The sequence below is a fragment of the Carcharhinus amblyrhynchos genome, chromosome 2, assembly GCF_965287045.1.
Source record: "Carcharhinus amblyrhynchos chromosome 2, sCarAmb.v2.hapA, whole genome shotgun sequence".
Lineage (NCBI taxonomy): Eukaryota > Metazoa > Chordata > Chondrichthyes > Carcharhiniformes > Carcharhinidae > Carcharhinus > Carcharhinus amblyrhynchos.
Window position 1 is genome coordinate 102,422,019 of NC_137325.1, and position 58,342 is coordinate 102,480,360.

At 40.8% G+C, this 58,342-nt stretch overlaps 1 protein-coding gene across 1 annotated transcript; it reads right to left on the reverse strand.

The window, feature by feature from the left end:
* Positions 1 to 646: 646 nt before the first annotated feature.
* On the reverse strand, positions 647 to 43,270 carry gpd1c (glycerol-3-phosphate dehydrogenase 1c). The gene is made up of 8 exons (XM_080210051.1): positions 43,145 to 43,270; positions 32,713 to 32,890; positions 31,938 to 32,078; positions 30,205 to 30,343; positions 23,688 to 23,800; positions 17,534 to 17,767; positions 16,007 to 16,113; positions 647 to 9,484 (listed from the first exon to the last, which is right to left on the reverse strand). Exons 1-8 carry the CDS (start codon positions 43,186 to 43,188, stop codon positions 9,388 to 9,390), a joined length of 1,053 nt encoding a protein of 350 aa, XP_080066177.1. The 5' UTR covers positions 43,189 to 43,270; the 3' UTR covers positions 647 to 9,387.
* Positions 43,271 to 58,342: the final 15,072 nt, after the last annotated feature.

Sequence of the window (58,342 nt, forward strand, 5' to 3'; positions counted from 1 at the left end):
ACAGTGGTTAGCACTGCTGCCTCATAGCGCAAGGGCACCCCGTTTGATTCCCAGCTCGGGTTACTGTCTGTGTGGAATCTGCACATTCTTGCCACACCTGTGTGGGTTTCCTTCAGTTTTCTCCCACAGTCCAAAACATATGCTGATAAGGTGCATTAGCAATGCTAAGTTCTCCCTCAGTGTACACCAACAGGGCCAAGTGTGGTGACTAGGGGATTTTCACAGTAACTTCACTGCAATGTTAATATAAGCCTACTTGTGACACTAATAAATAAACTTTAAATTTTATTGACAAGCTATTGGACTGCAGATAGCATTACTGCTGATAATGCAATAATGCCCACAGTTGATGCATACAAATTCCAACAGGAAACACAATAGCAATTGGCAAATTGACATTAGAAGCATAGAAGACCCTACCTTATTTTTTTCATTCCTTCATTATTTTCATCCTTTTGAAGTTTGTGGAAACATGACAAAAATATTGAAAATCACATCTTATTAAACAGGGAATATGAATGGTGATCAACTGTGCTCTTCCACACTTTGATAAGTGTCTGATTATTGCAAAGGGCTATTGGATATATTTTGAGAGAATTTGAAAACTTTTCCTGTTACCATATATTGGAATAAACTTTAGAACAAGTTCACATATTTTTAATCTTTATTTTTGAATGTCAGTATACAAGTTTGATATTCCACTGGTCACACGTGGTCAAATAGTACACAATTAAATTGTCATCCACTTGCAATGTTAAAAAATTCATAAATTACATTTGCAAAACGTTTACATTCAATTTTTTAATATAATTCCACTTTTATATATTTATAGTTTCAAGAATTCATTGCACACCTTACTTACTTGACAGTGTTTCATTTTCTCCAATGGGAGCATTTGGTCTCACTTTATCCATATACACTTATCACTTTTTCAGAGTATTGTTTTTACATAAACAAGTGCATCAACATTCTGATAATTCTCTTGTACTGTTGAAACATTGTGTCAATTAACAAATCAAAAGTTGTTTAAAACATAATCAAACTGTTTTAAAATTATGGCACAAGCTTTATGCAAAAGGAAGTTTCAGTTCTGACCGTAAGTTACCAAAATAAAATGCTAAGCATTTCTCTCTGTGAAGACACTGCCTGTTAAAAATAGTCTTTCATTCTTTTCTTCTCTGCCATCCATCTCACCCAGCCTTGAATGTTAACAGAGTTTCCGCGTCAACCAGTAACCCTGCTGAGTGTTGCTGGTGGTTTTGTTTCTATTTCAAATTTCCAGTATTTTGTTCTTGCTCTTTGTCAAAGAGCTGTGATTAGAATTACTCGTTCCCTATTAAAATCATCGTCCTTTCTCCTCCCCAAAATTTCTGTTCTTCAGGGACCTGAAGGGCAGTTCTCCATTAACTCAACCAAGAGTTCCCTTGTCATGGACAAGGCAACACAGGTCAAGCCCAAGCCTGTCCTTACTTATCATCCCCAAACATAGACTTTCTCCCAGGGACTAAATGGTTCCTGACTGGAAAATGGATCCCAAGGGACCAAATGGATATTGACTCGAAATAGGAGCTCTGGCTAATTTTATTTTCCTCCCTACTATCACTTTTATTTTTTAAAGGGATCCAAGCATCACTGGCAGAGCCAGCATTCATTATGCATTCCTAATTACCCTCAAGATGAGCCACCTTCTTGACCTGCTGTAGTTCTTGTACTGTAGCCACGCTGCTGTCAGGGAGGGACCTGGTGACCCAGTGACAGTGAAGCAATGGCAATATAGTTGCAAGTAAGAAGTCTCACACCAGGTTAAAGTCCAACAGGTTTGTTTGGTAGCACAAGCCACTAGCTTTCAGAGCGCTGCTCCTTCATCAGGTGAGTGGGATTTCAGTTCACAAACAGGGCATATAAAGACACAAACTCAATTTACAAAATGATGGCTGGAATGCGCGTCTTTACAGGTAATCAAGTCTTAAAGGTACAGACAATGTGGCTGGAGAGAGGGTTAAGCACAGGTTAAAGAGATGTATATTGTCTCCAGCCAGGACAGTTAGTGAGATTTTGCAAGCCCAGGCAATAGTTCCGAGTCAGGATGGTATATGACTTAGTGGAGAACTTGCAAGTGATGGTGTTCCCATTCATTTGCTGCCTTGGTAAAGGTTGAAAAAGTTTAGAAGGTGCTGTCCAGGGATCCTTGGGAAATTGCAGTGCATTTCTGTACTGTCACAATATGCCAGTGAAGCAGGGAATGAATGTTTAAAGGTGGTGGATAGAGTACTGATCAAGCAGTCTACTTTGCGCTGAATTAATGTCATGCCCTGGATTACTGTCAAGCTACTTGAGGGTTATTGAAGCTGCACTCATTCAGGCAAGTGGAAGAGTTACATCACATTCCTAACTTATGCCTTGTCGATGGTGGACAGGCTTTGGGGGATCAGGAGACGAGTTATTTTGACCTTAGCCTCTGATCTGCTCCTGCATCGTCGGTATTTATGTTGATGGTTCAGTTAAGTTTCTAGTCAACGGACGTTGATGGCTGAAAATTCAGTGATGGTAATGCCATTGAATATCATGGGGAAATGGTTAGAATATCTCTTCTTGTAGACGGTCAATGCCTAGCATTTGGATGGGGCAACCATTCTGTGCAATTTACCAGCCTAAGCCTAAGCATTCAGGTCTTGCTGCATTTGGACACACACTACTTCAGTATCTGAGGACCGAACACTTTGAAATCAAAAGCATGCATCCCCATTTCATGAGATGGTCGTTGATGAAGCAGCTGAAGGTATTTGAGTAGAGGACACTACCCTACAGAAACACTGAACCTTGATGAGCAGGTTTTTGTTGAATAAATGCCTTAAGAATGCCAAGTCAATTTGTGTCTCTTCCCTGTAGCCCTCAAATAGGTGGGGGAGTTTGTTGTTGTTATTAATTTAACTTGAGTTAACAACATCCTAGAGTCTTTCTGATCCAAATGATTTAGTAGTACATCATCACTACATTCACCCACTAAAGTTATTACGCAAATCCACAGACAATTCTAGGCAATACGGTGTTTTTAAGGAACTAAAATTAACAGTAGATTTGTTTCTCCTCCCTTTTATCAAATCTTTTATTTCAGGTTAAATCTTAGCAGTATGAAAGTGTCTGTGTTTATAGACCCGAGGGAGTGGACTCAGTAAATTAATTTCAGTTGTACTGGAGACTTTCAATGACAATAATCCCATTAGTCTGGGCAAGATTTGATCTCTGGCTCTACAAACAAATACTGTCGAGTTACTCAGTCCTCTTGAAGTATATACAAATCCAGCTGAAGTTTGATGTGCCAGCTTTGCAGACTCCACCTTCATTCGCTTTTTATCATCTGCCAAGTTTATCTAGTGAGCAACTGATCATACAAAACATACAGAAAGCCCGGAAGAAGTTCCAAATATTGGATTCAAAACATTAACTGTTTTTCTTTCTCTATTGATGCCAAAAGACCTGCTGAGCTTTACCCCCCAGCATTTTCTGTTTATATGCAAGTCCCAAATTTACTCCCTAGTTTGTGTTGTCATGTGCCAGGCTAGCAATGTAGGCACTACAAATTAGTCTCAATACTCTTGGGTCAGGAAACTGGCACCATCAGTGCTGGATCTGGAGGTATACACATATTGTGTAGAGAAAATACTGTGTTCAATAACAGTGGCTCCCCTCCCCAGTTACATCTTTTGACACAACTTGAATAATGGCCACAAGGCTGGCATGGTAGCACAGTGGTTAGCAGTGCTGCTTCACAGCTCCAGGGACCTGGGTTCGATTCCCGACTTGGGTCATTGTCTGTATGGAGTTTGCATATTCTCCTCGTGTCTGCGTGGGTTTTCTCTGGGTGCTCTGGTTTCCTTCCACAGTCGAAGATGTGTGGGTTAGGTTGATTGACCATACTAAAAATTGCCCCTTCGTGTCCTGAGATGCGTAGGCTAGAGGGATTAGTGGGTAAATATGTAGGCTTATGGGGATAGGACCTGGGTGGGATTGTGGTCAGTGCAGACTCAATGGGCCAAATGGCCTTCTTCTGCACTGTAGGGTTTCTATGATTCTATCAGTAGGTCTCTGGGTTCATCAAAGCCATAATCCAGAAAACCTTGCAAGAGAGGTAGTTGAAAGTAAGTTTAAAAGGTTAAGTAAAGCAATATTTTCTTCTCTACCATTTATACAATTATGTTTCTCTCTCAAATCATACAGTTCCTTTCTTGAGGAGATTTGGATGCCCTTTCAGCCTGGTTAAATTGCTCTTTTTCCAGCGTCCTTACTTACATAAAGTTTGCAGAAAGAGGCCATCCAGCCCATCAAGTCTATATTGACTCTCCAAAAGAGCATCTGATGCAGACACAGAGAGAATGTGCAAATACCACATTAAACAGTCACGCAAGGCCAGAATCAAACACGGGTCCCTGGTACTGTGAGGCAGCAACGCTAACCACTGTGCCACCTTTCTGCTTTTCAAGATAGTCATTTCTGAAACAAGTGTAGAAAGATGCTGAAATGTGTATCTTTCCATACCCTGGTACAGCAAGTCACTAACAATGCAGTATATTTGATTTCAAGAAAATGAGGCTTTTTCACCTCGGATAATTTGATTTGTACACATGCAGTAATACGTTAGTCTCAATGCCAAGGTTTTTCACATCAAATCAAAATGAAAGGCCCAATTGTAAAGATGTGATCCAGTGATAGTTAATGCAGCACCTCAGGAGGTGGCTGTAACACAATCATTTCACTGGCCTGTATGAGAAAGATTATGCAGCCAGAAATGACAAGTAATTTTCAAATAATATATAAATCACTTTTCACCTCTGTCCTGTTCAAAATTTACCTCCAGGCTACTAAGCTTCCTCACAGTTGTAGTATTTAGCATATCTTTACCCTTTTAATTCTCATCCTTTCTTCCCCTAATGCCTGCCTACAATCAGTTCAACAAAACATTCCCTCCATTTGTTTTTGTTTCCTTTAAATGCTGTTGTCTTTGCTGTACATTTTCAGCATTTTTATTTTCCATCAACTCTGGGCCTGTTATGTACTGTGGAACCCAAGCCACACTGTAAATCTTGCAAATTCCACAGCACCAGCAGACTGTTGCAGACATCCTTTGCCTCAGAGTGGTTAGTGTTTTGTGATCTGACCTCCCTATGCAAACAAGACGCCTGCTGTTGTAATCTGAAGTGCCAATGCAAACATCTCAAATAGGTGTATCAAACAGAGGGACGGATTTTAACTGATGATACATTTTGGGTAGATGGATGATGATGTGAACTTGGTGGGTGGGGGTTTAGGCAGGACTGTGAGAACAAACCTACCTCACGATATTTTGTGGTGTCTGGAGGTGTACTCCTGTGAGGCAAGTTTTTTTAAAAGAAAAAAATCACTCAGTCTCTTCTGACCCTAAGTAGCTTACTCCTTGTCTTCACCTGTGGCATCCTGCTCAAGGCACCAGTTAAATTTGCAGTCAGGACCTGAAGGAACTCAGAACCAAACAATCATATTAAAAGAGGAACCTGACAGTTTGGGTCAGGGTCAATCCAACCACCTGATTTCTGTTGGGTAAACTGGTTTAAAATAGCCTTCAGATCCAATTCAAACACAGTGGTCTGATATTAACTAGAAAGTGGGAGGGAGCTGCTTTTGGCATGAAACCCAGAAGAATGAATTTTCCTCAGGTCCTCAGCCAATCAGATTAAGAGGCAGGAAAGCTGGCTGGCTGTCTGTCACACACAACGTTCTGTGGCCCTGGGCTGCAGCCTGGGAGCAAAGAGGATCGGGGGAGAGATCAGTCAGTGACATATTGGGTGTGACTGAGGGAGGGATTGGAAAAAAAATTCAGGAGGCTCAGACTGGTGGGAATCTTGACTTATTACGGTGGCATTGCTTGATCACAGGTTTGGTCATTAGTTTCTGTGCAGGTAAGCGGGACCACATGTTAAGTGAAAAAAGATATTTGAGAAGGCACTTACTGGATCCACCAGTCCTCACTTCCCTTTAGCTGTTGGGCTTCCCAGAAAACATGACTGGCCTGTGCAAAATTTAAAATGAAAAGCAAATATGAGGCACACCAGCTCATTATAACATTTATATAGCCAATCTTCCGTGAGCAGATTGCTCACACTCAAATCCCCCCTCTGTTAAAGCCAGAATTTGCTATGTTGTCCATTGATAGCCCCTCCGCCAAGCCAAACTCATCCTTTTCTTGAGAGCTAAAATTCCTACCAGAAAGACCTGCAATGATACTGAGACCTAATTCATTTCCAAACCATTTTAATATAGAGTGAAGTATAAAAAGAGAATAAAAGGAGAGAGAATGTCATTTTTTTCCTTTAGTCAGTTGGGTGTCTGACATACAGGAACTCACAGATTTTTGAAAAAAAAATCACCATTTATCAGTCTTGAATTCAAGTTGAGAAATGTACAGGCAGTGTTTCTGCTAGTCCGGGACTGACAGCACACCTGGTTTAGCCAAGTCAAGAGCAAGGCAGATGTTTAAAATTTGAGAATTAAGATAGAAAAGGGTTGGAATCCTTAAATGGTCAACACACACAGCATCTCAAGCCATTCAGTTGATTTTTCAGGGTCTAAAGTCTCTTCTTCAGGGCTGGCAGATAGTCCAAAGCAATGGGATTTAAAAAAAAACAACAGTGCCAGAGATGTGCTTGTAAAGGCAAGATACAAAAGCAACCGACTCAAGAATAGCTTTTTCCTTGCTGCCATCAGGTTTTTAATATAGAACATAGAACACAGAACACTACAGCGCAAACAGGCCCTTCGGCTCACAAGTTGCACCGATGATATCCATACCTACCAGGCCATAGAACCATCTGTAACTCCCAATCCCATAGTACTCATCCAGAAGTCTTTTAAAAGACCCCAGCGAGTTTGCCTCTACCACCACCAACGGCAGCTGGTGGTAGAGGTTTTTGAACGGACCCAAGTTGATCTTTCTTTACACCCTAGCTATGACTGTAACACTATATTCTGCACCCGCTCCTTTCCTTCTCCTCTACGAACGGTATGTTTCGTCTGTATACTGCGCAAGAAACAATACTTGTCACTGTATATCAATACATGTGACAATAATAAATCAAATCAAAAATCAAATCAAGTCTCAACTATAATATGATGAAATATGAGGAGGAAAAGAGAAATAAAAATGAAGGGGAACAAATGATATCATGTCAAACACAACTTAACTGGAGATTGGGTAACTCTAAGCCTCGAGTCTGCCAAAGGTTTGCAGGGTCTGCTGGAGTTTAACCAGCTAGAATTTGCACTCATCATCACATACCTTTTGCAAGCTTCCAATTACTTGTCCAGCCAATGTCATAATTAGAGAGCTGGCTTTCAGGGCTATCTTGAATGGAAAGTATCTCAGCATTCAGCCACAGGTCATGGTTCTATTAATGAATCAGGCTGATCCAATCAACAATGTCTTGGAATCCTGCCTGCCTGTCTGCTTTGATTCAAATATCAATTTATCAATAAAGCTGACCCAATTTCGAACTTCCAGTAACAGGAAGTCATCTTGCAGCTACCTATGTGCCTATCTAGAAGCCAGTTATAGTAGATACCAGATGTATAAGTTTTCACCTTTGTCCCCAGCCATCAGATAATACCATACCAGCAGTTTTCATTCCAGGTTGCAGTTTCCTTATCATGTATACAATGGACATCTGAAATAGAACCTTTTTTTAAATTAGTTCTTACAGGGTGTGGATGTCGCTGGCTGGACCAGCATTAATTGCCTATCCCTAACTGCCCTCCATTTCAGAGGGCATTTGAGAGTCAACCACATTACTGTGGGTCTGGAGTCACATATAGGCCAGGCCAGATAAAGGCGGCAGATTTCCTCCCCTAAAGGACATCAGTTAATCAGATGCTACACAGCACATTCATCCCCATTGCCAAAGCCAGGTGGTAACATGAAGTTAGCACAAGAGACATGCACCTTGTGAAATCAAAACTCCTTTCAGAATGCTCAACATTAGGACAGAACCCATCCTCACTACAAAGTGACAGCCAGAAATCCATCACGCTACTTGGTTCTGGATTTTCCAAATAGGCAGGAGTCAGAATCTGAAACATTCCTAGGAGCTCTGACTTGTAATGGGGATCCGTTGTTAAAACATTCCTTAAATGCCACAAACCTAACCCCAAATTTGGACTTTGCTGTTGTTGATTAATGCTGAGAAAGTGCAAAGTGCCCCTGTGCCATCTGAAAACAGCCCATCTAGTCTTAAGTTAGCAAAAGCTGTGAGCCACAGCATTGACCTAAAATCAGATGACCAGACAGATGCCCTTTGCATCTTCCAAACAAAAGCCCTCTAGTCATGCAGGCCCCTGATACTGACGCGTGGGCACCCACAATCATAGCCCACTGGTTACCCACTGATTCAAAGTAATAGAGCGTGCTAGAGTAGCAGGCAAGTCTGGGAAGGGCACAAACTGCAAAATGCAATACTTTCAGAAATGCCAAGAGGAAAACAAAGAAATAACTTGCATTTGAATAACACTTTTCATGACTTTGGAAGTATGATTTATAGCCAATTAATTTGTTTTTGAAATGTAAACACATCCGTAAACATTTTCCTAGTGCTGCAATGATGTATCAGCCTAGTTAACGAACTCCAATCTCTAGGCTGGGGCTTGAACCCATGACCTTCTGGTTCAGAAGCGTGAGTCCTACCATTAAGAATAAACACATCATTACTACTTAACAAATCAAGATATAAAGTAACAAAACTACTCTCATCCGAGAAAGTCTATTTGATTCTCACCTGAAGAATTTTTTTCATCATTCTGCTAAAACGTAGAATAAGCAAGGTGTGCAATTAATGACAGTAAACATCAACATGCTTGTTAATAATAAACTATGTCTTAAAATTATGGCTTTTCACAAACCGTATTAAAAATAATACAATTGACATTCTTGGAAAGAAATTGAAAAGATTTGGGCTGTACTCAAGCAACACAATTAGTGGTATCAGACTTTCCATGAATGTCTAAATTAACAACACTTACTAAATTAGTGTATGCATAAAACCTTGCCCAAACTTCATGCCAATATGCATGCAAACCATCTTCTATAGTATTTCCATCATGAATAGGCACTCAATAAGTACATTAAGCCCCTTGTCTACTAAGGCATTTTGAACTGTAAATTCATTCCAAACCATTTCAATGTTGCAAACGTTAACTGACAATACAATGGGACCTCCATTGAAAGCCAGGCTCTTACTGATATGACCAATTGATGTCACACAATCTACTTCATAGCTAGACAAGCATGATCTCTCCTAGTTGGTGATCCACACGTGGTTAAGTATTAGCCCCATACAAGAGGAACGCTGCATGTAATCCATCATTTTACATGTGTTCTGGGTGACTCTGCAGGCAAACTATCAATTCTTTCACTGGCTTGCCTTCATAGCAGATCTGATACACTGCAGTGAACAAAGGGAACCTAAAAAAAGTAAAAAACATACAAGTTCAGGTCAAGAGAGTTGGAGGACAGGGAACTATCTGTTGCTTTAGCAAAAACACATAATAAAATACATTAATTTACAAATGAACATAATCTGCATGTACTTTTCCAAATTGAATCCAGTCCAGCATAAATAACTCGAGGGGGAAATAAAACCTTAGGAAATAAAAATGATCTGACAGTCATTAAGAAGATGTGGCTGCACGATAACAACAATTAAGTCCTGAATATTGAAGGTTGTATGACATTCAAGAAGGATAGGATTAAGGATGGCCTTGGTGCAGTAATTTGAGCTGAGCTTGGTTCAGGATTGGTTTGGGTGGAGATGAGGAATAACAGAGGAAAGAAGTTATTAGTAGAAGTGGTCTACAGGCCCCCTAACAGTAACCACAATGTAGGACAAAGTATACAAGAAGATATATTAGGTGCTTGTGATGAACAGATGACAACAATCATGGGTAATTTTAATCTACACATAAACTGGAAAAGTCAGATTAGCAGTAGTAGTCTGGATGAGGAGCTCATATAATGCTCTCAACAGTTTCTTACAGCAGCACATCCTGGAACCAACTGGTTATTTTAGACTTGGTATTTTGTAATATGATAGGATGAATTAATGACCTCAGAGTAAAGGCATCTGAGGTAGTAGCAACCACGATGCAATTTAATTTTACATCCAGTTTGAAAGAAAGGAGTGAACCTAAGACAAGTATTTTAAAGAAGAGCAAACTATATGGGTACAAAAATTGAGCTAGCTGTATTGAACTGGGACACTAGGCAAGGGGATACATCAATGGAGAAGCTATGATAGACATTTAAGGGCATATTTCAGAATAAGTATACTCCAAGTATAAAAGTAATTCTAAAGGGAAGACCCACCATCCGTTGTTGACTAGAGAAATTAAAGAAACCATCAAACTTTGGGAACACTGAACAAAAATGAGTGGCAGGCCAGATGACTGGCCAGAATATAAAGAGCAGCAGAGAATGAATATAAGGTTAATCAGAAGAAAGAAATTACAGTATGGGAGAAGCTAGCTAAAATGCAAAAATGGACGACAAGAGTTTCTACAGGTATTTAAGGGAAAAAAGTAAAGTCAGTGTTGGTCTTCTAGAGGGCAGTAATGGGGAATTAATAGTAGACTTTAAGGAATTAGTGGATAAAATGAACAAATACTTTGCTTCTGTCTTTACTATAGAGGATACAAACACATTCCAGTAATAGCTGTAAACCAAGAGGTAAAAGGGAAGGGAGAACTTAGTTTATTTATTAGTCACAAGTAAGACTTACATTAACACTGCAATGAAGTTACTGTGAAATTCCCCTAATCACCACACTGTGGAGCCTGTTCGGGTCAATGCACCTAACCAACACGTCTTTCAGACTGGGAGAAAACCAAAGCACTGGGAGGAAACCTATGCAGACATGGGGAGAACATGCAAATGCCACACAGACAGTGACCCAAGCCAGGAATCGAACCAAGGTCCCTAGTGCTGTGAGGCAGCAGTCCTAACCACTTTGCTAGCCTGTGCTATGCCGAATTTGGTGAAATTACAATCAATAGGGAAGCAGTACGAAGCAAACTGATGGAGCTGCGGGCTGACAAGTCTCTGCATCCTGATGGACTTCACCCTAGGGTCTTAAGACAGGTGGCTAACGAGCTAGCAGCTGCATTGATCATAGAGTCTTACAGCACAGAAAGAGGCCCTTCTGCCTATCGTGCTGCACCACCCAAACATCATCTAGTCCCATTTTCCAGCATTTGGTCCATAGCCATGTATGCTCAAGTGCTCATCCAAATGCTTCTTAAATGTTATGAGAGTTCCAGCCTCCACCATTCTTTCAGGCAGTGAGTTCGACATTTCCATCACCTTGCGGGTGAAAACGTTTTTACTCAAGTTCCCTCATCTGCTGCTTATCTTACATCTATGCCCCATGGATTTTGACTCCATTAAGGAAAAAAAAATTCTTCCCATCTATGTCCCTCATAATTTTGTACACCTCAATCAGGTATCACCACCACTCCCCCCTACCCCTAACCCACATCTCCTCAGTCTTCTCTGCTCTAAGGAAAAGAACACCAGCCTAACCAGCCTCTCTTCATAACTGAACGCTCCAGCAATACCCAAATAAGTCTTCTCTGCAGCCTTTCTAATGCAATCACATCCTTCCCATAATGTGTTGAGCAGAACTGTACACACTACTCAAGCTCCTAACAAGTTTTTTATACAACTCCATCACAAATTCTCTGTTCTTATATTCAAGTATCCCATAAGTCTTCTTAACCACTTTACCTACCTGTTCTTCTGCCGTCAGGGATCTTTGGACATGCACCCCAAATCCCTCTGGTTCTCTGTACTTCCTAGCATCCTACCATCCATTGTGCATTCCCTTGTCTTGTTAGTCCTCCCAAAGTACATCACCTTACACTTTTCAGGGTTAAAATACCTTAGCCACTGTTCTGCCCATCTGACCTGCCCGTTTATAATACCTTGTAATCTAAGGCTTTCCTCCTCACTATTTACCACTCCATCAATTTTCATGTCGTCTGCAAACTTCCTGATTTCACCCCCCTCTAGATCATCAATCCAAAGTTCTCATTTTTGGAAAGGTTCCATTAGATTGCAAAGTAGCAATTATATTCAAGAAGGGAAAGAGGCAGGACACAGGAAACTATAGGCCAGGAAGTTTGAAGCATGTCATGGGAAAGGTGTTAGAATCAATCATTAAGGAGTTTATAGCTGGACACTTAAAGGAACCCTAAGGCAATTGGGAAGAGTCAGGATGATTTTGTGAAAGGGAAAATCACATTAAGCCAACTTATTGGAGTTTTTTGAAGGAGTAACATGCACTGTCCATAGGAGGGGAACCTGTAGGCAAGCCATACTTGGATTTACAGGAAGCATTCAATAAGGTGCCACATCAAAGGTTACTGCAGAAAATTGAAGTTCACAGTGTAGGGATAACATATTAGCATGGATGGAAGACTGGCTGGCTGACAGAAAACAATTTATAGAGGATGTGTGATGAATGGAGTCCCACAGGAGGCTGTGCTTGGGTCTCAACTTTTACAATTTACATCAATATCTTAAAGGAAGGAGTGAAGGCATTGTAGCTAAATTTAGAGATGTCACAAAGATAGATAGGGAAGTATGTTGTGAAGTGGACATAAGGAGGTTGCAGATGGATATAGATAGTAGGATGAGTGTGCAAAAAGAAGGCAGATGGCATATAATTTCAGAAGTTGTTCATTTTGGCAGGAAAAATAAAAAAGCAGAGTATCACTTAAACAAATTATGACTGCATAATTCTTAAGTGCAGTGGGATCTAGGTGTTCTCATTGCCTAACCAGCTGAGACTTTACATCGCTGAACTTTGAACTTAAAAATCCTTCCTATTTAACTATTTCTTGATACATCAGGTAAAACAGTGATGTCTAAGATTAGACAAAAAGATATAAAACCTGATTCTGAATTTATGAAGTAAGAGCATTGTCAAAAGTAATCAGAGATTTAAATTCTGATTCAATGGCTCAACATTGCTGGAAAAAGTGACAGCATGTTAGTAGTGCAGGTCAGTGATGATATGCAAATCAACCTGAAATTTCAGAAGATTAAGAGATACACTGGAATGTGATGATTGATTTCTGCTGCTCACTTTGGGCAAAGAGCATCTGGCTACTAGTGCCCCACTCATTTTTTAGGGTTTACTCAATGGAATAATTGTTATTAGAACGCTGATCAACATTTCTGTCCCTAAAATTGAACAATTTAAACTCTGAAGTTTAATCCAGCCAATGAACTGTTCTGTATGTTTTAAAATGTTAACTCTTTTACATTTTTTTCTTACTTTTCCTTTCTATCTCTTTATTTCTAAAAGGATAAGAAGAGAAGGGTGAAAGGTAAAAGGATAAGAAGAGAAGGGATAGGACCTATAAAAGGTGAGGGGGGAAAGGTTTGTGTGGAACCAGAAGAAATGGCAGAGGTGCTTAACGAGTACTTCGCCTCAGTATTCACAGTGGAAGCCGATCTGGGAGATGTTGTTATGGATTTCCAGCAGATGGAAAGGATTGAGTACGTGCATATTAAGGAGGAGGATGTGTTGGAACTTCTGAATTCCATCAAGGTAGATAAGTCGCCGGGACCAGATGGGATGTACCCCAGGATACTGTGGGAGGTGAGGGAAGAGATTGCAGAGCCCCTGGCGATGATCTTTGCGTCGTCAATGGAGACAGGAGAGGTTCCGGAGGATTGGAGGATTGCGGATGTAGTTCCTATTTTCAAGAAAGGGAACAGAGATAGCCCGGGAAATTACCGACTGGTGAGTCTAACCTCAGTGGTTGGTAAGCTGATGGAGAGGCTTCTGAGGGACAAGATTTACGAACATTTGGAGAGGTTTGACATGATCAGGAATAGTCAGCATGGATTTGTCAAGGGCAGGTCGTGCCTTACAAGCCTAGTTGAGTTCTTCGATAATGTGACTGAACACATTGACGAAGGAAGTGCCGTGGACGTAGTGTACATGGACTTCGGCAAGGCGTTTGATAAGGTCCCCCATGCAAGACTTCTTGAGAAGGTGAGAGGCCATGGGATCCAAGGGCCTTTGGCCTTGTGGATCCAGAACTGGCTTGCCTGCAGAAGGCAGAGAGTGGTTGTGGATGGGGCTTTTTCTGAATGGAGGTCAGTCACCAGCGGAGTGCCTCAAGGATCTGTTCTGGGACCCTTGTTGTTTGTCATTTTCATAAATGACCTGGATGAGGAAGTGGAGGGATGGGTAAGTAAGTTCGCTGATGACACGAAGGTTGGTCGTGTTGTGGATGGTCTGGAAGGATGGCAAAAGTTGCAGCAGGACATAGATAGGATGCAGGACTGGGCGGAGAAGTGGCAGATGGACTTCAACGCGGATAAATGTGTAGTCGTCCATTTTGGCAGAACCAACGGGATGAACGAGTACACTATCAAGGGCAGAAGTCTGAGTAGTGTTGAAGAGCAGAAGGATCTTGGGGTCCGGGTCCACAGGACTCTTAAATCGGCCTCGCAGGTGGAGGAGGTGGTCAAGAAGGCGTATGGTGTACTGGCCTTCATTCATCGAGGGATTGAGTTTAGGAGTCGGGAGGTAATGCTGCAACTTTATAAGACCCTTGTCAGGCCTCATTTAGAGTATTGTGCGCAGTTCTGGTCGCCTCACTATAGGAAAGATGTAGAAGCTATTGAGAGGGTACAGAGGAGATTTACAAGGATGTTGCCTGGACTGGGAGGCATGCCTTATGAAGTTAGGTTGAGGGAGCTGGGACTCTTTTCCCTGGAGAGACGAAGGTTGAGAGGCGACCTGATAGAAGTTTACAAAATGTTGAGAGGAATAGATAGGGTGGACTCTCAGAGGCTATTTCCCCAGGTTGAAATGGTTGCTACGAGAGGACACAGATTTAAGGTGTGGGGAGGGAGGTTCAGAAGTGATGTTAGGGGTAAGTTTTTCACTCAGAGGGTGGTGAGTGAATGGAATCGGCTGCCGTCAGTGGTGGTGGAGGCGAACTCGCTGGGGTCTTTTAAAAGACTTCTGGATGAGTATATGGGGTTTAATGAGATTGAGGGTTATAGATAGGTCTGTAGGTTGGTAGGTGTTGACGTGATCGGCACAACTCGTGGGCCGAAGGGCCTGTCTGTGCTGTAGTGTTCTATGTTCTATCCAATCTTTCTTTCCCTTTTTATTTTTCTTTTTTTATACCCAATTGCCCTCCTCCTCACACCTTCCTCAGGTTGTTTTCTCAATTCTTAACTCTTATTAATTATGGAATATGTTCCTGCTTTTCATTAAGGTCCCTAGTGCTTTCTTTGTCCGGGCCACATCAATACAATATATCAGTCCATTTCAAGGGTAGCAGCATCAGAACTGAATGAAGACTTAGAAATGGTGACATTAAGGACAAGCAGCAGCTCACTGCCTCTGGACAGAGCTGCTATTCCTGAGGAAGAGACAATTAAACAAGATTTAATGAAGATTTTCTAAATCATGAGGGGTCTGGACAGACCTGATAGACAGAATCTGTTCTCAATGGTGGAAAGATTGAGAACCAGAAGAAAGGTGGATGAGTGGGAGTAGGCGAATTGTTCTTGCAAAATGCCATGAACATAGTGGGCTTTAACAATTCATTTAGAGTATTCCATGCTCTAACAATTTAATGATTCTTTTCAGTGGTCTGTGCACAGTAATATTTTACTAGCAACCAAGAACAGGAACATCAGTTGAACTGACCTGCCTGTCCTTGGCCACATCAGAAGTTGGAATACTGAGCAGCAATGCAGTATTCCTTTGAGACAGAAAATAACTGGCAGTCAATGTGTTTCAAAGAATATCAAATGAGTGGATCACAGCATTTTTGTTATAGTGACCAGTGATGGCAAATGTGGCTAGAGGTAGCACTGGCACATCCAATGGGGGAAAGGGGGAGAAAAATAAGAGACACAAGTCTAATACACAAAGAACAAATAAACTCAACTTACTTATCCACAATTTTCTTCTGTTTGAGAATGTGATGCACTTCTACTGAAGTCTGAGGTCCTTGGAGTTTCTGACCATTTAGCATCTCCTGTTCAAGCTGTTCAATAGTCTGCAGAATAAATAAACCCACACATTGTTGTAACGTCATTCTTCATGCCATAAGTGAATATTATTGTGTGTTGATGCATGTTTATCTATACATTTTCATTAAAAATATATACTTCATATGATACCTACTGAATACAAATTATTCCACTGTTCCACAGCCTTATGTACTGTGTAGAACCAAGTTCCATTCCTGGACACGAGTACAAAAATCAAGGCTGTCAATCCAGTGCAGTACTGACGGAGTGCTGCACTATCAGAGGTGCCGTATTTCAAATGAGACATGAAAACCAGCCGATACCTTCTCAGATCTGATGGCACTATTTCAAGTTATCCCCAGTGACCTACTGCATACTTTTTCCTCAATCAACATTATAAAAACAGATTATCTGATCATTATCACATTGCTATTTATGAGACTTTCTGTATGTAAATTCGATGCCACTTTCTGTGTTAAAAAAGTGGCTATACTTCAAGAGTACTTTATTGGCTGTAGCTCAAATGGTTGTGAAATATACTACATAAAAACATAGTTTAAAAACATAAAAACAGAGTTTATTCATTTATTAGTCACAATGTAGGCCTACATTAACACTGCAAAGAAGTTACTGTGAAAATCCTCTAGTCGCCACACTCCGGCACCTGTTCGGGTACAGTGAGGGAGAAGTTAGCATGGCCAATGCATCTAAACAGCATGTCTTTTGGACTTAGGAAGAAAGCGGAGCACCCAGAGCAAACCTACGCATACACGGGGAGAACGAGCAGACTTCGCACAGACAGTGGCCCAAGCCGGGAACTGAACCCTGATCCCTGGTGCTGAGGCAGCAGTGCCAATCATTGTGCCACTGTGCTGCTCTAAGGGTCATATGTACTCAAAATTCTTTCTCTCTCCACAGATGCAGCCAGACCCGCTGAGCTTATCCAGCATTTTCTGTTTTTTATTTTATATAAAAGTGAATATAAACAGTAATTCAGGATGAATAAGCTACAAATGTTTAAAGATATTTTACAAATCTTCTTCCACAGACCTCTCATTGTGAAGATGTCAATTTTAAATGACATACCATTTTACCATCACTGGTATCTTGTTTAATTAGCCGTTCTTTAATTTGCCTAGAGTCTGTTGAACACTGACAGTGTACTTGACTCTGGGAATGAAAACTGTTGGTAAACCTATCCATATGCAAACACCTCACACAGGGTCAGTGTATAACAATCGGCAAAAGGAATCCTGTTCAAATGTAGTTCCCCGCCCTAGCCTAAAGTCGAATACTACAACCTTTTTGCCACTCCAACAGAGAGAAACAAGCTCAAAGACTGGGAATCTTCTGTATGATTAATTTACAAGCAGTTATCTGGATCTGTGTGTATTTCATCCAAAACATGTATTAATAGAATACACCATTAATAAATGTCTTCCATACCTTTCCAGTTCTCACAAAAGCTTCTGCAATCTTGCGATTTCGTCCACCGTAGCAAGTTGTAATCACGTCTGCGATGCCACAGCTTTCCAGGAAGGTCGTCTCAGACACCGCTCCTTTGCAAAAGAGTTTGGCAAACGCAATCATCTCCATCAAACCCAGGCGAATCACTGCAGCTTTAGTGTTATCTCCACAGCACAGACCATCACAGAAACCGGCACCAACAGCAACAATGTTCTGTCAAAGAGTGTCAGTGCCATTCTGTGAAGATGATTCAGCTTCCACATTCAAGATGACAATCATGTTACACAAATTTTATTAACACAAAACAAAACTGCTCTCACCAGGACTCAGTTGGAGAAGGTTACATTGATAGGGAGGAGCGAAGGCCATTAAGAAGTTCAAACATAAAGGTGAGAATTTTGTGTGGGATTTTGGATTGTGGAGAGCCAATGTCAATCAATAAGGGTATGGAAGGGAGGTGGATTAACACAATTTGGTGTAGACCAGCAGTACAGATGACACCCTGTGGAATTTTGGGACTGGAACCAAAGTTAAGAGCTGGAATTGATAAAAATGGGCTAAGATTAAATAAGTGAAGCATAGTAAAAAGTTCTATGTAGTAAAACGGTGGGAAACCAGCATCGAACAGTTATGGGAGACAATGGTAGCTGTGCAGATTAGGGATTAAAATACACATTCCATCTATGCTTATTGTTGCCTTGGAAAAGCAGCCAGCATAATCCAGCAGGCCACACATCCCAGATATGCCCTCTTCTACCTTCATCCATCAGGAAAAAGATACAAAAGTCTGAGATCACATACCAACCTCAAGAACAGCTTCTTCCCTGCTGCCAACAAAACTTTGAATGGACCTACTTTATGTTAAATTGATCTTTCTTGGCATCCTAGCTATGACTGTAACACTATATTCTGCACCTTCTCCTTTGTTTCTCTCCCACATAACCTGTGGACGGTATGCTTGGTCTGTATAGGGCACAAGAAACAATGGGGGTGATTCTATAGAATCTCTACAGTACAGAAGGATGCCATTTGGCCCACTGAGTCTGCCCTGACAATCTCATTCAGGTCCTATCCCCATAAAAGGGTTAAAAATCACACAAGTTTTAAAATGACGCAAGCTGCGGCTGAACCTGAGTCACATAGGGAAAATTATGTGCAAATGACAGGTTTTGATTAAAGTAAGCTCAAATAACACTCAAGGACTTTCTAATCAAATGATGTGCAACTGCAGTTCATATCTACCCACTCGAACAAGGAGCCATGCAAAGGGAGGTTGCGATACCATTGTTTAGATATAACTATCATTTCTTAATGAGATAACATGCACAAGTTTTAACTGTATATTGTACCCTTATGTATGCATGATGTAACCATAACTGTGATTAGATAGAGATAACTCCTATTTTGTTATTGTACACGCTCATCACTTGTAATCAATGCTGAGTCTTTAATTGCAAATGTATTTTTGAATTTTTTCACTCAATGCCCTGAATGGACATTCAGGATCCAGTAGTTAGTTATAATAAAGTTCATCTTGGAACCACTCTGTTAACTTGTCTGGCTACTTGAGGGGACCGATAGTTTTAAAATTCAACAAGAAGGACATCGTAACAGCCCCTAACACCCAGTAACCCCACTTCTCTGCCCTGCTAATCTGCCTGACACCAACAGTCAATTTAGCAATGGCCAATCTACCTAACCTGCACATCTATGGACCTTTGGAGGAAACCAGAGCACCTGATGGAAACCCACGTAGACATGGGGAGAATGTGCAAACTCCACACACACAATGATCCAAGCCAGGAATCCAACCTCGGTCCCTGGCGCTGTGAGGCAGCAGTTTAAACCACCGTGCCACCATGCTGCCCTTCTCAGTGTTACTCCTGACCTATTCTGCTTGAAGTTTAGGGCCCCTTAGGCAGTCCCTCAGGAACAAGGCTAGTTCTGATTCAGTGGGTTCTGAAATGGCTGATAAGAACAACATGTGATCTGCTAGTTCCTATTAAATTTTCTACGATTTTATCTGCCGTCACCCTTTTGAACGTAGGAGAGATCTAAAAGAATATCAATCAATTATTGCTTTTACATTAGTGAGTAATACTTGTAATATGCTAGTACATGCAAGTCTTTGGTATCTTATGAACAGTTTACACAATTAATGTGAACTTGTTTTTTTTTTAAATAATCTATTTAGTATTTGTGCTATCTTACCTAATTAAAGAAGCAATCCCTAAACTGTAACCCTATATTCTGCACTCTCTCCTTTCCTTCCCTATTTACAATATGCTTTGTATGTATAGTGTGCAAGAAACAATACTTCTCACTGCATACTAATAGTGGCAATAATAAATCAAATAAAAAATACAATATGTAGTAATATGAATTCATCACCTAATAAAAGAGTTAGTAAAAACAGATCCTGAAAATAAAAAGTAACCCTTGAAAAAATTAAGCCAGCAGTTTTCTTCCCCTCAAAAAAAGCTATCTTGAGCCCTGGTGCAGACGTTTAGCTAAGTTGCTACCTAATTTCCTAACTTCTGAAAAGGTTCAAATTGAGGACAGAATGTGAAATTGTTTTGAACATACTAGTTTGCATAAGCCACCAAATACATTTACCTAATACATCCTATTCTCCCCCGCAATTTCAGCATTCTGAAGTGAACACTCCCCTCCACATCACCATAGGGCTATTGCAGTCAGCCAGAACATCCTCACCCCACAAAATTTTTCCAAGAAGCATAGGACATGCAACACTTATCCTTTTACTTCCTCCCTTCCCATCATCCAAGCTTCCAAACACTCCTTTCCAGTGAAACATAAATTTACATGAGATTCTTCCAATGCGCCACGCATTTACTGCTCACGATGCTGTCTCCTCTACAGAAGGGAAATCAAACACAATGGGTGATCATTTTGTGGAACATCTCTATTCAGTCCACAAGTGTGACCCAGTGCTTCCAATTGCTTGTTACTTTAATTATTGCTCTCATTCTGACCTCATGTGACCTCAACCTCCTGCAGTAATCCATTGAAAATCAAGGTATGCTCAAAAAACAGCACCATGTCTCTCAGCCTTCCAACCTGATAGAGTTCAAAAATTTTAGATTGTACCCAGCCCACACTTTGTTCCCTTTTTCTTAACAATTTGGTTTTTAATGCTCATTTCTCTCTCTCTTTTGGTTTCTATTTTAGAGAGCTGTTCATGAATTTGCCCTTCACCTCCTCAAGACACATCTTTTGTTTTTTTTAAACTTGTCCGATTACCAATCTCTCTCTTTTGTCTTACATCATTGTCCCTTTTGTTTTTTAACCTCTCTTGCCTTTCATTCTATACCAGACCTTTGCTTTTGTTTCCCACCCATTCACTGACTGTCTGATTGTTCAAAACCAGTTACTTTTCGAGCTTCTCCCTGTTCTGATGGCAGGTTATCACCCTGAAATGTTCATTCTTCTTTCTCTCCCCATAGATGCTGTGGGACCTGCTGAGTATTTACAGCATTTTTTGTTTTTACATCAAAAGGGCACCAACCCACAGAAAACACTCAAAATATGCAGTAGCTCAGTCTCTTTCTGAAAAGAGAAAAGGCAGGTTATTGTCGGCATTCTCTGATGCAGTACGTCCTACCATCACTACCAACGAGAACAGAGAATTTGGCACTCAGCCAAATCTCCATTTATAGCCGCAGGACTGGAGAATCCCAGTTGCTACTGAAATGGGAGAACCCCAGCCTGTATTTCACAAGTATACCCAATTCTAGAAAGGATTAATCACAACTTCCATTCATCTTGTAAGATGCTATTTGGGTAAGAGGTTAGGGCCTACATGCAAAATATAGCTAATGGCTTTTCAGATGCTAATGGAGCATTTCCTGCAATCAAAACTTGTTTAAAGACATCTGTATTGACATAAGAATTCAGATTTTGGATCAAATCTCTGCAAGAACAAAAAGATAGTTAAGACGATTGCTGAAATATATGCAGTTTACATTGCAGTCTAATTTATTTTTCAATAAAGCCATTTAATTAGGAAAGTAAATTACCTATCCCCACGTTCAAGAATCTCAAAGCCAAGCCACAGGAGATGACTAAAAGGACATAATTTCTATGGACTTCCAGAAGGCATTTGGTAAAGTATCTTACACCAGACCATTAGCCTGACTAGGAAATTAGCTGAGCAGTAGGGAACAGAACGTAGGGATAAGAGGCTGGTATTCCAATTCATAGGATGTGATTAATGATGTCCTACACCATTCTGTATTCAGCATTTTTATTCACAGCTTAGATGATGGGATAGAATATTCATATTTGCTGATGGCACAAAAATTGGCAGTGTTGTGAGCAGTGTAGAGGGAAGTGTAACATTACAAAGGGCTGTCGATAGATTAAGTGAATAGACAAAACTGTAGCAAGTTGATTTAAATGCAAGTAATCTGAGATCATACTCTTTGAATTAAAAAAAAGGATAGAACAGGGTTCTTTCTAAATGGTGAAAAGCCACCAAGACTGGGAGTCCAAAGAGACTTGGAGGCCATAAGAACATAAGAAATAGGAGCAGGAGAAGGCCATCTAGTCCTTCGAGCCTGCCCCGCCATTCAATAAGATCATGGCTGATCTGAAGTGGATCAGTTCCACTTACCCACCTGCTCCGTGTAACCCTTAATTCCCTTATCCAACAGAACCTTAGCCCAGGTACCTGAATCACTAAAATGTCATGAACAAAAAGGGAATGCTGCTCTTTATAGCTAGAGGAATAGAGTAAGAGAGGTTACAAGTCAAATATCAGCTATACAAAGCCCTGGTTAGACCACACATGGAATACTGTGCGAAACTGTAAGGTGCCCAGATTTTCAGAATGATGTATTGGCCTTAGATGGAGTACAGCGTAGATTTACTAGCATAATACCTGGACTCCAGGGTATAAGTTACTTGGAGAGATTATCAAACTAGGGTTGTATTTCCTGGAATTTAGAAGGTTATAGGACAATTTGATCCAAGGTTAAGATAGTAAGGGGAACAGATAGTTTCTCTTTATCTACTCAGTTTTGATTGGTTAAGGAGTCAAGGACTGGAGGGCATAGTCTAAAGATTAGAACCAGGTCTTTCAGGAGTGCAACACTTCTGCATGCAAAGGGAGATATTTGGGACACTCTCCGCAAATACCAATTGATGCTAAATCAATTGTTAAATTTAAATTCAAGATAGATATCTTTGTTATCCAAAGATATTAACAGATGTGGAGCAAAAACAGGGTAAATGGAGGTAGGGCACAGATCAGCATGATCTCGCTGAATGGATAAAAGCAAATTACTGCAGATGCTGGAATCTGAAACCAAAAGGGAAAACACTGGAAAATCTCAGGTCTGGCAGCATCTATAAGGAGAGAAAAGGGCTGACGTTTCGAGTCCAGACAACCCTTCGACAAAGCTTTGACAAAGGGTCCTCTGGACTCAAAATGTCAACTCTTTTCTCTCCTTACAGATGTTGCCAGACCTGCTGAGATTTTCCAGCATTTTCTCTTCTGATCTCACTGAATGGAACAGGCTCAAAGGGCTAACTAGTCCACTCATATTCATATCAACATCTTTATAGTTTCTGTTTTCCTGTAAGAGCGCACTTAAACTTCCTACACTTGCATAAGCTAATGCAAAATACAAAGCACAGTAAACTTTTCATTGTACATCCAGCTAACACCACCCAACTCATTAGGGTATTATTTTACAGGGGTAACAGGGGTCAGGTGGGGAAAACCTCTTCCTCCAGGTTCCATTAATGCCACAAATTAACTGTTTAATCATCAACAGTCCCCTGGGGTATTGAGGACTTGCCTGGTTTGAATATTAGATTACTGAGTGCACCATTGAGGTTGAACTCTTAGTTCTAAACATCCATCACCAGATACATATACTGAAAGTCAGTTCAATTGCAAGACCCAGTTAATCTTCCCCTCAAGGATGGCTAATCACCTGGGTGCATGGTGTACAGAAATGAAAAATAGCCATGTCATGCTTTGCTTTCAAGTAGTACTGGTGAGATCCAACAGCAGAACATTTGGTCACTTACAGATAAATGGGCCAATGTTAGGAGCAGGAAGCTTTAAATTATTTTAAAAAATGCCAAACTTCAATTTTCTTACCTTTAGCGCTCCACATAGTTCCACAGTATCTGCATCTTCAACCACACTTATACGAAAATTGGGTGTCTGCAGGAGCTCTTTGAAAATGTTTCCATTTTGCAGATTTTTGCTGCCTGATTAAAAAAATAACTTATTTGAATTGAATTTAAAATGTACTGCCACTGCAAAAGTCACACAACTGGTCACGAACAGCAAAACCACCACCTGAAAGTACTGAACATTTAATCAGATCACAGAACTCTCCTGCAAATAATAAATTCAGTGTTCCTGTGCAGTTTTTCACAACAATGCATGACTTAGTGCTGCAGGAAATACTGCTGAGAGACTGGATACTGTCTGTTGGACAACTGGTAACAGGAAGTTAACAATCAACGTTTCTACTAAGATCACCAAATTTAGCAAGCATGACCTGTGTGTTATGCTCCCATCACCACAGAACCTATAGAGGGCAGGATTCTCCGACTTTACCCATGGCTGAGATTCTCTGGTCCCGCTGCTGTGTCAATAGTAGTCATGATGTGGATATGCCGGCGTTGGACTGGGGTAAACACGGTAAAAAGTCTGACAACACCAGGTTTTAGTCCAACCGATTTATTTGATAGTAGACTCACTAGCTTTCGAGGGGATTTCCTCTTCGTCAGGTGAATGGAGAGTCCTGGCCTCAGACAGAGCATATAAAGCACAGACAGTTTACAGATTACTGATTAGAATGCGAATCTTTAAGATTCGCATCTACCCATCTGCCCAGCCTAGCAACTTACCAACCTACCACCCCATCAACCTATCCACTTACTCACCTGCCCATTCACGAACATACAAATGTATGACTTAGGAGCTGCAGTAGGCCACCCAGCCCTTCAAACCTGCTCTGTCATTCAATAAATCATAGCTGACCCAATTATAACCTCAACTCCATATCCTCACCTACCCACAATAACCTTCCACCCCTTTGCTTATCAATAATCTACCTATCTCTGTCTTAAAGATATTCAGACTCTGCTTCCACTGCCTTTTGAGGAAGAGTTTCAAAAGACTCAACTGCGAAAAAAAGTTCTCTTCATCTGTCTGAAATGGACAACCCCTTATTTTTAAAGTGACCCTTAATTCTGGATTTTCACACAAGAGGAATCATTTCCACATCCAACCTGTCAAAACCCCTCAGCATTTTGTATCTCAACCAAGTCTCTCTTTTTTTTTTAAACTCCAACAGACATAAACATCACCATAACCTTTTCTCATAAGGCCACCTGCCCGTTCCTAGTAAACCTTGAATTGCTTCCAACACATTTACAAACTTCCTTAAGTAAGGAATCCAACACTGTACACATTACTCCAGATGCCCTGTACCATTGAAGCATACCATCCTCACTTTTCTAGTCAATTCCACTTGCAATAAACAATACCCTATTACTTATACTACATACTAACTTTTTGAGGTGTTTTCAATAAGACACCCAGATCCACTGCAGCTCACAATTCTGCAAACTCTCACCATTTAGATAATATGCTTCTTTTTTATTCTTCCTGCCAAAAACGGGCAACTTCACATTTTTCCACATTATACTCCATTTGCCAGATCTTTGTCTACTCACTTAATATATCTGCATCCCTTTGTAACCTCCTAACTACACCTCACCTATTCGTCCACTCATTGTTCACTAACACTCAGAAAACTTCAAATTTGTCATTTGACAAATAGTCCAAAAGCTGTCTTCCCTGAAAGGAGGTGGTCAACTAGTGGAACTGTCGTGGGCAACACAGTGGTTAGCACTGCTGTCTCACAGTGCCAGGGACCCGGGTTCAATTCCTGCCTTGAGTAACTATGTGGAGTTAGCATGTTCTCCCTGTGTCTGCGTGGGTTTCCTCTGCGTGCTACGGTTTCCTCCCACAGTCCCATTTAAAGACCTATCTGGTTCACTAATAAAGGAAATCTGCCATCCTTGCCTGGTGTGGCCCACATGTGACTCCAGATCCACAAGAATATGGTTGACTCTTCAAGGGACAATTAGGGATGGGCAATAAATGCTGATGTGGAGATGCTGGCGTTGGACTGGGTTAAAATCAGAACAAAGTTTCACAACATCAGCTTAAAGTCCAACAGGTTTACTTGGAGCAAATGCCACAAGCTGTCAGAACAGTCATTCTCCAAGGCGGCGTTCACGACACATGACAGCGCAGAGTCACTAAGCAGAGACTGATAGCCGAGTTCCGCACACATGAGGACGGCCTCAACTAGGATCTTGGGTTCATGTCACACTATCTGTAACCCCCACAACTTGCCTGGGCTTGCAAAAATCTCACTAACTTTCCTGTCTGGAAACAACACACATCCTTTTAACTTGTGCTTAATGCTCTCTCCGCTCACATTGTCTGTACCTTTAAGACTTGATCAGCTGTAAAGACTCACATTCCAATCATTAATGTAAATTGAGTTTGTGTCTTTGTGCCCTGTTTGTGACCAGAACTCTCACCCACCTGACAAAGGGACAGTGTGTTCCGAAAGCTTGCAGTGTTTGCTACAAATAAACCTGTTGGACTTTAAGCTGGTGTTTTGAAACTTCGTTCAATAAATGCTGACCCAGCCAGCAGTGCCCATGTCCCATGAATGAATTTTTAAAAATTCCAACACTGTTCCCCAAAGGATGTTGCATTGAACATTAATGAAAGCCAGGATTGGAAGACCCTGGGAGAAATGCAGAGCAGCATTGAGTTACAGGAATTTACCAGTGCAGCAATCTGCTTGGGAAGATTCGGGCCATGTTGTTGCTGCAAAAATATAACTGGGCACAAGTACCGGAACACAATTCACCTGCATTATGTAGGTTAGGTCCTATGTTTAGATAGCAAACAAAGTACTAGGTAACAGAACATTTTCTCTCACACCACAAGATTTGTAGCACAAAAGTCAAAGCTGAGACTCTGGTGCCATGGATCAAATGCTACATTGTCTGCTTGTCCTATAGATAATGGTGGCACAGTGGCTAGCACTGCTATCGCACAGAGCTAGGGACCCAGATTCAACTCCAGCTTTGGGTGACTATGCAGACCACATTCTCAGTGTTTGTGTGACTTTCCTTTGGGTGCTCCCGTTTCCTCCCACTGTCCAAAGATGTGCAAGTTAGGTGGACTGACCATGCTAAATTGCCCCTTGGTAATCATATGGCATTCAGGGGATACAGTAGGGGGTGGGGCCTGGGTCAGATCTGTTTCAGAGAGCCAGTGCATTTCATGTGGGAAGAATGGCCTCCTTCTGCACTGTAATGTTTCTATGGTGATGAGCCATTAAACCAAAGCCCTCTCTGCCCTCTCAGGTGGATGTAAAATAGTCTATGGCACTATTTTGAAGAGTAGGGAGTTAGCTCTGGTATCCTAGCCTCAATGGCAACAAAACGAAGTAGACTGTCATTGACTTCGGGAAGCATAAAGGAGAACATGCCTGTCTACACCAACAGGGACATAGTAGAAAGGGTTGAGAGCTTCATGTTTTTAAGGGGTCCAGATCATCAACAACCTGTCCTGATGCCCTCACGCCGACACTATAGTTGAGAAAGCCCACCAATGCCTCTATTTTCTCAAAAGCCTATGGAAATTTGGCTACAACTCTCACCAACTTTTACAGATGCATTATAGAAAACATTCTTTCTGGTTGTATCACAGCTTGGTATGGCTCCTGCTCTGCCCAAGACCGCAAGGAATTACAAAGGGTCGTGAATGTAGCCCAATCCATCACACAAGCCAGCCTCCCATCCACTGACTCTGTCTACACTTCCCGCTGCCTCGGTAAAGCGGCCAGCACAATTGAGGACCCCATGCACCCCGGACATTCTCTCTTCCACCTTCTTCTGTCAGGAAAAAGATACAAAAGTCTGAGGTCATCTACCAATCAACTCAAGAACAGCTTCTTCACTGCTGGTGTCAGACTTTTGAATGGACTTATCTTGCATTAAGTTGATCTTTCTCTACACCCTAGCTACGATTGTAAAACTCTCATTTTCTGCTCTATGAATGGCATGCTTTGTCTGTATAGTGCACAAAAAACAATACTTTTCACTGTATATTAATATATGTGACAATAATAACTCAAATCAATATTATTCCCTCAGCCCACATCACAGGAGATTATCTGGTTATCACACTGTTGAACTTTCCTGTGTGTCTGTTGGCAGCCGCTTTTCCTACAGTATAAGGATGACTGCACTTCAAAAGCATTTTGTTGGCTATAAAGTGCTGTGGGATTTATGGTGTTTGTAAAAGGTATTGTATAAATGCAAATCTTTCTTTCTTTATAAATGGGAACTGCCTACAATCTGCTGGAGATATTTGCACCAATAATGTTAGATTGGCTTCTATACATGGAGCACAGCAGGAGTCCAAGCAAGACAGGCAACCTAAGTAACCTGGATATCAAGAGGTACAGGAACAAAAGGATAGTTTTTAAAAACAACATTCTAACAAGCCACTCTTCAGGGAGAAGACTGGGGAAAGGACAAGTTAAACTTTTGGTTTTCCACTGCTTTGCAGCTAATTTGAGCTTGGAAACAGAGAGGCAGGGCAATCTCACTTTCTCTCCTACCAGAGGAAGGCCATGAAATATTTTAGGCTAGGGCTTGAATGCACATAAACAGTATTAGAAAAATGCAGTACTAACCAGTGATACAGACTTGCAAAGTAAGGGTCACAGTTGTCAAAGGAAAAATTCTGCAATTTGTTGCATGACTGGTTGCAGTAAGAATATGACAAAAAGAACTCACTGTGCCTGTGTTATTCTGTTCATTCAAGTTTACAGTTGACCTAAGCTCACTGCAATGCTGACCTGTATGTTTTCCAAATGATATGACAAACACAAGTGAAATCTCAGTAGCCAGCGCACATAAAGAGGGGTCTTAGTGTTTCAGTTCCCAGAACACCAATTGTGTAACTGAATACTGGGCTTTAAAGGCCTTTAGGAAGTTATTGCCTGCTGACAAGCATGTCTGGCAGTGCTGATTCTGACAGACTAGGCAGTCTAACCTGTAGAACCATAAACAGCAAGGAAATAACACCTTCATTGTAGCAAGGTAGGGAAAAACCAGCAACTGATTTGGGTTTTCTGAAAACCAGTGGTGCGATGCAATGGGAAGGACATGCTTCTAAGCTAATAACTTAAGTGATTAAGATGACTTTTCCATCACAAAAAAAATTCAGGTAAAGAAGTGGCAAAAGCCTAACATCAAATCGGATCAAAGCAAATCATATTGAACTGCACCAGGTGAAGTAATGTTATGAACTATTTGCTCACAGTGGGAGGGCGGAGGGAAAGGGGGTATAAACACAAAAAGGGATTAGTAAAGCTAAATAGCTTGCTTCCACATTGGAAGTTTTATGTCCATCCTTAAGTCAGCCAGGTGCATACCTGAAATCATAATTCAGATATTTATGAATTTCATGCATTAATTCAATCCCTGTTTGTTCACAATTTAGGCTAGAAGGCATTTTCAGTCAAATTTTCTTTGTTACAGTGCTGTTCGCAATAATGTACGGAATAACATTTGCTTATTTATTTTCTTGGACTTTTAGAAAATTGACCCTTATAGTACTAGTCACTCATTCACAGTTCTGTTTCACTTATTTGAAAGAAGAAGCAAATAACACCCACCAGAACTCTATCACCTTGCCCGCCATGGAATCAGAATGGGCAAGGGGCCAACAACGGGAATGTCCATTGACCTTGGGCAGAAATTTCTGGTCTCACTCTAGCAATGCCATAAAATCCATAAGACATTAGGCCACTCGGCCCACCAAGTCTGCTCCGCCATTCAATCATGGCTGATATTTTTCTCATCCTCATTCTCCTGCCTTTTCCCCATAATCCCTGATCCCACCTAGACCCGTCCCATACAAAGGCACCAACTCCTGATGGGGTATGGTTCAACAGACCCTAGCCAACTCTTGTGTCTGAGCTTTGACTGAAAGTATTAACTGGCTATTTTGATTCAACTGCTTTGTGTGTACAGCTTTCCAGCAGGGGGTCAACTGGTTAACACTCCTGAGTGGAAACCCTGATTAACTTTTCCTCTCTCTAGCTCTGAGGGATAAAGATAATTAAATCACTATTGCAATCATAAGAATTCAGATCAGCTAACTCAGCACAAACCATTAACCTCATATCTGCATAACTGTGCAATGCATATGATTCACTTTTTTTTAAAAAACAGAAATGTTCTGCAAGTCCTTTCCTCAAATAGCCTTTTTAACCAGGCTAAGAAGCAATTGCAACCTTTCTATATCATTTACACTGTTAACGTCAGGAGGGAAATAAATGTCAAAAGGAGAATAGAACACTGTTACAGTTAAAATATGAACTTTCAAACAACATTCTTAAGTGGAGATTTAATACATTAATACACAGCTCAAAGCATTGCTTCAATTGGAGGGTTACCCCCCTGCACCACGTTTCATGGCAGAGAGAGTTGGGGTTTAAGCTTTTTTTAAATTTTGCAATGCAGAAGTAGGGCTATTGAAAAACAAACAGATTTACCTATTGTTGTTTCACAGAACTTCTCCGCTGCAACCTCATTGGCTATATTGGCTCCCATTAATACACTAATATCAATTTTCATTTTTTCCCTTATTATGTCAGAAATCAATTTTAGTCCCTCCGGCCCTTCGTCAATTCCCTGGAATCAAGCAAAAGGAAGAAAATCAAGAAAGTAAGGGAAAAAATACAGTGATTGAAACTAATTCATTTGAACATTTTACAACAGAATTGCAGTAGTTGCACATCTATGAATTATCTGTTAATGGTAATTTCATGTTTTCAACATGATCCCTTAGTTAGACATTATTAATTGTAAAGTCAAGCAGATAATAAAAAGAGGGGCTGGATTCTAATATTTATTACATGATTGTGCCCATATGGCATACAATGCACAGTATAATACATTTTGAAATAATGCTTAGCATGATAAATGTTGAATATCATTCATATAAAAGATTTGGAATGTTATTTCCTATATACACTAACTTGTTGACTTCTTAATGATGATCCGGAGATAACAAGATGATCTGCTTTCAGGATATGTATTTTACAACAGATACATTAATTAATAAATGTGTAATTAATGTGCATAATGCACTCCAAATTATCAGCCACACAGGAAACATACCCCTACAGATCTTTAATAATTCATAGTGCCATACCACTCCCCAACCCAATCACCCTGTTTTTGTAGTTTATACAACAGTACTTCTCCAATGCATCAACGTATTATGAAATCAACATAAAAGTTTTGCCCATGAGGATCAAGTTCAAAAAGCAAGATAATTGTGGTTTTTGAAGGTTAGGATTTGAATGGTATAATAAGCAGTACCCAATCATGAAACTGCCCAAACAAGAAACGCTGGATGCATGCATTGTTTTCGTCACAGACGCTGACTTTCTGCACATCAGCATTTTCTGTTTTCTTTAACTATTACTACTTAAATATGTATCAGCAACGTGGAGGGACAAAATCAAAACAGAAAGGAAAGATGCAGTTGGAAGACGGAAGGCTGTTCAATTGAGATATCATTTGCTAGGAACAGTATGGTCATGCTTGCTTTGGCTTTAGTGCCATGGAAGATTACTGCAGAGAAAGAAGCCAGTCAGCATCCTTGACTAGGTCAACTTTGCTGGAGCAATCCAAAAGTAATTCCACTGAGGTCTGCTTTCCCTTTATAGTCTTATATCTTCCTCTGCTTCAAATAATTACCCATTTTTCCCTGAAAAGATTAAACAAATCTATATTGGCTGTCCTTGATTGATCCACGCTACTCTAAACACTACTAATTTTATGTCAAATTATAGATTTTAAGAGATAGCTGTAACATTGGAAACTTGGAGGAAAATTCGTAAGAACTGAGCACTTAACCGACAATGGAAATCATCAGCCGAGGTTTAACAATATTGCAAACTAATAGAACCTCATCCAAGATTCTAACATAGTAAAAACCTTACTTGTTCTCTAATGCTAAAATTGCTCCTCATTGGGGCAATTGCTAAATTGTCCCTTAGTGTCCAAAGATGTAAAGGTTAGGTGGATTAGCCATGGTAAACGTGTGGGGGTACAGGGATAGGACAGAGGGAAGGGCCTGGGTGGGATGCTCTTTCAGAGAGCAAATGGAGACTTGATGGGCTGAATGGTCTCCTTCTGCACTGCAGGGATTCTACGGGATCCTCCTGATTATTGTGACAATCAGAACTGAGGGAATCATTTATAGATATCCAAGTACCTTTATAAGACTTATGCCAATAGCTTTGTGTGAGACTTGATCAACTATGTCATCACACAATCGACGGATAAATTGATGTGGCACAACAAAAATTAACAGATCTGCACCGCGTACAGCATCCTTCACGTCTGGAATTGCAACCTATAATAAATCAGAGAGAGACTTAAAAATCAATTGTACAGGAAGCAGATGGTTTTAGTTTGCAAGTAGGACTTCCACATTCAACCTTTTAAAGATGAGTTCATCACATCCTAGCTGTACTTGCTCATCAGTAGTACATATTTGCATTCTGCAGCTCATCGCAAAGACCTGTCATCCCAAACTCTAAAATAACTGTTACATGTCAAGTAATTGGGTAAAAATAATCGTGCCTCTAAGATGTCAATAAACAGAAAGGCTTGCATTTACATATCATCTTTTATGACCTCAGCTTGTCCCAAAATGTTTTACAGTCATATTTATTTATAAATATACCTATTCTATGCAAAACTATGTCTCATATTTGCAATAAGTATGCATTTTAACAAAAAAAATCATAAGACAATGTCATTCTTTCTTCTTCTCTTCTAAGTTTTGACTCGAGATACAGTAGATCATATGAAGGCAATGGCAAAAAAATTATACCTTAAATGAAATTAAGGAAAATTAAGGTCTCAAATAGTATATCATAATGATTAAAAGAAATATTGCAAGGTTAGTCAGTAAAACAATAGCAATTTCTACTTCAAAAGATAATTAGTTCATCAACAATACTTTTTTTTGACTAGTACCTTACCACATTTTCAGGCAGTTTGTATCCCGGCAGATATTTAACATTCTCGTGATCTTGGTTTAGAATTTCAGTTAGCTTCCTGCCATTAACCATTTCTTCAAAGACCCACATATTGACCGTGGTGGCAAATCTCTGAATCGTCTGTACATTTTTCCCAATTATTTTCGCAATTGCAGAGCCCCTGAGGAAACATTTAAAGTGTGTAAAGTGTGCTCATGATCCATTTTTCAGCGTGATGGGGTAATAATTTTTAATACTTTCAATACAATTTGTTGGAGACATTTGAATGTTACAGATAATGCAAACATGTATGAAAATAGTGCAAAAAAAATGAGGTCATGTGAGTACAGTAAATACACAGAGCAATCTATATTCTGGATTTTAATTAATTATTTTTTGTAATATACAAAAGTTCTCCAACCATTCCCTTCCCCCCACCGGAATGCCCACCTAGCTCAATATTGTAACATTTCATGACGCAGAACAGAGTGACACAGACTAGAAAAATCCAGCTTACTGTGGCACTGATAAGTTGGGTTGACAGTGAGGAGTGACAATTGGCTTTTGTGTCCACAAATGCTGGGAGTGCAGGGATGGGGGAAAACAGAAAAAAAAGAGAAAACAGAACTAGCTCAGGTTCTTACTCCTGACCGCTACTTTGTGGACGTTGGGCGAGAAGGAGCTTGACTGCAATGATCCTCACAGTCAAATGGTCCGGCAATACTCACTGTCCAGTCTCGCACGATGAATGGCCACTTGGGCAAGATACTGAAGAGCTGCTGCCACATGTAGAACTGTATTGCAGAATGATTCAGTGCCTTCAAGAGAAATGGGGTAAAGGGAGAAAAACCAACAGGAAAAGTGGAGAAGGGGAGAAAGAAAGTCATGGAACAGTTAAGTTCACAAATCTTTTTAATTATGTCTTGTAGGAACATAGTAACCAACGTTTATTCCCTATATTTCCAAAGTACACACATTGCAAACAGCTCTCTTTTTTCATTATGCTTCAATCATCTTCATTTGTAAATGCACTTTTGAGACTGAGGGATGGAAGATGTGTATAAGAAAGGATATTAAACATAGCATTATGTAACAACTATTAGAATGAAATACTTCTTGTAAAGATTATTGCGCCTAAATATGTCCATGCTATCTTCTACTGTATACTAGCTATTGTATGTCACTATATTTACTGTCAACTATAAAACTGTCAAAATTCAAAATCAGAAGTTGCCTCAGATATATTTTTGGAATGGAGTGAGGTGCTCAATCCTGTTTACTGGGAGTGAAAGAGCCAGTAGATAGTGAATAACACTGCACACCATTTGTGATCTAGAGGTGGAAATCAGAGGATCATGGAAGATATTGGAATGGTTGGGGTTATCCAAACATAGCAAGGTGGCCAGGCAGGCACACTGAATTCAGCATGAGAGGTCACATGACACCAGGTTATAGTCCAACAGGTTTATTTGAAATCACAGGAGCAGCGCTCTCAAAACTTGTGATTTCAGATAAACCTGTTGGACTATACCCCGGTGTTGTGTGACCGCTCACCTTGTCCATCCCAGTCCAACACCAACACCTCCACATCATGAATTCAGCATGTGGGTAGAATGGCATTTAGCTCTGGGTCCAGCAGGCCCTGCCTTGGCTTCATTGGTCAGTTTGCCAAGACTTGGGTCAGGATTAGATTTTAAATGGCAAATAAAGTTGAGCTATAAAACCTCATTAGAATATTTAAAGTACCAAACCACCTCCCTGGAGCAGATTGGTCTCCTTTCACCAATCCAGTCTTCCTTAAAACCGAAAGGAAATATGAAAGCAGGTTAGGATCAGGATTTCAACTTTAAACCTTGTAACTCCCACCTCCTCACCCAAACCAAATCCAAAACCTCTCCGTCCAACCTTACATTAGCTGCGCTGCTTTGAGACGAGGACCTTTACGACTTGGAAGGGATCAAATACATACAAGCAAACCAGCTGCCGGCTTTCCAGCATTTCATTTTTAAAAAGTCTGCTTTTTCACTGCAATTGAAGATTATCATGTTGAACTGATCAAACCAATTAGAACCAGAAACAAACGGGATCAATCACATTAATTGGAGAGCACAACTGAAGACTGTAAGAACTATGTTTTTCCATAATTCATTGTGCAGGAAAGATTGACAATGGCATCAAGGATTTAGTTACAGCAGGTTTGATTTAGTGTTAGTACCCAAGGAAGTTGTATGGTACGTGGAGCATAAGCACCAACATACAGCTGTCTGGCCAAACAGCCTGTTTCTGTGCTATAAAATTCAATGTAACAAATAACTGTTGCTCCAAAGGAACTTTTTGGAATATGCAATGCTGATTTTGGCAAGTTAAGTTTCTGCAAGATTAGTTAGTGCTTCTTTTCAAATAAGGAAGCTGCTCCCTGGCATGGAGTCATTAACCGTTTGTGCAATTTGGAGCATTTGTAGAACTATAAACCAAATGGTTGTAATTTTTATAAATTAATTAAAACTTATAGGGAGACATTCATTTACAGTGTACTGCAAACTATCAGTTCATTTGTGAATGAGTCAGTGCCCAATTATGTTTTGCAAATTAATCAGTTTTCAGTTGCTTATGCACGAGTGACCATTTGTTAATGTGCACTGACTGGGACAAGGTCCACCCTGTCTGTACTGTAGCAGCCAACAGCTATTAGGAAACATGACGAGCAACATCAATAAGTTAATAAGTCACAAATGCCAGGTTAGATCTGGATCAGGGCCAGCTGACAGCACAAAGTTCAGCTCGTTACGAGCTTCTGCAAACTACATGTTTGTTATGTAATTAACTTTTTTTTGTAAGAAAACAGCAACTGCTGATTTTGCACCATATTTACATTCCTTTATCAATAGATACCATTTTTCATCAGGATCAAGAGCAACAGGAACTGGAAATTACTGTCAATGATAATATACAAATATTTAACATATTAAATTAACATTCAACTGTGATTTTAACTAAAGGTGCCAACCTATTCATTTGACCCTATAAAATAAGATTTCAGTCCCTACAACTACTGTTTTTGTATCTTAAATATCTGGACTTCTTCTAGAAGTAGTTATGTTTGGTTGAAAGGTGGAATTATAGTGAGTTCCAAATTACTTGAAAATACACCAAATAAAGGTGTATTAAACTAGAGTTCAATTTATGCTATTTTTTAAGAAAGGCATATAGGCAATAAAGAGCAAGCTACCCCTGATTCCACTCATATATGTGGCTATCTGTACTGAATGGCAAATGTAGATTGATCAAGTTTGCACATGATGTTTGTAATCACTGAATTCACTCATCTCTAACATCCAGAGAAAACAATTCCTATATTCAAAATATTTAATCACAAAGGAAAACACTTCAATGCCTTTTAAAGAAGACTGCTCTTGGGCAAATTACCATAACCACTTTGTTCTTGTTACTAATTTAAATTATTAATTCAGAATTTGAACACATGTAAACTTTTAGAAAAGTATGCTGCATCTCAAAGTATCTTGAGGTTTTGCTTACTGATTTTACTCACCTTCTTCTAATTTCAAAATGCTTAGTCTCTGTTTCCCTACAATTATATATTTCAAATTAATTTATTACAAGTTGCACCCAAGATGCCAGAAATATTTGAAAGTGGGAGATACAGCGTTGTAGAATAAGTTAGCAAAGAAGTTAAATGCTGTTTTATAATTATAAAAACTACAATTAGGTAAAAAGAGAATATTTAGACTAGTTACACCATGATTTTCCACATTGACTGGCCAACATTTACAATGGCACGTTGGTTAGCACAGCTGCCTCACAGTGCCAGGCACCTAGAATTGATTCCCGGCTTGGGTCAGTGTGTGTGGAGTTTGCACATTCTCCCCATCTGCCTGGGTTTCCTCTGGGTGCTCCTGTTTCCTCCCACAGTCCGAAAGACGTGCTAGTTAGGTACATTCCAAAATTCTCCCTCCCCGTACCCGAACAGGTGCTGGAGTGTGGGGACTGAGGATTTTAACAGTAATTCAATGCAGTGTTAATGTAAGCCTACTAATAACACTAATAAATAAACTTTAAAATTTAATTTACAACCAAAGAGGAAAAGCATGTAGCTCAACAAATCTCATCGCTTTAACAGTAACTCTCATCACAGAACTCCCAGTTTGCAATATCAATGGAAGAGCCAAGATAAAAAGAACTAATGTTAAAAAACCCAGCCAAAAGATCAAGAACTGGAAATGTTACAAATATGAAATATCACCTGCACTATATCATTTTGCATAAATATTAGAATCACGCATTTGCATTGCATTGCTGCTGTTTCATGTTAATAATGCCTGTGCGTTCCCACATAGCTCCCACATTTTTTTTCCCAAAAATATACTTTATTCATAAAAATCTTAAATAAACTATTGCAAATGTACAGGGCTTTGAACTGCAAACAATGCAGAATCAAGTCATTTTGACAGATTTGTACAAATTACAATCATTACATTTCAATTCTTAAAACTACATCCATGCCTCAATAAAATACTGTGTGCTGTTATTGCTCAGATTGGCACACAGTTACGCAGGTCGAGGGTATTCTGCAGTTCCCGGGCCCTTTGTCTGCCTCCGTTAAAAGGCCTTACAGTGTGGCCTTTCCCCATTGTGTGTCTGCGGCGGCTGCCCCAAGCTTCAGCGCATCCCTCAGCACGTAGTCCTGGACCTTGGAATGTGCCAGTCTGCAACACTCGGTCAAGGACAGTTCTTTCAGCTGGAAGATCAGCAAGTTTCGGGCGGACCAAAGAGCGTCCTTCACCGAGTTGATGACCTTTCAGCAGCAGTTGATATTTGTCTTGGTGTGCGTCCCTGGAAACAGCTCGTAGAGCACACAGTCCTGCATCACTGAGCTGCTCGGGACGAACCTCGACAAATACCACTGCATCTCACTCCAGACCTTCTTTGCAAAGGCACGTTCCACAAGGAGGTGTGCGACCGTCTCATCAGCCCCACAGCCGCTTCAAGGGCAGCGTGCGGTGCTGTTGAGACCTCGAGCGTGCATAAAGGATCTGATGGGGAGTGCCCTTCTCACCACCAGCCAAGCCAGATCTTGGTGCTTGTTTGTCAGTTCTGGTGATGAGGCGTTCTGCCAGATGACGCTGACAGTCTGCTCAGGGAACCATCCGACAGGATCCGCCGTCTCCTTTTCTCTCAGGGCCCCAAGGACATTACACGCTGAACACTGCTTAATCGCCATGTGGTCAAAGGTGTGTTGCGGAAAAATTTCTCCACGAAGGACAGGTGCTGCGGTACGGTCCAACTGCTCGGAGCGTTCCGCGGCAGTGTGGCCAGACCCATCCTCCGCAACACTGGGGACAGGTAGAACCTCAAAAAATAGTGGCACTTGCTGTTAGTGTACCGAGGATCTACGCACAGCTTGATGCGGCCGCACACAAAGGTGGCCATCAGGATGAGGGCGGCGTTGGGAACGTTTTTCCCTCCGTTCTCTGGAGATTTGCGCATCGCTTCCCTCCGGACGCGATCCATCTTTGATCTCCAGATAAACTTGAAGATGGCCCGCATCACTGCTGCAGCGCAGGATTTGGGGATAGGCCACACCTGCGCCACGTACAACAAAACGGACAGCACCTCGCACCAGATCTCCAGGTTTTTTCCTGTCATGGAGAGGGAGCGTTGCTCCCATAAACCCAGGTTCTGCCTGGCTTTTGCAATGTGCTCGTCCCAGTTTTTGGCGCATGCCCCTGCTGCTCCAAACCATATCCCCAGCACCTTTAGGTAATCTGCCCTGACGGTGAAGGGGACAAAGGGTTTGTCGGCCCAGTTCCCGAAGAACATGGCCTCGCTCTTACCCTGGTTGACTTTGGCTCCCGAGGCCAGCTCGAACTGCTCGCAGACCTGGAGGAGCCTGCGAACAGACGAGGGGTCCGAGCAGAAGACAGCCATGTCATCCATGTACAGGGAGGCTTTGACCTGCGTGCCTCCGCTGCCTGGGATTGTCACCCCTTTGATGCCTGGGTCACTTCTGAGGGCCTCGGCAAAGGGTTCAATGCAACACACAAATAGGACAGAGGAGAGGGGGCAGCCCTGTCTGACTCCAGACCTGATTTGGAAGCTATCTGTTTCCCACCCATTGACTGAAACTGCGCCACTGATGTCTGTGTAGAGCAGCCAGATCCAATTGCGAATTCCCTCCCCAAAGCCCATTTTGGAGAGCACATCCATCATGTAACTGTGCGATATTCTGTCAAATGCTTTCTCCTGGTCTAGGCTGATGAGGCACGTATCCACCTGCCTGTCCTGCATGTAGGCGATCGTATCCCTGAGTAGCGCGAGGCTGTCAGAGATCTTCCTGCTGGGTACAGCACAGGTTTGATCAGGATGGATCACTGACCCCAAAGCAGACTTGACCCGGTTGGCGATGACTTTGGCCAGAATTTTATAAGAACATAAGAACATAAGAAATAGGAGCAGGAGTAGGCCATCCAGCCCTTCGAGCCTGCCCCGCCATTCAATAAGATCATGGCTGATCTGTCACTGCTCAGTTCCACATTCCCGCCCTCTCCCCATAACCCTTAATCCCCTCTCTTATCAAAAACCCATCAACCCACGTCTTAAAAATATTTAGCGAGGCAGCCTCCACCACTTCAACGGGCAGAGAATTCCAGAGATTCACCACCGTTTGAGTGAAGAAGTTCCTCCTCAATTCCGTTCTATAATCCACGTTCAATAGTGAAATGGGTCACCAATTTCGAATTTGCTCCCTTTCCCCCTTCTGCCTGTAGATGAGGGCTCCCACATTAAGCCTAAGGTGGGCATCAGGTAAGGTAGGAAAAAAAGGCAAGCTTGCTTGAATCTTAGAAGCAGTATGAGTCCCAGACAGACTGTTTTACATAACATGTTTCCTGGAATGAATTAACATTAACTGAAGACTTCCTTCATGCTGGAAATAAAATAGCAGATCCATCTGAAAAAAGTAGTCAGGTTTAGCTTTCAGTTATAAAATCTCTACATATTCTGATAATAGTTCCATGCTTGAGATTTTGACCTCTTTTCAGATACTAGTAGAGATCTTGTGCTGTGAAGTTCACAAAAAATGCATTTAAAATAAAAGCTTCCTTGGAATTTAATTTTAATCCTAAAATATATCATTCAATTCACTATCTGAAAAATTAAAGTAAAAGTGAGAAGAAATAAAGTGCTTTTAACTTTCTGTATGGGAATACTTCAGTGTGGCTGGTTGCCTATTTACACGCTGACTGCTGCTCAGACTTTGTGCCAGAGTTAAATTGCTATTGGAAAAGGGAAAAACCACACCACAGAGATTGCTAGATTTTTGTGGGCAGCTTTCTCACCATTGACCACAATCTCCAGGCCAACATAATCAAAAGCACCTCTCCTTAACCAAGGCTTTGATATTTGAATTGTTATTAATTTACCTACGTATCACATAAAACAAAACAAACAGGCTTGCAGCTTGGTAATTCCAACCACTTGCCAAGTGACTCCTTTTTCTAAGGCAGCACAACAAAGTAAACAGTGGGATGTATGCTTTTTACTTACAACTGTCTCTTTTGTGCTACCTGAATCAGTGTAACACTAGCTTTCTACTGAGGTAATGGAATATAACTAAGGGTTTCTGGAATCAGACAGGGTAGCATCCAAATCCTTACCTGGATAACCTAATGATGTTTTGCTTTTAAGGAAAACCTATATAAAATCAAGACAGTCAAATGCAAAACTTCATTCACGCAATCAAAGTGTGTGCATTGTCTACTGTTCATTTGATAACAGGCTTGAGATATTTGGTAGAATGCTTCAAGCTTCATAATTGTCTCAGGGCTCTGAAAAAGACTCAAAACTTTGGTTCCATTCTCTCTCCAAAGGTTCTGTCAGACCTGCTGAGATGTTCCAGCATTTTCTGTTTCGTTTCAGATTCCAGCAACCGCAGCATTTTGCCGTTATTTACAATTGTCAAGAACTGTTTTGTCCAAATTGACAACATATGCCAAAGTGCAAATTCATTGCAACGTGACAGAAATAAATTGAAATGTTACTGAATTCTCAAATACATCACCACTTGTTTAGAGAAACTATTAAAAGGCAATAAAACCGTTTGTTATTTCCAGCGTGGTGCCTAATGTGTAGGGTGAACCAAGTTTGCATTATTGACTGCATTACCTTTCGAAAACTTGCACTTTGCTCAACATACTATTAACATACAATGTTCTAATTAACACTCTTGATTGTCTCCTGACCTACGTTAACTTTATTCTGAATACTGAAACAGAATTCACTGAACTGGTTTAGCATGCATAGGTTATAATGCAACACCCATTACTGTATCCATCAAATATTTTGATCTGACAACAAACACCTATGCAGTTTATTTATTCAGTGAACATCTCACATTGTAAATAATATTGTTTCATTACCTTCACAACAGAATATTCATTACATAGAAATTACAATAGGTGATTTAGTCCAACCAGTGTGTGTTGGTGTTTTTCCTCTTTAGCAATGTTGCCAACACTTTGGATTTTAATGATTAATGATCAAAATTGTTTCATTCCAATGAATAACACTAAAGCAAAAAAGTGGAAGAAAAGTCAATAAATGAATAAGCCCAAGTTGGTAGAAAACTGTATTAGTAATGGCTGGAAATAAAGGTGTTTTTAAAATTACCATTTACTTTAATTCTGTTTCTGAGAGTTCAGCATTTCTGAGCAGTTCCCAATCTTTACATTGTACTACTAAATCTGTCTGGCGCTCTTGCTCCAATGATAGATTTATAGGTATTGTACCAGCCTGCTGAGCTGTAAAATGCATGCTCACTGGGACAATTTGTGTGTAAAGCATGAAGAACAACAAATGCGTAGAAATGCTGATCTAATGACTGAGGATCTGGTAGTTTGGTATCTAATATATGAACAAGCACACTTAATGTTATTTGAAAAATGTGAATTCCAGGCACTGATTTTAACCAGTCTCAGACAAATGTATTGTAGATGATTGTATTTATAGTTAGCATTATTCTGGAAATGTTATCAATACAAATGCTACATTATTAAGTTGCTTTTATATTGGCACCATTTTAGCTCAAATTCAAGAAGGCTAGTAGCCTTCGGCATTTACAGTACTAATTCCAGTTCCTCTTCCAACATTTCTCAGATCACATGAAGAGAAACTTGGATTTTATTTTAGAATTCAAATGTAACCATCAACCATGGTGAGATTTGAACCTGGAAGCACAGAGCATTACTCTAGGTTTGCGATCTACCTGTTCAGTGACCAATACCATAAATAAGTCATTGAATCATAGAATCCCTACAGGGCAGATGGAGGCCATTTGTCCCATTGAGTTTGCACCAACTCTCCAATGGAATATCTTACCCAGGCCCTATCCCTGTTACTCACATATTTACCCAACTAATCCCCCTAACCTACACATCTTAGTACACTAAGGGGCAATTTAGCTTGGCCAATCTACCTAACCTACACATCTTTGGACTGTGGGAGGAAACTGGAGCACCCAGAAGAGACCCACACAGACACAGGGAGAACGTGCAAACTCCACACAGACAGTGACCCAAGGCTGTCTGGTGAACCCAGGTGTCTGGTGCTGTGAGGCAGCAGTGCTATCCACTGTGCCACCCTGTTGCTCCTGCAATAAATCATGCAAATTATTTAACTGCTGGATGACAAAGAACCTTGATAACTGAGCATTGTCTTGCAAAAAGAGTGACTTGATTAGTTAACAGGGTGAAATGTAAGTTTACACTAATAATTTCTCATGTGGAGAATCCAATCACTGCAAGAACAGCCCACTACTACTAAACAGGGAGTTAAAGCCCAGACTCTCCTCTGCCACCTTGCAAGCCACAGAACATTAAACTCGTGTGTACTAGAAAGGCTAAGAAAGATATAACAGTAACATAATGTATAAATGTAAAGAGGCTTAGAGAAAATAGATCCACTCTTACACTGTAAATTAAATGTTACATACTTAATGAGATGATCTTCTCAGATAACCCTGACGTGGTGAATTAGAGCTTCATTTAAATATCAACCTCTGCTAATATTACCCGAGTGAAAGGGTGATCCTGTACTTGAAATGTCAAAATGTCAATTCAAAGCTGGCAAGTGCGTTCAAATATCTTCTCCCTATATATGGCATGCAACAGAGAAACTTGCAAAAATAGGACTTAAATGCAGTTAAGAGAACACTAGGACCACAGATTATTCCACAAAACATGTGTTTAAAATATGACAGCAATTTACACGGGAAAGAATCAATACATTGCCAAATAAGCTGAATTTCAAACGATGCAACAATTGTAATCTTCACCCCGGGTTCCCTAGCAGTGAGCGCTTGCTGACAGTCCCCGGCGCCCAGGCATACAGCAGCTCCCAACAAATCCCTCACTCCACTCACCAGTTTCCAGAGCCAATAATGCACACTTTCAAGGGTGCGGCCATTTGTGAGCAGCTCGGGATTTGCCAGTGACCTGTTCGAGCAGCAACTGGAGGCAAGCTCAGCACAGCGTCAGTCTGAGGGTATCGGCAGCCGGCACTGGGCATGCGTTCAGCCCTCACATCACGTGGACACGCTCCTCCTCTGCAGAGTGAAGCTGGAGAGTGGAACTGGGAATGGGGCTGGAGTTGGCAATAGAAATGAAACTGAGGGTGGAGCTGGGTGGGAAAGGAGCTGGGGCTGGGAATGGAGCTGGGAAGGGAATGGGCTGACAATGGAACTTGAAAAAGGAGTTGGACATGGGAAGCATCTTAGGGATGGAGCTGAAATTAGGATACGAGATGGATCTGGGCTGGGAATGAATCTGGTGCTGAGCCTGGAAGGGCAGCAGGAGCCAGGAAGCATTTTAGGGATGGAATTGGAATTAGGCTGGCAATGGAGATGAATTAAAAATGGGATTGGGTTGGGAATGGAGCTGTGTATGGGCATGGGGATGAAGTATCAGGGACAGATTTGGTACAATGTCAAAATGCAAGCGCTGTATCCATTTGAAGGATGAAGTTGCACTACATCCTGTTTTATATCGGTGAACCAGCCCATGGGTAACCTAACCTAACCCTGATTCCATATCTTCCCCATTATTGAATTCCATCTCCCATCATTATCCTAGCCTGTTGGCTGATACCACTTTCATGGCACCAATGCCCTCAAGGCCATCAGCCCTCTGGGATCATTAACTCATCAAAACTTCAGTTTCCTATATTCTATCTCCTGCCTTTCCCATCATTCTGTCCCCGCTGATCTACATAGGCTCTAAAACTTCAATTTTAAAATTCACGTGCTTATATTTAAATTCCTTCATGGTCACACCTCCTACTACCTCCAATGTCTAACTAGGGCGGTATTGTGACACAGTGGGTAATGCTGCTGCCTCTAAGCCTGAAGCTTTAGGTTCAAATCTCTCTCCAGGCCAAAGAAGGTGTATCCATAACATAGCCAAACAAGTTGAGCATCAACTTGAAAATCCTTTCAATGTATGCCAATGGCAGGATTGAGACTGGGAGAGATTCCTGCTCGGGCAGAGAATGGAAAGAAAGTTGGTGATTCTACCACCACTATTTGTATGTCTGGACCACACTCTGCGTGTAAAAGCACATGTTGCCACAGAAACTCAGACTCCCTGGGGGAGTCAGTTGGCTGGGCAGCAACATATTAACAATGCAGGGTTTGATTCTGGCTGGGCCTGTCTCCTCACCCTATCCATGATGGACATTGTGGCACTGGATCAGAACTGAAGAAGAAGAACAGTCTTCAGCAGCACAACTAACCCCACGATCGTGATACTTTTGGCTATCTACTTACTAAGCTCTGGAATTCTTTCCATCAATGATGGTGTATCTCCACATTTTCTCTTGTCATTTCTTCAAATGTCCACCTCTTTAAAATGTTTTGATGACCTCTTTTCCTCCTATGACTCCTATCCATTTAAAAAATATGTTTCTATGAAAAACTTTGGAACTTTATGTTAGTTGTTACTGCTGCTCTGCAGTTGTCAGAAAGAAAATAAAGAGGATCACTGTCTGGAGAGAAACCAAATCTCTGAAGTGATTAGCTCTGTTATGTTCATGCACAGAATGTGACATTTCATCAGTTTTGCATTCTCAATGTTGACCTTTTATTCAACAAAAGTTTGGTTTGGTACAATACTCTTTTGTGCAACAACACCAACATATTGAAGTTCTGGGAGATAAAAATAAAATTGTAAAATCAAACGTTTCTGCATTCAGTTGGTTTACATGGATGAAAGCATTGTAGGATTAGAATCTTATTCCTGTATTTCTGTTGCTCTGAAAATAGGCCAGTTTAATTAATATTTCAAAGTGATCAAATTTATAGATGTTGTCAACTAGGAATTGGAAAAGGCAGCTTAGAAATTCCAGAATTAGGACAAAATATAAAAGTTGGCAGAACAGTGACGGATGAAACTTAATACCTGATAATGTGATAGTGAGTGATATTGCCAGGAAGGAAAAATGTGTATTCGTGAATAGTTTTGAAATAGCTACTGATGAAGTGAAGCGGAACCTGGAAATCTTAGTAGATTCAATACTCAACTTTCTAACCAATAAAGAACAGCACCTAATACAGAAAGTAAAATGTTAAATTACCCAAGCAGATATAGATCAGTGGAACAAAGCAACACGGTGGCCTAGTGGTTAACATCGCTGCCTCACAGCACTAGGGACCTGAGTTCGATTCCTAGCTTGGGTCACTGTCTGTGTGGAGTTTGCACATTCTCCCCATGTCTGCATGGGTTTCCTCTAGGTGCTCCAGTTTCTTCCTACAGTCTGAAAGACATGCTGGTTAGGTGCATTGGCCATGCTAAATTCTCCCCCAGTATACCCAAACAAGTGCCGGAGTGTAGCAGTTTTCACAGTAACTTGCAGCGCTAATGTAAGCCTACCTGTGGCATTAATAAATCATCTTGAATTTCAACTTTAAGTGAAATGAATGCTGGAAGACTGAACTAAAAACCCAGAAAACGCTGGAAACATTCAGCAGGTCAGGCAGCCTATGTGGAGAGAAACAGGGTGACGTGGAACTTGAGCGTGTCCACACATGTAACAGTTTTGATGTAAGGCTGGGAAAGAGGAGGAAGGAGAGGAAAGAACACTTGAGAAGGTCTGTGATGGGGTTAAAGTCAGGAAAGATTAAATAGCAAAAGGAACGAGGAGTAGGCATAATGGGGCAAAAGAAACAAAAGATGTGTCCAGAGAGGTGTAAACGGGAATAGCAGAATCGTCACTAATTGCTGTCGTTCAAAAGAAGGGCAGTGGTTCAGACCTGATATTGTTGAAATCAATTCTCCGGAAGGTTGTAAAGTGCGCAGTTGAAAGATGCATTAAATAATGAAATATCTGATGAAGTGCTGTTGACCTGAAACATTGGTTCCCTCTCCATGCTTGCTGCCTGACCTTTTGAATATTCCCAATATTTTCTGTTTTTATTTCAGGTTTCCAGCATCTGCAATGTTTTATGGTAAGTTGAGGTGCTGTTCCTTAAGCTTACATTGGAGCTTTATTGGAACAATTCAGGAGGATGAAAGCAGAACTACAACTCATGCAGAAAACAAAATGTGTGGGAATGGAATCATAAGTAAAATGACAGGAGACTAGAAAACTCAGGGTCAAACTGGCAAACTTAGTGGAAATACTCTGCAAGTGATCACTCAATCCCTATGTAGTGGAGACTGCATCATGAGCAGAGAAAAAAATACAGAGTTGAAAGAAGAATGGGTAAATTGCTGTTTTGGCTAGAAGGACTATTTAGGATTCTGGACAATGGGCAAGGAGGAGATAAAAGGGCAGGTACTACATCCCCATACTTTTATGAAAAGTGCTGTGGGGAGAGGATGGGTAACTGAGGAATGGACCAGGGTGCCAAAGGAGGAACGGTTGCCTTGGAATGCTAGATGTAGAGGACAGGGATGAATGTGTTTATGTAAGGAGAATTTCTTGAGGTAGTCCCCTGTGGAGTCTTGTATTCAGCCAAACACAAAATCTTGCGAAAGACAGTATGCAATAAAAGATGTTTTATTTAACCAACACATATTGGGAGAGAGATGATTAGAGGATTGTAACCTCCCTCTGATGTTACATCATATGAGCATAACAGTTCTACATTTCTGAAGATTTGATCTTCTTGCCGCACCTGTCATCCAAACTGGATGATCCAATTACATTAATACACTCCATCGGCCATTAGCATTCTACCCAATAGCAGAATTAGGAATTCACTGGTCAACCGAACACATTGACTTTTCCCCCCCCGTTGCCTGGTAACTTCACCTACGTAAATCCGATAGGTCCCAGGGTCGTTTCTAACAACTACAGTCCTGAGAACAATAAGGACAGTTGATGAAATTTTGCAGTTCAAGGCGGCAGCAGGAAACAGCACTGATATAGTGATCAATGTACCAGAAAAAGAAGTGAAAGAGGGCACCTGAGTAGAACTGGAATAAAACATGTCTCAAATAGCCTGTAGAAAGGTAGGCATAGCTAGAATCTATATGGATTTCTATAACAGCAACTTTTATTTCGAGCAAGTGACTGGAGTTATGGAAGAAATCAGTCTTCATTATTGAGGATATAAGTAAATCCCAGGAATAGCTTATGAATTAAGAAATGAAAGGAACTGAAGAAAATTATAATCACCAGAGAAGTGGCACTGAGCAAATTGTAGGAGTTGTGGACTGACAAGCTTCTAAGTCCAGATGGACTTCATCCTAGGGTTTTAAAAGAAGTGACTAGTGAGTAGTTGATGCATTTGTTCTAATTTTCCAAAATTCTTTAGATTTGTGAATTATAATTGGTTCCATTTGATTGGAAAATAGAGAATGCAATTCCTTAATTCAGAAAGGAAGGAAAACAGAAAGCAGTAAACTACAGGACAGTTAGCTTAACATCTGTCATAGGAAGAATGGTAGATGCTATTATTAAAGATGTTTCCTTACGGCAGTTAGATAAATTCAAGATAATCATACAGAGTCAACATGGCTTTGTGAAAGAGAAATCACGTTTAACCAATTTATTGGAGTTCTTCAAAGAAGTAATATGTGCTACGGATGAAGGAGAACCAGTGAATGTACTGAACTTAGCTTTCTGGATAGGTTGTCATATCAAAGATCATTGAGAAAAATAAAAGCTCACAGTGTGGTGGAAAACTTATTGGATTGCAGATTCATTAATTAACAGGAAACAGAGAACAGGCATAAATGGGTCATTTTCTGGTTGGCAAGGTGTAATGAGTGGTGTGCAACAGGGATCAGTTCTGGGGCTTCAATGTTTTTTATTTTTATTAATTTTTAATAACAATCATAATGAATGACAGCACAAAAATATTTTGCAGTATAAGAGTAACTTAATCAACTCACATTTGGAAGAGAAAGAGAAAGAAAAATAAAAGGAAAAGAGAAGTAGAATGAAGAAGAAAGAAAAGGAAAGAAAAAACACTCCCAAGTCCCAAAAATCTAAGAAATTCAACTACAGTCAAAGGACAGATATAGTTTCACATAATACAACATATACAACCTAATTAATGTCAGTTATATGAAAGTCAAGGGCTGTAGTTCCTCAAAATAAGTTAGGAACTGTTGCCAAGCAACATAAAATCTATCAGTGGAGCCTTTTATCGTGTACTTTATTTTCTCAAGTTTGAGATTCTGTGTAGGGTCACAATTCCAATTAGTAAAATAGGGCAGGGCAGACTGCTTCCAATTTCATAGAATAATATGTCTAACCAATAATATTGAATAGATCAAGTGCATCAGTCTAATTTTTTGTCAGAGGGATGCCATTTGGTTCCATTCCAAGAGTGCTGTAATTGGAGAAGGTTCAGTGCCACTAAAAAAAAATGAGTGATGTAAAAATATTTAGCCAAGTCAAAGTCAAATCAGGACGTAACCAGTGCACATGAATTAGAGAGGTTGGGGCAATACAGCATTTATCACAAGTTGGATTAGAATTTGGATAAATCCGAGGTAATTTAACTTTGGATTGGTAGATATGATTTTAAGTTGAAGCAACCCTGTCTTGCACATACTGATGAGGAATGTATGTCAGAGAAAATAAACTTCCAGTTCTCTTCCAATAAGTTTGAATCAAAATCTTGCTTCAAAAGAGTTTTTAAGGTTGATAGTGAAGGGCAGTGTAGTGAAAAAATTAGAGAACATAATTTAGAAATTAACCTCTACTAAAAAGATTTGGTTTGAATTTAATATTTGTTGGCCAATAAAAGAAACTGAATGATTTCCTTGCATGCAAAATCTCTGATTTGTAAGCTTTGAAAGAAGTGTGTGCAGGGCAGAAGTAAAAATGTTCTCAGTATACAAGTTAGCAAGGATTTTGATGTCTTCTATGTGCCAGACTTGAAAGGCAGAATCTCCTAGTGAAGACGAAAATAAATGATTTTCATTAAAAAGACTGTATTAAGAGAGATACTGTTGCTCAAAGTTGTGACTGTCAAATTGTATGGTTTGAAGAAAAGTGGCCAGATGGGAAAGGAATGGAGGAGCGCAACAGAGCAAGCGATGATATGGATTGACAGAAGGCTGCCTCCAATTGGGCCTGTGCTCAACCAGTCAGGTCCAAATGAAGCCAAAAAGAAATATTACAGACATTAGCAGATCAACAATAAAATTGAAAATTTGGCAGTGCCAAACTGCCTCAATGCTTAGGTCTTTGTAGAAAAACTTTATGAACTATGGGTGTTTTCTTATTCCAAATAAAGGAAGAAATTAATGGGTCTATTTCAACAAGAAGAAACACTTGAGGATAAACAACAGAATGCACTGAAGTAAGTATAGAAATTTTGGCCAAATATTAATTTTTACAAAATACATACAACCAGCTAATGAAAGGGGTTGATTAGACCAACATGCTAATTCCTATTTGATACATTCTAACAAAGGAGCTTAAATGGTCTCCAAGAGATCAAGTAATTAAAATTCAGAAATATTAAAAATTATTTACTGAGACCTTGAAGGGAGGAGAGAAAGAAAGCAACTCTTGACAATAAAGTTAAAAGGAAAATCTTCACTCTTTTGCAAATTAATTTTGAAACACAATTGCTCAAGAATAGAGAAAGTATGTGGGAGAGATGAAGCCAGGTCGGAGAGATGAAGCCAGGTCAGAGGGATAAAGAAACAGGATATCAACAAATAGGGAGAGTTTCTGTTCAACCCCTCTTCGTGTTATGCTCTGCATATTTCCCCAGCTCCACAGTGAAATTGCCAGGGGCTCAATAGCAATAGTGAAAAGTAGAGGGGAAAAAGGGACAGTCTTATCTGGTACCTCAGTTTTGAGTGAATATTATTTGTATGCGCGGAAGTGATGAGGGAGGAAGACAATAATTCTGTTCATTTTAGAAAAATGGATCCTATCTGAATACCTGAAGAATGAAGAAAAGTTAGTCCCATTCCATTCTATCAGAAGTCTTTTCTGCATCCATAGTTATAAGTATATCAGGAAGAGGAGTAGTTGAATGTATAAATGATATTGAAAAGACACCTTAAATTAGAGAATGACTGCCTGCCCTGTATAAAACATGGGGCGGCACAGTAGCACAGTGGTTAGCACTTCTGCTTCACAGCTCCAGGGACCTGGTTTTGATTCCTTGCTTGTGTCACTGTATGGAGTTTGCACATTCTCCTCATGTCTGCATGGGTTTCCTCCCACAGTCCAAAGATGTGCAGGTTAGGATGATTGGCCATGCTAAGATTGCCCCTTAGTGTCCTGAGATTCACAGGTTAGGGGGATTAGCAGGTAAAATATGTAGGGATATCGGGGTAGGGCCTGGATAGGATTGTGGTTGGTGCAGACTTGACGGGCCGAATGGCCTACTTCTGCAATGTAGAGTTTCTATTATTCTATGAAAACCTGCCTAGTCAGGAAAGATAACCGATGGAACAATAAGTTCAAAGTTTAGGCTTTAGCTAATATCTTGACATCCATGTTTAAAAGGAAAATAGGCCAATATGATTTGCAATGCAGAGGATTCTTATCCTCCTTTAAAAGAACAGACAAAGATACCTAAGAAAAACCAAGCAGTGAACCTTAATGATTGTTGGCCGGTGGCTCTGACATCCATCATTATGAAGTGCTTTGAAAGACTAGTCATGGCACGTATCAATTCCAGCCTCCTGGACTACCTGGATCCATTACAGTTTGCCTATCACTGCATCAGGTCCACAGTAGGCGCCATCTCCCTGGCCCTGCACTCAACTCTGGAACACCTAGATAACAAGGACACCTATGTCAGACTCCTATTTATTGACTACAGCTCAGCCTTCAATACCATTATTCCCACTAAACTAATCTCCAAACCCCATGGCCTGGGCCTCGGCACCTCCCTCTGCAACTGAATCTTGAACTTCCTAACTCACAGACCACAATCAGTAAGGATAGGCAACAACACCTCCTCCACGATCATGCTCAACACCGGTGCCCCACAAGGCTGTATTCTCAGCCCCCTACTATACTCCATTTACACCTATGACCATGTGGCCAAATTTTCCTCCAATTTGATTTTTAAGTTTGCTGACAACACCACCATAGTGGGTTGGATCTCAAACAATGACGAGACAGAATACAGGAATGAGATAGAGAATCTGGTGAACTGGTGTGGCAACAATAATCTCTCCTTCAATGTCAATAAAATGGTCATTGAATTCAGGAAGCATAAAGGAGAACATGCCCCTGTCTACATCAGCGGGGATGAAGTAAAAAGGGCCGAGAGCTTCAAGTTTTTAGGTGTTCAGATCACAACCAACCTGTCCTGGTTCTTCCATGTCATAACTACAGTTAAGAAAGCGCACCAACGCCTCTACTTTCTCAGAAGACGAAGGAAATTTGGCAAGGTCTTGCTGCAGCTGTATAGGGCATTGGTGAGGCCGCAGCTGGAGTACTGTGTGCAGTTTTGGGCGCCGCACCTGCGCAAGGATATTTTGGCCTTGGAGGGAGTGCAGAGGAGGTTTACTAGGCTGATACCGGAGTTGAGGGGGTTGAGCTATGAGGAGAGGCTGAATAAACTAGGCTTGTACTCGTTAGAGTTTAGAAGAATGAGGGGAGATCTCATTGAGACGTATAAGATGATGAATGGGATGGATAGGATAGAGGTGGAAAGACTCTTCCCGCTCAAAAAAGACAGTAGGACTAGGGGGCACAGCCTCAAGATAAAGGGGGGGCAGTTCAGAACGGAGTTGAGGAGGAACTTCTTCACTCAAAGGGTGGTGAATCTCTGGAATTCTCTGCCCGTTGAAGTGGTGGAGGCTGCCTCGCTAAATATTTTTAAGAAGCGGGTTGATGGGTTTTTGATAAGAGAGGGGATTAAGGGTTATGGGGAGAGGGCGGGAAAGTGGAACTGAGCCACGACAGATCAGCCATGATCTTATTGAATGGCGGGGCAGGCTCGAAGGGCCAGATGGCCTACTCCTGCTCCTATTTCTTATGTTCTTATGTTCTTATGTCAGCTGGACTGTCACCGACATTTACAGATGCATCATAGAACGCATTCTTTCTCAGTGTAGCACAGCTTGGTATGGCCCCTACTCTGCCCAAGACTGCAAGAAATTACAAAAAATTGTGAATGTAGTCCAACCTATCACACGAACCAGCCTCCCATCTATTGACTCTGTCTACACTTCCCGCTGCCTCGGCAAAGCAGCCATGATAATTAACGACCCCATTCATCCTGGACATTCTCTGTTCCACCTTTTTCCATCGGGAAAAGGATACAAAAGCCTGAGGTCACGTACCAACTGACACAAGAACAGTTTCTTCCCTGCTGCTGTCAAACTTTTAAATGGACTTACCTTGCATTAAGTTGCTCTTTCTCTACACCCTAGCTATGACTATAATACTACATTCTGCATTTTTTCATTTCCTTCTCTATGAACGGTATGCTTTGTACAGTGCTCAATACTTTTCACTGTATTTTCACTGTAAGAAGCCATTTAGCCCACTGAGTCTGCACTGACTAAAGGGAAAGCATTCTGAAAATGGAGACAGTAATATTGGAGAAAGTTGTGATGAGAAGTTTTAATAAAATTCTGTTGGAAATTCATCAGGCCCTAATGCCTTATTACTTTGCATAGAATTAGTTGCCTTTAGTATTTCATCTTGAGAAATACATATTCGTTACAGTCTCGCTCATCCCAAAACCATAAAATCCTGCATGAGATCAATGGATCTTCCCATTGTCAGCCCTTGCCCGCTCCGATTCCCATGGTGGGTGGAGTGGTAAAATTCCAATCCTGGGATGACAATAAGTTAAAGTTAAAGTTTATTTTTTAGTCACAAGTAGGTTTCCATTAACACTGCAATGAAGTTACTATGAAATTCCACTAGTTGCCACACTCTGACGCCTGTTTGGGTCACTGCCTCTAACCAGGGAGGAAATCGGAGTACCCCGAGGAAACTCACACAGACATGGGGAGAATATGCAAACTTCTCACAGACAATGACTCAAGCCGGGAATCGAATCCAGGTCCCTGGTACTGTGAAACAGCAATGCTAACCACTGCGCCACGAATACTATCAAAACCATTGTGAAATAATCCAGGATTTGAAAGGGAGTCTGTGGTATAAGGAGTGGAATAAAACAGTTTAAATTGAACATTGATCTCCTGATCATCGACAGTGGTTGATCGTGTTGGAGTGGTGATTTCAGTAATAGGTCAAGAGGAAGCAGACCGGCAAAGTGGTGAGCCAGGAGTCCACTGGTTCTTTCACCATGCTCATAGAATATACAATGTAACCTAAGTATAACCTTCTCAGTTTGTTAAGTAGAGAGAAGATCAAATTCAATCTGTAAAGCCAGAAGCTGTGTGTGTAATGTTGGGGTATTGCAATAACATACTGTTGATTCACTATGAGAATTTGTTTGATCAATTGGGACAATTTTGAAATATTGTGTTTGTTAAGTTGAGCAGTAAATGCAGTTATTTGTTCACATACTTCATACTCCTTCATTGCCTTCATACTCACCCAAACAGGAGCAAACAAAACATCTGGAATAGTATTAGGTTCTAAAGAAGTATCAAGAGGGTATCAACTTCTAAAATTTATATAAATAACTTGGATGAAGGAGCTGAAGGTATAATTGCTAAATTTGCTGATGATGTAATTTGATGCATTATTGTCATGTGTACTGGGATACAGTGTATTGTTTCTTGCACGCTATACAGGCAAAACATACTGTTCATGAAGTAGAGGAAAAGGAGTGGGTGCAGATTATGTGTTGCAGTCATAGCTAAGATGTAGATAATGATCAGTTTAATATAAGGTAGGTCCATTCAGAAGTCTGAAGGCTGCAGAGAAAAGGCTGTTCTTGAGTCGGTTGGTATGTGATCTCAAACTTTTGTATCTTTTTCCCAATGGAAGAAGGTGGACGAGAGTATATCTGGGGTGCAGAGGGTCCTTGATTATGTTGGCTGCTTTTCTGAGGCAATGGGAAGTGTAGGTGGAGTCAACAGATGGGAGGCTGTTTTGTATCATGTACTGGGCTATGTTCACAACTCTTTATACTTTTTATAGTTTCTTGCGGTCAGAGCAGAAGTCAAACTAGGCTGTGATACATCTGGATAGGATGCTTTCTATGGAACATCTGTAAGAATTGGTAAGAGATGTAGTGGACATACCAAATTTCCTCAGCCTTCTGAGAAAGTAGAGGCATTAGTGAGCTTTTTGAACTATAGTGTTGGTGCGGAGGGTCTAGGACAGATTGTTGGTGATCAGAACATCTAGAAACTTGAAGCTCTTGACCATTTCCACTTCATCCCCATTGACATTGTCAGGGGCATGTCCTCTGCCATATTTCCTTAAGTCGATGACTATCTCCCCTCCTTCATTTTACTGACATTGAGGGAGAGATTATTGTCATTATGTTATTTCACCAAATGTCTATCTCTTTGCTGTACTGTTTCTCATCATTGTTTGAGATCCGACCCATATGGTGATGTCATCAACAAATCTGAAAATGGGACTGGAGCAGAATTTGGTCACACAATCATAGGTGTATAAGGAGTATAGTAAGGGACTGAGGACACAGCCTTGTGGGGCACTGATGTTGAGGATGATCGTGGAGGAGGTGTTGTTGCCTATCGTTACTGAATATGGTTTGTGGGCTAGGAAGTTTAGGATCCAGTCACAGAGGCAGAAGCTGAGCCCTAGGCCACGGAGTTTAGAGATTAATTTTGTAGGAATGATGTGTTGAAGGCTGAGCTGTAGTCAATAAATAGGAGTCTGACATAAGTGTCTTTGTTATCCAGGTGTTCCAGGGTTGAGTCTAGGGCCAGGGAGATGGCGTTTGCTGTGGATCCATTGCGGCAATAGGTGAACTGTAGTGGATACAGGCCATTGGGAGTTGATGTGTGCCATGAGTAACCTTTTGAAGCACTTCTTAATGATAAATGTCAGAGCCACTGGGCAATAGACATTAAGGCACACTGCCTGGCTTTTCTTTGGTACTGGGATGATGGTCATCTTCTTTAAGTAGGTAGGAACATCCAATCAGAGTAAGGAGAGGTTAAAGATATCTGCAAATACCTCCGCCAGCTAGTCCACACAGGACCTAAGTGCTCTGATAATTCAGATATTTAGGAAAGTAAATTGTGAAGAGGACATAGGGTGGCTACAAGTATCTATTTGTAGATATATATAGTTGAAGTGAGTGGACAAAGATTTGTCAAGCGAAGTATCATTTGGACAAATGTGAAATGGTCCATTTTGGCACATAGTATAAAAGATAAATGTAAGAGATTGCTGAGTTTAGAGATGCAAAGGAATTAGACAGCCTAGTACATGAATCGTGGAAAGTCAGTAAGCCAATACAGCAAGCAATTTAGAAAGCTAATAGAATGTTATCATTCAATGAAAGAATTGATTACAAAAGTAGAGAGGTTGTGCTTCTGTTATACTGGGGATTGTTAAGACCACATCTGGAGCACTGTCTACAGTATTGGTCTCCTTATTTGTCTCCAGCATTGGCACATAAGACTTACTGGACTAATACCTGGAATGGGCGGGTTGTCTTATGAGGAAAGTTTGGTCAGTCTAGTTTTGTATCCACTGGAGTTTAGACAAATCACAGATGATTTAATTGAAACATATAAAATTCTGAGGGTATCTTGACAGAGTGGATATGGAAAGGATGTTTCATCTTGTGGGAAAATCTATAACTAGGAATCACTGTTAGAAAGTAAGGGGTTGCCCATTTAAGGCAGTGATGAGGACCATATTTTTCCCTCAGTGGGTCATGAGTCTTTGGAACTCTCTTCCTCAAAATACAGTGGAAGCAGAGTCTTTGAATATTTTTTAAGGCTGTGATCAAAAGATTCCTGATTAGCATGGGGGTAAAAGGTTATTGGGGTAGGCAGGAATGTGGAGTTGAGGTTACAATCAGATCAGCCATGAACTTATTAAATGGCAGAGCAGACTCAAGGGGCTGAGTGGCCTACTCCTAGATGCAATTTCCTCTTGCAATAAAGATGAACGTGCCATTTGCCTTCCTAATTGTTGCATCTGCATGCTGTGTTCCTTGTACAAGTACCACCAAGTCCCATTGAACATCAAAACTTACAAGATTATCAACTTTAAAAAAAAAGCTTCCTTCATTTTTACAAACAAAGTGAAAAACTTTACAGTTCCCTATGTTATACTCCATCTGCCATCTTTTTGCCCACTCCCCTAATTTGCTTGTATAACTTTGCAGCCTCTCTGTGTTCTCTCCACAGCATTTATGGGCACCACTGACTGAGCAAGCATTTATTGCCCATCCCTAACTGCACTCCATTTTAGAGGGCATTTGAGACTCAACCACATTGCTGTCGGTCCAGAGACACATGAAGACAGACTAGGTAAGGATGGCAGATTTTCTTCCCTAAAGGACATCAGTGAACCATATGGGTTTTTACATCAATGCTTTCATGGTCAATCTCAGATGTTCAATTCCAGATTTTTACTGAATTTAAATTTCAACATCTGCTGTGGTAGGATTTGAACCTGGGCCTCCAGAGCATCACCCTAGATGTCAGTACTATTAGTCCAGTGATAATTCCACTGTGCCACAGCATCCCCTACCTAGCTTTTATTCTCAGCAAAACCTAGAAACATTACTCTCTGTTTCTTCACGTAAGCTTTAATCATTAATATGGATTGTAAATAGCTGAGGATATAGCCCAGCACTTCCTTGCTCTATTCATTGCCTGCCAACTTGAAAAAGCTCCATTTATGGCCACTCTGTTTGCTATCCATCAACTGATCTATCGATGACCCCTTTTTTTGCCTATTAACCTTCTATGCAGCACGTTATTGAATGCCTTTTGGAAGACCAAGTATACTACACCTATCAGCTCTCCATAGCCTAATTCCCTCACTCTTCTTAGCTCAGGATTGGCGAGTTTGGGACTAGGGAACTAGACGCTTCAGAGAAAGTGTGGGAAAGGGAAGGAAGTGGTAATGGCTCTGATCGGGTGATGGCAATCTTAGCAACAAAGAAATCCATGAGCCCTTCACATTTATGGTTGAAGATAAGAATAGAGCATGCGGAGAAATGGTTTAAGAAGATGACCTGCAGCAGAGAAGAAAAGCCAAGGGTTTGACTTCTGCCTCACAGGTTTGATTCTCAGCTACGGTGAGAGTCCGTGTGGAGTTTGCACATTCTCCCCGTGTCTGCGTGGGTTTCCTCCAGATGTTCCGATTTCTTCTCACGGTCCAAAGATGTGCAGGTTAACTTGACCCTAGTCTCGGGGGGAAAAGCAGGGTATGCGGGGTTACATGGAGAGGGTGGATTTTTGTTGGTGCAGACTTGATAGGCCAAATGGTCTCCTTTGTACTGTAGGGATTCTATGATTCTATTGCCCAGGAATTTCTTTCATTTTCCTTTCTTTTTATATACTTTGAAAAGTTTGGAGTGCAACATTTGACAGCTAGAGTGTGATGGACCGTCAACAGATATGAACTGGTTAAGTCCTTGGTGGCACAGTGATTAGCACTGCTGCCTCACAGCACCAAGAACCTGGGTTCGATTCCCAGCTTGAATCACTATGTATGGAGTTTGTACGTTCTCCCCATGACTGCGTGCGTTTCCTCTGGGTGCTCCGGTTTCCTCCCACAGTCTGAAAGAGGTGCTGTTAGGTGCATTGATCTGAACGGATGCTGGGGAGTAGCGACTAGGGGAATTTCACAGTAGCTTTATTGCAGTGTTAATGGAAGCCTTACTTGTGACTGATAAATAAACTTTACTTTACTTTTGTTTATGTGCAGTGCAATTACATTCCTGTCAGTGGAGCTATTCACCTATTGAAACATCAATTGCCATGATTAAAGATTTAATATTACAACAATTTTGTGGCTAAGACAGTGCCCAACAAGAAGAATAGAATCAGTGACGGGGGAATGGAGTCTGTGATAGGGACTAAAGACACTGGCTTTGAACTTTCTAGTTTTAGTTGGACGACACCTCATCAGGGCCTGACTGTCAAACAAACAGTCCAATGGAAGATATATTGGGGGAATTTTAACTTGCCGGAGAGGCTGGGATCCTGTACAGGCAGCAGAATAAAAGACTAGAAACCGTAGGCGTATTAAAATGTCCACAGGA

Bases quoted from the DNA above. Each gene is read 5' to 3' on its own strand.
- gpd1c (XM_080210051.1), bottom strand. From the start codon at position 43,188: ATGGCCGCACCCTTGAAAGTGTGCATTATTGGCTCTGGAAACTG. The intron at 32,891-43,144 runs GTGAGTGGAGTG...ATGTTTCCTCAG, and splicing joins ATTATTGGCTCTGGAAACTG to GGGCTCTGCAATTGCGAAAA. The intron at 23,801-30,204 runs GTAAATCTGTTT...TTTTTTAATCAG, and splicing joins GTTCTGTGAAACAACAATAG to GCAGCAAAAATCTGCAAAAT.